The sequence below is a fragment of the Pongo pygmaeus genome, chromosome 21, assembly GCF_028885625.2.
Source record: "Pongo pygmaeus isolate AG05252 chromosome 21, NHGRI_mPonPyg2-v2.0_pri, whole genome shotgun sequence".
Lineage (NCBI taxonomy): Eukaryota > Metazoa > Chordata > Mammalia > Primates > Hominidae > Pongo > Pongo pygmaeus.
This window is the reverse complement of record NC_072394.2, coordinates 31,515,782-31,587,476: the sequence shown is the minus strand read 5'-3', so window position 1 is coordinate 31,587,476 and position 71,695 is coordinate 31,515,782. Positions and strand designations below refer to the sequence as shown.

The following is a 71,695-nucleotide window of genomic DNA, read 5'->3' as shown; positions in this document are numbered from 1 at the left end:
CAAGAGGATCACCTGAGCCCCGGGAGGTCAAGGTGGCAGTGAGCTGTGATCACGCCACCGCACCCCAGCCTAGGTGACAGACTGAGACCCTGTCTCAAAAAAAATAAAATAAAATAAAATAAAATGAAGTTAACATATAGTATCCACCTGGACATAACGCAAGGTGTTTTTTCCCCAAAAAAAATCTCTCAGAAGAGAGAGTTGCCTTATATTTAAGTTCTTACAAAAGCTCACAGAATCTTTCATATTCCCTAGACTCTCTCAATTACTTTCTTTCAAACAACAAAGTATTGTTGGAGGTAGGCCAATCTATAGAAGTCATCTGAAGCAAGAACAAAAAACCAAACACCGCATATTCTCACTCATAGGTGGGAATTGAACAATGAGAACACATGGACACAGGAAGGGGATCATCACACTCTGGGGACTGTTGTGGGGTGGGGGGAGGGGGGAGGGATGGCATTGGGAGATATACCTAATGCTAGATGACAAGTTAGTGGGTGCAGTGCACCAGCATGGCACATGTATACATATGTAACTAACCTGCACATTGCACACATGTACCCTAAAACCTAAAGTATAATAATAATAAATTTAAAAAAAAAAGCAAGCAATTTTTGACATGGATGTAAGTCATTACACTGGGGACTGACCTCACACACTTGATGTAAGCCTTAAGAAAGAGCACTTTTAAAAGCAATTCATAAAATGTTTGGATGTTGTGGATCACAAATATAAACCAATGGGAGAAATGGAAAAACAATCTGTCCTAAGATTTAGTGCACTGGGACTTCTAAGATAAAATATTTCAGAGAAAACGTCATATAAAGGCTCAAAAAGTACTGGATCACAATTTAGATAGGAGTGAAAATTATGTGACCTAGAAAGTGGGCTGAGTGACACAGAAATCATCCCCGGTGACTGAGATCAAAGGTGCTCAGAAAGAGATGAAAAGAATTGTTTTGTGAAATGGAAGAATAGGAGAAAACCCAATATTTCTAAATAATGTTGAAAGTGTGTATGCACCTAAAATAATAAATTAAATATTACATAGATATTTGATTATTTATACCACCTTAAGAATTTATATATTCAAGTTGAGCCCCCAAATACTTTCTCTTCTGCAATCTTCTTAGTGTGACAAATGAGAGGGACACCTTACATTTTGGGCCACCCAATGCTGAGACATGTCTAATAGGTGAAAGCACTTTAAATCCCATAAAGCTTTGTATGACTTGTGACAAGTACTGTTATGGTGGTTAATACTATTTTTATTATGACTTTTCCACCACAGGGCAGACTCTTTGGCTATGCTCTTCTAAGCACTTCTCCAGGTGGGACTCCCATGAACTATTTCCTACCTGTGTGATTTTTTTTTTTTTTTTTTTTTTTTTTGAGACGGAGTCTTGGTGGCCCAGCCTGGCTGGAGTGCAGTGGTACGATCTCAGCTCACTGCAACCTCCACCTCCCGGGTTTAAGCCATTCTCCTGCCTCAGCCTCCCAGGTAGCTGGGATTACAGGCATGCGCCACCACGGCTGCCTAATTTTTGTATTTTCAGTAGAGATGGGGTTTCACCATGTTGGCCAGGCTGGTCTCGAACTCCTGACCTCAGGTGATCCACCTGCCTCAGCCTCCCAAAGTGCTGGGATTACAGGCATGAGCCACCGCGCCCGGCTAATTTCCTAGCTGTGTGATCTTAAGCAAGCTGCATAACTTCTCTGTGTCTCCGTTTCCTCATCTGTCAAATAGAGATAATAACAGGATTGAGAATTCAAAAAATTATTATATTGAGAAGTGTTTATAACAGTGTCTGGTAAATGCTTCTTAAATGTGAGTTATTATTTTCAGCAAGGGAGAACTGTAACTGTTTGTAAACACATCAGTTTTCTTCACCATATGGTGAGATTTTACCACCAGGGACTGTCTTATTCATCCCAGGATCCCCAACTCAAACATGGGGGCTAACATATAGTAAATGTTTGTTGAACCAATAATAATTTCTATAGAGAAAGAAAGGTATATAAAGTTCAGGGCCCAACACAGACCCTGGTTCCCATTAGTTGAAAGAGGCACACCGTTGGTGTTGATAACTGGCTCAGCCTCATTTCGCACTGACCAACCAAACTCTAAAACAGCATCACAGTGCAATAGAGCTGGAAAAGACTCAAGACTGGATGTTTCTTCGTGTCTTCTCTAAACAATGAGTTCCTCTACAATAGGAACTGAGTTCCATTCATCTCAGTACCCAATCTGGCAAACAGTAGGGGCTTAATAAGTACTCATTGACCAAATGAGTGATGAAGTACATTCTACACTATTGTACATTACTTGTTTTTTAAACTGAATTTTACTTTTTTAAATACCTACAAAAAAGAACTCAAATTAATACCCAAATATACACATAAAAACTTCAAATCATACAAAATTATCCTGAAAGTGAAAGAATCACCTAGGGAGAATTCTTGGCATCTAGAGTATTATTTATACAAATGTTTCCATTATGTATACAAAAATTAACATGTACGTACAAACGCTGTATCATGTGCTAGTTCAAGATCAAGAGCTTTGAAATCAGATACACCAGGGATGGAATCCAAGCTCCATCGCTTTTTAGTGGTACGGCCTTGAAAAAGTAATAACCTCTTTGTGCCTCAGTTTCTATGGAAAATAGAGATAAAAATAAAACCTACCCTAAGGCTTATTGGATTAATTAATTAGTTATTACATATGAGCACTTAGAACCATCGGAATACACAGAAGTAACTCAATGAAGGTTAGCAATTATGCATACATGTTTAAACAAAATGAGGTCATATTATAGATGCTTGTTTGCATTTGCTTTTTTATGTAACAAAATAATTGTGTATATGTATTGTATGGTAGTACATACAGAGCTAATTCCTTCTTTCGATGGGCATATACTGTATTTAAATATATGACCCTGTGTAACCAAGCCTCTACTTTTGGTATTGTTTCTAATATTTTATTATTTTATATACATATATATATATCACCACAATAAAATCCTTGTTGCACATACATTTTTCCACACCGGGTGAGTACTTCTATAGGATAAATTCTTAGAAATGGAATTGCTGATCAAAGTTAATTATATTATATATCAAAGTTAATTATATTAATAAACAATAAGTTATCAATTTGCCTTTCTAAAAGGCTGTATCACTTTACATTTTGATTAATGAGTGTACTTTGTTGCCTTACGGTTGTGTACATTTTAACCAGACGCCCCAATAATTTATTTTGAATGTCCCAGTAGTTACAGAATTAAGGACTTTGCCCTGCTCATTTGGCATTATAGCCCTTTATCTTTCCAAAAATGATAAACAACTCCTAAGAACTTAGCAACCAATTTCCTGCAGCAAATATTCAGATACATAGCCTGACAAAAATTTGTATGCCATTCCCAAGTGGGAGAGGAAGAAATGTCAGACATTTCTTAGCCTTTTCAGTGGACAGTAGGAAGAACACTTGAAATTAGACCCATCTATTAAGTTTTGGAGACAGGGTGGCTGTTATCTGCACCCATCTTTGCTTTCTGTAACTGAGACCCTCATTTAATAGACAAGAAGCCTCTCTGTTGAGTCTTACTGGGTGCAGTGTCTCTAATCCAGTGTTCCCCAAGTGTGATAAGGGTACTATTGTTAGCCCTCCAGATATGTTTAGGTAATACAAGGAGGACAGGTGAACCCCTGGCCAGAAGCTGAACAGCGCCACCAAGCTGACAGGCTGCTTCAGTGGTGGCTAAAGCTCATGCCCACTTTTATTTTTAATTTCAATTTTAATCCAAATGATAAATAGACATAAAGTTTAAGAGTCAGATATCATTACAAGTTAAATACTACCACAAAGCTTATAACAGAAATCCTGTTTCACCTCTGATCCCATCCCAGAAACAATAACTTTAATTCTGTAGTTATTTTTCCACACTTGATTATGGGATCACTCCTTGAGTTAAAATTTTTTTTTTATTAACTCACAGCTATGGAAGATAAGGATTTAGTTATCTCTCCTTTTCTTCCCCCTCCACCATACACACAGACACACTTTCCCTCTCCAAGTCTCCCAATATAATTATATCATAATTTTTGGTTAAGTCAAAGTGCTGTTTTACATGACAATGACAATGTAATATTATTTCCAGCTGAGTGTTGTAGTTTATGATGATTACAATGTTTTTCTTATCAATTGTTTTTGTTTTCTTGGCTTTAATAATCACTTCATGCTTTATTTGCTTAGTTTCCTAGGTAATTCATTCAGCTCCTATTCATCCTCGAATTCTTACCGGAACTCAAATCCTCTCCAATTCCCTCTGCTTTGTGCTCAGTCTAGGAACATGACAGTGTGATGTAGTGGTTCTCAAAGCATGGTTCCGGGATAACAGCGTCAACATCAGCATCATCTGCGACTGTGTCAGAAATGCAAATTATCAAACTCTACCCGAGACTTACTGAATTAGTCGCACTGTGGGTGGCTCCAGCTATCTGGGTTTTAATCAGCTCTCCAGGTGATGCCAGTGGATTGGGCATTCAAGCTTGAGAGCCATAGGTCTAATGGTTGAAAACATGGATACCCAAACCTAAGGCTGCTGGGGTTCAAATACCAGGTATTCCAGTCACTGGTGATATAACAATTTCCAACCCTCAGTATTCCTATTTGTCTTTTTTTTTCTTTTGAGACAGGGTCTCACTCTGTCACCCAGGCTGGAGTGCAGGGCATGATCTTGGCTCACTGCAACATCTGCCTCCCAGGTTCCAGCAATTCTCCCACCTCAGCCTCCCAAGTAGCCGGGAGTACAGGCATGCGCCACCACGTCTGACTAATTTCTGTGTTTTTAGTAGAGACAGGGTCTCACCACGCTGGCCAGGCTGGTCTCAAACTCCTGGCCTCAGGTGATCCACCCACCTCTTCCTCCCAAAGTGCTAGAATTACAGGCATGAGCCACCACATGCGGCCAGTCTTCCCATCTGTAAAATGGGGATGAAGACAGCCTCTCCCACGTAGAGTTATTGCGAGTTGTGTGGTGTTAGGCATCATGACAAGCTCCAGCGTTTCCTGGAGACAGCCTTCCTGGGCCCTCTGAAATCCAGAGCCATTATGGGAGGGGAGCTCTCCAAGGCGGCTCCACACTCTCCTCCAGGCCTCCCTAGTACTCCCTGCTCAGGGGATCTCCTTCACTGAGGCAGCCACCTCAAGCTTCTGTCTTCAGCACCTCCTGCTCCTGAGATCCTCCTCCTATACCCCTGTGCCAGCCTCTCTGCCTTTAACCCTCTCCCACCCTCGGCTCCCCCTTCTACAACCACCACACCACCTGATTCCTAGCCCCTACCCCCATGCCACCTCTAGCCTTAATCCTCAGCCCCAATCCTTCCTCCTCACTCCACATAATCCCTCTTCCAGCCTCCTGGAGCAGTCTCAGTCCCCTGTCTCCTACCTTCCATTCCTCCACACTCCTTCACTTCATCCACCCTTCCCTCCCAGGACGAAGCTCCCTGCTTTCCCATGGCACCACCCCCAGAGCTGGCTGCCCCTCCGGTGTCCTCAGCCTCCTGAAGTACAGAGATGGATCACCAGCCTCAGCCTTACTGTTCTGCCTTCTCACTTGGGACAGTTCTTACCTGTCTGAGCTTCGGCACTCTCGCGTGAAAGGAGGACCAATGGTGTCCAGCCACATATATATGTGGCTATATGCCACATCTATGCTTGGCATATAGCAAGTGTTCAGTAAGTCCACCATTCTTTTCATGGCCCCCGAGTCCCTGCCTCATCATGGGGCCCCACACATCCCTCTTCCCATGTTTCCCACCACTCTTCCCACATTCACTCAGCTCAGGCCACACTGGCCGCCTTGCCTGCTCCCTCCCACCTAGGGCCTTTGCTCTTCCCTCTGATCTGAAATGCTCTTCCGGTAGAGATGCAATTGACCTATTCTTTAACTTAAATCAGGTCCCTGCTCAATGGTCACCTCCTTAGAAAGCCTTCCCCAAACCACCCATTCTAAATACCATCGACCCCATCCCTTGCTATCTTTTTTTTTTTTGAGACGGAGTTTCACTCTTGTTGCCCAGGCTGGAGTGCAATGGTGCAATCTCAGCTTACCGCCACCTCTGCCTTCTGGGTTCAAGTGATTCTCATGCCTCAGCCTCCTGAGTAGCTGGGATACAGGTGTGTGCCACCACGCCCAACTAATTTTGTATTTTTAGTAGAGACAGGATTTGTCCATGTTGGTCAGGCTGGTCTCGAACTCCTGACCTCAGGTGATCCGCCTGCCTCGGCCTCCCAAAGTGCTGGGATTACAGGTATGAGTCACCGTGCCCAGCCTCCATCCCTTGCTATCTTTTGTTTACTTTCTGGTCCCTCATGGGACTACTGTGATATGGGACTGCATAACTGCACTGTTGTATTGTCTATGTCAGCCCCTCAAAGGCAGACCATGAGTTTTCTCCTGCTCATCCCCATACATCAGCTCCCAGACTGCCTTGCACATAGAGGAGTAAGGGTTCAAAAAATGTTAAATGAATGACTTTTCTTACAGTAAAAGTGTAGCCGTTGCTTTATTCAGCCAGTGTCAGTGACTCCTTGAGTGTAGAGAGCACAACCAATGATGTGACATTCCATGCAGCTCTCTGGGCTCAGCAGAGGAAGGGCTTCCTTCCGCATCCCTGGCCTGCTGGAAGGGCTGAAAACCTCACTGCTTGGTGGGGCACGGTGGCTCACACCTGAAATCTCAGCACTTTGGGAGGTCAAGGTGGATGGATCACTTGAGGTCAGGAGTTCGAGGCCAGCCTGGCCAACATGATGAAACTCCATCTCTACTAAAAACACACACACACAAAATTAGCCAGGTGTGGTGGCAGGTGTCAGTAAATCTCAGCTACTCGGGAGGCTGAGGCAGGAGAATCATTTGAATCCAGGAGGTGGAGGTTGCAGTGAGCTGAGATCACACCACTGCACCCCAGCCTGGACAACAGAGTGAGACTCCATTTCAAAAACAAACAAAAAACCTCACTGCTGCTCTTCTCTTCTACATTTCTTCTATCACTAAATATTAAGCTCAGTCAGATGTCTGGCACTGTCTGAGGCTCCAGGGATACTGAGGCAGGCATGTTTGTCAACAAGAAAGATGTAGAAGAGGGCTCGCTGTAATGTTTACACTGCTTAGCTTGGGGAGGGGCTGAGTGCGATGAAGAGGTGTGGAGTGTCTGGGGCCTCAGTTTGAAACCCAGCTGTGCCAGCTTCACATTCAGTTTCTTCATCTGTAAAATGGGACTAATGAAAGTCACTGCCTCATGGAATTGTCATAATTCTTTGTTAATCCCTGTGCCTGGCAGATGGAAAACTTTAGTAAATGTTGGCTATTAGTCCTAACAGTAAAGTATAGGTTACTTCCATAAGTTAAGCAAGATAAAAACAAAAACTAAAAATTTGGTCAAGCCATCAATGATTTATCAAGTAGTCCAGCCCTCTTAACAGCATATAAAAGGATTCACACTCCTTGTGGTCCTCCCAGGACTTCATATTCAATCTCTCTCAAAATTCAGGTAGGGGATGCAGCTGGAGGCCATTATCCTAAGCAAATTAACTCAGGAACAGAAAACCAAAAACCAAATACTGCAAGTTCTCACTTATATGTGGGAGTAAACAATGGGTGCTCATGGACATAAAGACACGAATAGACACTGTGTATTACTAGGATGGGGAGAGAGGGGCAAGGGTGGAAAAGCTACCGGTTACTATGCTCATTACCTGGATGATGGGCTCAATTGTATCCCAAACCTCAGCATCACACAATATATGCATGTAACAAACCTGCACAGGTACCCCAAAATCTAAAAAAACAAGCTGGAATTATAAAAAGTAAATAGGCCGGGTGCAGTGGCTCATGCCTGTAATCTCGGCACTCCGGGAGGCCAAGGTGGGAGGATGGCTGAGCCAGGAGTTCGAGACCAGCCTGGGCAACATGGTAAAATCCTAGTGGCATGTGCCCACAGTCCCAGCTACTCAGGAGGCTGAGGTGGGAGGATCACTTGAGCCCAGGAGGTTGAGGCTGCAGTGTGCCATGATCATGCCACTGGCACTCCAGCTTGGGCAACAGAGCAAGACCCTGTCTCAAATAGATGGATGAATAGGTAAGATGCCTAAAAACAAAATAAAAACATGTATATGTGTATCAGAAAACAAAACAAAACAAAATCATAGGAAAACTAGCCAGGAGGAAAGACACTGCTGGCTGTGCTCAACCTACGAAGCCAGTGATACAGGAATGGGGCCAGGGCCACACAGTGCAGCCTTCTGTCCTTAGAAACTGCTAAGTAAAGACACAAGTGTTCACGGCTACAGGGTTTTGGGTTTTTTTTTTTTTCATGTTTTAATTCAACTTTGTTGTGGTACAATTTACACACAATAAAATTCCATCACCCAGAAAATTCTCCTGTGGCCCTCAGCAATCAATTCCCACCTGAAAAACAGCCACTGATATGATTTCTGCCACCCTAGACTATTGTTGCTTGACTTTATATTAATGGAATTATAGTATGTGTTCTTTTCCAATTTTTTTATAGCTTTATTGAGTTAAAGTTGTAAAACTGATTTACATAAATACACCTAATTTAAAGGGAACAATTTGAAGTGTTTTAATATATTCCTATCTTGAAACTATTACTACAGTCTAGATAACCCATCACCCCAAAAAGTTTTATGTCCTTTTGTTTTCTATCCACCCTTCCTACCCCAACTACTGATCTGCTTTCTGTCACTACAAATTAGTTTGCATTGTTAAGAATTGTATATAGAATCATCTAGCAGGTACTCTCTTGTGCCTGGCCTCTTTCACTCAGCGTAATTATTTTGATTCATACATGCTGTTGTATCAATACTTTATTCCTCCCCCCACCAACACACCCTCAGCAACATTTCATTGTATGGGAATACCACAATTTGTTTATCCATTCATTTATTGCTGAACATTGCAGCATTTTCCAGTTTGGAATTCTTATGGGAAAAGCCACTGTGAATTCCTATACAAGTCACTTTATTAACAGAAGTTTTCATTTACCTTAGACCCATGGAATTGCTGGGCCACAGGGTAGACATATATTTAACTTTATAAGAAACTGCCAAACTGGTTTTTTTTTTTTCCCCCAAAGTGGTTGTACCATTTTAAAATCTTACCACATGGCTGGTTTCACAAGCTTGTATCCGTCTCATGGCTTTTGTACTTGTTCTTCTTTCTTCCTGGAATGACTTCCCATTAGGTTTCAGAGCTGGGTTCTTGACATTCAGGTTTCAATTCAAATGCCAAATGCCAAAGAGGCTATTATGGACTGAATTGTGTCCCTCCTCACTCCAAATTCATGTTGAAGTTATGATTCCCAGTACCTTAGAATGTGCCTATATTTGAAGATAAGGTCTTTAAAGAGCTAATTAAGATAAAATAAGGCTGTCAGAATGAAGGACAAAAACCATACTATCATTTCAATTGATGCTGAAAAAGCATTTGATAAAATTCAACATGGTTTCATAATAAAAACCCTAAAAAAAAACTGGGAATAGAAGGAAAATACCCCAACATAATAAAAGCCATATATGACAAACCCACAGCTAGTACCATACTGAATGGGGAAAAACTGAAAGCTTTTCCTTTAAGATCTGGAATACAACAAGGATGCCCACTTTCACCACTGTGTTATTCAACACAGTACTAGAAGTACTAGCTAGAGCAATCAGGCAAGAGAAAGAAATAAAGGGCATCCAAACAGGAAAGGAAAAAGTCAAATTATCCTTGTTTGCATATTATATCTTATATTTGGAAAAACATAAAGACTCCACCAAAAAACTGTTAGAACTGATAAACAAATTCAGTACAGTTGCAGGATACAAAATCAACATACAAACATCAGTAGCATTTCTATATGTCAACAGTGAACAATCTGAAAAAGAAATTTAAAAAGTAATCCTATTTACAATAGCCATAAATAAAAATACCTAGGAATTAATTTAAAGAAATGAAAGATCTCTATAATGAAAACTATAAAACACTGATTAAAGAAATTGAAGAGGACACACAAAAAATGGAAAGATATTTCATGTTCATGGATAGAAAGAATCAACACTGGTTAAAATGTCCATACTACCCAAAGCAATCTAAAGATTCAATGCAATCCCTATCAAAATACCAATGACATTCTTCACAGAAGTAGAAAAAACTACCCTAAAATTTAAATGGAACCATCAAAGACCCAGAATAGCCAAAGCTACCCTAAGCAAAAAGAACAAAACTGGAGGAATCACATTATCTGACTTCAAATCTTCAAATTATACTACAGAACTACAGTAACCGAAACAGCATGGTACCAGAACAAAAGCAGACACATAAACCAATGAACAGAATAGAGAACCCAGAAACGAATCCACAAACCTACAGTGAACTCATTTTCAACAAAGGTACCAAGAACATACACTGAGGAAAAGACAATCTCTTCAATAAACGGTGCTGTGAAAACTGGATATCCATATGCAGAAGCCTGACACTGGAACCCTATCTCTTCCCATATACAAAAATCAGCTCAAAATGGATTAAAGAATTAAATCTAAGACCTCAAACTGTGAAACTACTATAAGAAAACATTGGGGAAACTCTCCAAGACGTCAGTCTGGGCAAAGAGTTCTTGAGTAATACTCTATAAGCACAGGCAACCAAAGCAAAAATGGACAGATGGGATCACATCAAGTTAAAAAAGCTTCTGCTCAGCAAAGAAAACCATCTACAGAGACAACCCACAGAATGGAAGAAAATATTAGCAAACTATCCATCTGACAAGGAATTAATAACCAGAATACATCAAAAGCTCAAACAACTCTGTAGGAAAAAAATCTAATAATCCAGTTAAAAATGGGTAAAAAATTTGAATTAGCATTTCTCAAAAGAAGACATATGAATGGCAAACAGAAATATGAAAAGGTGCTCAACATTGTTAATTATCAGAGAAATGCAAATCAAAACTACAATGAGATATCATCTCATCCCAGTTAAAATGGCTTATATCCAAAAGACAGGCAATAGCAAATGCTGGCAAGGATGTGGAGAACATATACTGTTGGTGGGAATGTAAATTAGTACAACCACTACGGAGAACAGTTTAGAGGTTCCTCAGAACACTAAAAATAGAGCTACCATATGATCCAGCCATCCCACTGCTGGGTATATACCCAAAAGAAAGGAAATTAGTATTTTGATTTTCCTGTGTTTGTTACAGCTCTGTTCACAATAGCCAAGATCTGGAAGCAACCTAAGCGTCCATCAACAGACGAATGGATAAAGAAAATGTGGTACTTACACACAATGGAGTACTATTCTGCCATTAAAAAGAATGAGATTCAGTCATCTGCAATAACATGGATGGAACTAGAGATCACTATGTTAAGTGAACCAAGCCAAGCACAGAAAGAAAAACACTGCATGTTCACTTATTTGTGGGATCTAAGAATCAGAACAATTAAACCCATGGAGATAGAGAGTAGAATGATGGTCACCGGAGACTGGGAAGGGAGGAGGGGGAATGAGGATGGTGGAGGGTGGGGATGGTTAATGGTCATGGTTGAAAAGACCTTCTGATGACCATTTTGCAACCGTAATAATTGTTTCAAGCAAGAATCACCATGAATTCTGAAACCAGTGGGTAAGAGTCTGAAGAACAGGATTTTAAATAGTCTCAAAATATCTTCCCACAGAATACTTAACAGTTACAGAAGGAAAAATCGTAACTTTATGGTGGAGTGTAACTACCCCTACACCACCTCAACCAAATGACGGAAGTTAACACCAGGAATACTAGGACAAACACAATGCCATGTGCCTCCTGATGAAAGGCCCCGAGGAGGCAACTTTTTTCAGTAGTAGTCCTGCCAAAAAATACATACCCTCTCAGAATAGCAAGGGATGGGTTGGTGCGGGGTGGGGGAGGAGAGAAAAATGGATACTCTGAAACTAATCATAAGAAAACATCAGAGGAATAAAAATTTAGGGACATTCTACAATATAACTCGCCAGTATTCTTCAAAAATGTCAAGGTCATGAAAGACAAAGAAAGGCTGGATAACTAACTGCCCTTCCAGATTAAAGGAAACTAAAGAGGCATGACAACTCAGTGCAACGTGTGATCCTGAATTGGATCCTGGGAAAGAGCTATAAAGGACATTATTGGGACAATTAGCAAAATTTAAATATGGATGGAGTGTATTAAATAAAACAATTATATCATTGTTAAAATTCCTGATTTTTGACCACTGTACTGAGATTATGCCAGATAATGTCTTTTTTTTAAGGAAACACACACAAATATTTAGGATAAAGGAGCTTGATGTCGGAAACTCTAAAATGATGTAGTAAAAAAGAATATATACATTATATATACGTATGTGTGTGAATATCTATATGCCGTATACTGATTTCCTTTCTTTTGGTGTATATACCATATAGATATCCACACACAATATGTATTTGTGTATATATATACACACATACACGAGAGGATATGGATATGCAGCAAAATATAACAATTTGTTATTCTAGTGGAAAAGTATATGATCTTTATGATTCTTGAAATTTATGTGTAAATTTGAAATTTAATCACAAAAAAGTTAGAGGTTTTCAGCGACCAAATACATTATCAGAAATGGCCTGTCCCCAGTGAGCACTCTTTAGCTCATTCTTTTTCTCCATCACACTTACCACTGGCAAAAATTATCCTGTGCATTTATTTAATAATACTTAACATTGTGTGCAAGGCTGTCCTAAGTGCTTTACCTGTATAACCTCTGTGAATCTTCTTACAGGTAAGGAACAAACACACAAGAAGGTTGATTAACTTGCCCAAGGCCACCCATGTGGTTTGTCTCCTGCAGTGGCACAGAACCCACCTCAACCAAGGCAGAAACTGCCTTGTCTATTGCTCTTTCCCCAGCGACTTGGAATGGTGCCTAGCACATTACGGGTGTTCAATAAACATCTGTAGATTCAGTTAACAAACACTGGACACCCACTAGGCCTACAATGGAATACAAAATACAGAACAAAATATTCAAAAATCTGTGCCTAAATGGGAGCTTTGAGTACTAACACTCAGCCCCACACCCAATTAGCCTCTATCTAGGTATTTCATTTGGGTCTATCATTCCTGAGAATTAAAGCCCATTCTATCCACTTTGCAGAGGATCATTAGAGAAACGGATGCTCAGGGTGGGTCAATGATTTATTTGCACAAGATCACTGGGCTGGTAGAAGGGAAGGTCGGGATTCCAACCCAGTCCCTGAGGTTCCCAGGCCCGAGCTATGAATCAAACGACCAAGACAATCACCCAATCAGTATTTATTAGGCGCCTACTGCGGATGGTTGGTCTTCACGCAGGTCAGGCGAGAAGGGATAGTGATGCGCGGGCCGCTGCGGAGACCCGGAGCCCGCCGCGGATCACGGGAATTTGGCGCCTATTTTTTGTTGGCTGGGTGTTCTCGCCAGTGATTGGATCCCGGCAAGGCGTGCCGGTGCGCTCGGCTGCGGCTGTTCCGTCGACCTTTGCAGGACCGGGCGGTGCAGGATTCACTCGGCTGGCCTCCCGGGGGATGGGCCACCAGGAGTCTCCGCTGGCCCGGGCGCCGGCGGGAGGTGCAGCTTATGTAAAGAGGTTATGTAAAGGGCTCAGCTGGCGCGAACACGTGGAAAGCCACGGGAGCCTAGGAGCCCAGGCCTCCCCAGCGAGCGCCGCGACAGCAGAAGGATCCGCTGCACGCCGGGCTCGGGCCACCACCTCCCGCGCTGCTAGGTCCCGGAGGCAGCCCGGGCCCGGAGCGGACCATCCCCAGGCAGGGGCTTCAGGGGGGAAACGGGCCGCCCGGAAGTGGAGGTGCGCGGGCCAGGTAAGGGCGCCTTTCGAGGACTGAAGGCCAGCGCCGAGGCTGGAGTTACTGCCACTGCCTCCGCGCTTGGGAAGGGAAATCGGGTTCTTGGCCGGTCGCGCTCCGAGAAGCCGAACTTTTCAGCCAATCCCTTCTACCCGTCGCCCTCGGGGACTTGGGTCGGTCCGCTGGGCTCCGCTAGGGCTTAATTCAATGGACTGTTTACACCCGGGCGAACACAAGGCGGGGCGCGGGGAGGAGCGTCACAGAGGGGGCCAAGCAAAGAAAAAGATTTCCGCCGGCCAAATTGCGTCTCTAAGCGGTTTTCAGAAGGCGTGAAGCTTGTTGGCTCTTCTTTTTCCTATCGCTACATGACAAGCTAATAGAGAGAGCGGAGAGTTTCTGCTTTTCTTTCCGGTTCCCCCTCTGAGCCGCTGCCCAGTGGTTCGGTCTTTCCCGCTTTCCCCTCCCCTCCCCCGTTCAATCAGCGGCGGTGGCTTCCGTCTTAAAGGGGCCGCGGCGGCCGGGGGAGGAGGAGGTGGGACGCCCCGCGGCCTACGCTCCCGGCCTCCCCGCCTCGGTCTGGCCGTTTAACCGATTCTTTCGCCCGCAGGTCACAATCCAAGGTCCGGCTCCTCCGCGTCCCAGGGCCGGACGGAGGGATGAGGCAGGGGGGGCCCGGGCAGCGCCGTTGCTGCTCCCCCCGCCGCCCGCAGCCATGGAAACGGGGAAGGACGGCGCCCGCAGAGGTACACAAAGCCCGGAGCGGAAAAGGCGAAGCCCAGTGCCGCGGGCGCCCAGCACGAAGCTGAGGCCGGCAGCGGCGGCCCAGGCCATGGATCCGGTGGCGGCCGAGGCCCCGGGCGAGGCCTTCCTGGCGCGGCGACGGCCTGAGGGTGGTGGCGGATCAGCGCGGCCGCGCTACAGCCTGTTGGCGGAGATCGGGCGCGGCAGCTACGGCGTGGTTTATGAGGCAGTGGCCGGGCGCAGCGGGGCCCGGGTGGCGGTCAAGAAGATCCGCTGCGACGCCCCCGAGAACGTGGAGCTGGCGCTGGCTGAATTCTGGGCCCTCACCAGCCTCAAGCGGCGCCACCAGAACGTCGTGCAGTTTGAGGAGTGCGTCCTGCAGCGCAACGGGCTAGCCCAGCGCATGAGTCACGGCAACAAGAGCTCGCAGCTTTACCTGCGCCTGGTGGAGACCTCACTCAAAGGTAGGAGTACTGCAGGCCTTTCCACCCACGCAGGGCTTGGACCCCCCTGCTCTCCGGACGGCTCGGCCCACACTGTTCCCGGCCTTCGTAGGCCTCAGACCTGGTTCCTGTCACCCTGTGCCCTGACACACCCTCTTTTCCTGAGCCCAGGCATTCGGCCCTCTCTTTTCAGGTCCCAAGATCAGTCCCTGGGCCTAAAGTTGGCTGGTATTTCCATAACAAGAGCTCGTTTAAGTGCTAACCATTAACTTAATAAGTGCTCAGTAATTGTGAGCTATGGTTATTAAACGTCTTCTATTTTTAAGGTCGGTCGGGGAGTGGAGGAGGGGTTGGGTTCAGTTAGTAGCAGAACTGCGGAGCCTCTTCACCCCCTAGGGCCTCTCTCTTTCCCTCCCAAAACAAACAAAAAGAAAAACTTTACTGGACCCACCCACACCCTCTCCCTGTCTGGTTCCAAGTTTCCTGACACCCTCCAGCTCCAACCCCCAAACTCTTGTGGCTTCCTCGTCTGCCTTTTCCTTTGAGGCCCCCAGCCCTTCATCCCAGGCAGCCAAGCAAACTGACGGTTTTCTGGCTTGGTCCTCTGAGGGATGCAGGCTGACAACCCTCACAGGTGGCCTGAGAGCTGTCACATAACAAAGCATCCAGCGTCTTTTCCCTCCGTTTTACATTCTTAATCTTTTTCTTAACCTCAGAGGCTGGCTGGGAAATGGTTTTACTTAAAAGGAAAATGGGATTCACTGAGGCAAGAGGTCTTGCAGTCCTGGAAGAACTAATTATCTTAGTTTCCGGGTTTTAACTGCAGTTAGGGAATGTGTTCATCCTAACTACTCAGTACCCACAAGCCTTTTTCATACTACCAGTAGCTAAGTGTCTGCTCGGAGAGGAGAGGGGCGGTAGAAAGTTTGAGGAGACTTTCTGAGGCAGGAGGATCCAGGGGAAGAAAGTTTACTAATCCGAGTCCCAGCTGTGGTCTCAGTGCTGAAGTAATTTTTCGGTAATAACTTCAAAAGTAAATTCTATCCTCTTTCTATAAATAAACTAAGGCTTAGAAGTGAACAAGTGAACAAACAAAGGCTTGATCAGGGTTAATCCGCTTGAAAGGGAAGTTAGACTGTACTCCTGGTTTCCTTACATTTCTCAGAGCTTAAGTGACGGGGAACCCAGATCTGTCTTGATTCAAGGTCTGGATCCTTTCAAAGGCGTAATGCTGTTCTCCGTACCCTGAGGATGAACTTTTAAGAGTGGGTAGGATTTGGGGTGAGTTTGGAGGGGGTGGTTTCCCAAAATCTTATTTGGAGCTTTTGCACAACTTAAAGATCCCCCAAGTCTTTCCCAAGAGAACGCTTTGTCCCATTGCAAGTCAGTCGTTTGACAGTGGAGTTGGAAACATGAATCAATATCATCTAGAGTCCTTTAAATAGATGTCTAACTTTATAAAGTCCATCCCTGCCCCATCCATTCTGAGAAGGCTACCCTTTCCCCAGGGTGAGTGTTTTTGTTTTGAAAAGACTTCCAACAGGGCACAATGGCTCACGACTGTAATCCCAGCACTTTGGGAGGCTGAGGCGGGAGGATGGCTTGAGCCCAGGAGTTTGGGAACAGCCTGGGCGACAAAGTGAGACCCTGGTCTCCACAAAAAATAGAAAAAAAAATAGCCGGACGTGATGGCACAGGCTTATAGTCCCAGCTACTTGAGAGGCAGAGGCGGGAGGATCAGTTGAGCCTGGGAGGTTGAGGCTACAGTGAGCCATTATGCAATGGCACTATAACCTGGGCGACAGAGCAAGACCCTGTCTCAAAAAAAAAAAAAAAAAGACTCCCTAGGGGATTCATTTATCTTACCTGTATTCTAGGAGCGCATCACTTATTTTGAAGTCCTTCTATTCTCAGACTTCTCTTAGTCTTCTCCTTTACTGCCAATGAATGGTCTGGACTTCCTACTACAAGATTGCCTTGGGATGTGGGAATTTGCCTTGCCAAATGTTTATTCTTTGTGTCCTCAGTTCATTGATGCCAGTCTCGAACCTTCAACCTCAGCTTGAAGCTCTTGCTTACTCTCTCAACATATAAATACTATTAGACTTTCCTCACCTGAAGAATTTGTCAAAATTCCAAAGTGACCCCATGGCAGCATAGCATAGTGGTTAGTACCATGGACTTTGGGGTTAGACCCTCTGGCTCATCCCAGGACTGACTGCACAAAACATGGAGCAAATTGTTTGAACCCTGTGAGGAGCATTCCTTTATTGTAAGATAGTGGGTATGTACCTATGACATTAGGTACACAGGGTCACTGTGCAAACTGTTAATGTCAGCAAGTGCTCCACATAGGGAGGAATTCAGTGCCTTATATAAGTTCACACCATGTTCTGTACTCTTCTACCCTTACCCCCTTCAAGATTCACATTGTTCTTGCTCAAGTTTCCCAAACTTGTTTCATCATAGAACACACCTTGTTTTCTGTGTTGTCAGGCACACCAAGTTGACAGAAGCACTGGTGTTTTCATCCTCCCTTCGCAAACTAAAACCAAGACCTAGAAAAATGAAATCTTTTGCTTTAGGCCGTACACTGGATTGGATTTGTCCCTTTCAGTTGTTGGGAGTCTTTAAAATATTTGAACCTCTACGGTGTTCAGGGCTCAGAGACAGAGCAGTGAAGAAAATGTGTGTTGTTTCTGCTTATGAAAATGACATTTAAGCTGACTTGCAATGTGTTGATTTTTCAAGTAGTAAATAGGTAATCATTTTTGCTTCTTAAAATAGAAAACAGACCAAAATTACTCCAAGTTAAACTTTCCTTATTCTGGATTCCAAAATTTAGGGATTTTGATCTGTCCTGGGGCTTTGGGTTTACAGCATGCAAATACTACCCAGTAATGTTAAAGCTGGAAGGAATCCTAGAGATAACCTGGTTCAGCTCTCTCATTAAATAGAAAAGTCCTTTTCAGTCACTCTTGGCCCTGCCTCCTAAAACTCAGAATGATTTTGAACAGGCCAAAAAGTGTGAATCTGCCTTGAAGTCTCAACTAAACCTAATGCTGAGTCCCTACTGTGGTATTTGAAGGGAAAGAAAAAAAGCAAAGCAAAACACACCGCCCCTTGCCCCAATGGAACTTATATTTGAAAAGTTTTGAGAACTGGAAGAAGACTTAAATGCTATTCGAGATCACTGGAGGAAATGACCAGTCAACTCATAAGCAAGGGCTTTGTACAAGAATTAAGAGGAAAGAGAATCAGGAGTTAGGGAGAAGGTGGGCTTGAAAGTAGGGTGCCTAGGACTGTGGATAGGCGAAGAGACAAAGGGAGTCCATTTCACTATTTGGCCAATAAAATAATCCAGTATCAAAAAGAGAAATGTCTTGAAATGCTGTTCTTGGTCTTACCCCATTTTTTTGATAGCCTTAAATGCATTGTCTCCTTCCATTCTGTGCACAGACCAAACACGTCCTTCCCAGAGCATTAAGACAGCAGAAGCTTTGGAGGAATAGAAAGAGGTCTTAGATGTGTGACCTGGCTGCCTGTTTCACAAGGAAGTAAACTGAAGCCCAGAAAAGGGACAAAACTTTTATCCGCAATGAGTTAGTGATAGCACTCAAACCAGCCTCCCAGGCTTTTTAAAACCACATTTACAATCCTGTAAATTATTTGGTTGAAGGGTTGGTGCCTATGTTTTTAACTTTGAAATACTTCTCACATAAAGAGAAGGGGGTGAAGCCATCAACAGTTTGCTTTTATCCCCTTGTTTTCCATTGCGAGAATGCCTATCCTGAATGTGCCTAAAACAAAGTTCAAGATTACTGCCACTTAGACAGCAGGCAAGTCTGAGTCATTGTCAGTCAGAAATTCTGTTGCTTTGTCTAAGGTACACAGTGATTCTTCTGACAAATAGCAAGTGAGGACACACTCACACACACTAATCCAGGACAAACTTTCAAGACTCATATAACAGAATAGTTAGAAGTTTGGAAGAGCTGGGAGTCTAGCTTACACTCAACTTGATAAGACACTAATTCTTCTTTACCAATTGTTTGATGTCGATGCCTTTAGGTGGCTGGGAACCGAGGCCCTGGAAAGTAATCTTGCCTGCACACCAAGTGGCTTTGAGCCAGGCTACTATAAGAGGCCATGCAGAGTTTTTTTCCACGAGGTGTGCAGAGGACTCATGCCCACATGAACATAATGCAGGGTCACAAGTGGTAGCATCTTAGAAAACAGTACAGTTCTCTGGGAGTTTAGTTAGGGGCATTGGGGAAGCAGGGGAAGGAAGAAGCTGAGGGAGGAACTATAATAGTATAGGATAGATCAGGGTCTTAGCAATAGATGGGTTGTCAGCCCACAAACTTCCCCAACTTGTCGAGTGCCTAGGGAACCTTCAGAGCAGAGCAAGGCCGTTCCCTCCCCGGCCCTTAGAAAGCAACTCTGAATCCTCTTCTATGGCTTGGGTCTCAGAGTGTAGAGAGCCGCCAGGTCTAGAGGCAGACAGCTGGCTGGCATTGGGGAAATACAAGTTAACACAATACAATAAAATGCTAGACTCAGAGTCAGAAGGTTTTAATCCCAATTTCACCCTGTATATAAGAGCTGAAACTTGTAGGTTGCTATGTATCAGGTGAAGTCAGTACCGTGATTATCTCCATTTTACAGGTGAGGCAACTGCGGTACCAAGGTTAGTGAAATTGCTCAATGTAAAACAGCTAAGCAAGTAACCAAGTCAGGATTCAAGGCCAGATATTCAAACTTGAGTATGCTTTCTTAACCGCTGTGGGGTACTGCTGGGACAGGTACCTTAAGTTCTAGGTTCTTCTGTTTTTCTTGATTGTAAAATGGGCATAATCATATTTTACTCAGAAACTAATGGCTCAGGCCGTGTGCGGTGGCTCACGCCTGTAATCCCAACACTTTGGGAGGCCGAGGTGGGCGGATCACCTCAGGTCAGGAGGTCGAGACCAGCCTGGCCAAGGTGGTAAAACCCTGTCTCTACTAAAAATACAAAAAATTAGCCGGGCGTGGTGGCGGATGCCTGTAGTCCCAGCTACTCGAGAGGCTGAAGCAGGAGAATCACTTGAACCCGGGAGGCAGAGGTTGCAGTGAGCTATCGCATCAATGCACTCCAGCCTGGGCAACAGAGCAAGACTGTCTCCAAAAAAAAAGAGAGAAACTAATGGCTCCTCTTTGTTTTTGGTTGTATATTGATCAGTGCTTGTGGCACTGCTGATTTCTGTTGGTTCCTTCTGTGTGTCTCAGCTGCCAGGTACACCACCTGCTCTCTGCTGTACTCTTGAATGACTTGGGGCAACCACCCAGACTTCTTGCTCCTGACCGACTGCTTTTTATGTGCATTGGGGATTTTAGGTACCAGCCCCAGGAGATAGAAGCAGCCCTTCCTTAATTGAGAGCTTTGGTTAATTGGGATTGCGTTGGGTAAGACTTTTTATAGTGTAAACTCTCGAGGAGTGCTTCCTAAGTAGAACTTGAAGTAGTCTGCTCATTTGCACCTCAAATGTGGCCTTTGCTGGTATCTGTAGGGCTAGGAACCCTCCTTAGTGACTTCTAAATTCTGGATCCTGACCTAGTTGTCTTTAACTTGCATATTCTGCATACCCTACTACTACTTTCTATGTTCTTTGTCTTTTTACACCTCTCCAGCTCATGACTTTTATCTTGATTTATTTCACCCTCTTATCGACCACCTAGGTGTGCATGTAGTATACCGTGGGGAACCCAGAGACTTGATTTCATTCCACCGTGAGTGCCCAGTCTAACGGAAGAGATGGTTACAGTACAATAGATGTTACTTCACTGCAGCCTGTAAGAGGTGCTCTGGGTGAATCAGCTGCCAGGAATGTGGACTAAATCTGGGGAAAGGAAGGATGAGTTGTAAAAGGGTAAATCAGAAACAACCCTGGCAAGAGCTGAGGCTTAGGTGTGTGGCAAGGCCCATGCATATGGAGAGAGATACTTGAGCACGGACTGCCATGGATTAGGGGTACCCCAACTCTCTGCCTGGCCGGTGGATTCTACATTTTAACAAACCCCTGTAATGTTCCAAGTAGTAATAGCTAGCGTTTCGTAGTATTTTCATATTCCTTTTCTCATTTAATCATCGCCACTGTAAAGTTGGTGTTTATATAACTTGTTCTTACAGACAAGAAAATCAATATCCATCAAGGTCAAGTTGCTTGTCCAGCACAACACTAGAGAAAGGTCAGGGCCTAGGTTTACATCCAGATGCTCTTTCCAGTGTCCATGTTCTTGACAGGCTGCCTTGTGACTGTATTGGACAGCTGCCAGTGGTGTCCAGAGACATTAGCATAATTCGCACCCAGTAGCATTCTGCTCTAGTGTCCAGGCACCATTCAAGGTGCTTTGTATGTCACAGTTAAGCCTTAGAGCAGTCCAGTGATGTAGGTATTTCTTCTCAATTTATAAAAAACTAAACAGATTCTTAGTGTCCTAAGAAATTTGCCCAGGATCATATAGCTATGTAATTGGGGGGTCGGGGGCAGGTAGTAGAGGGAATGTTGACCCCAGGCCTGGCTGGCTTTACAGCCCCTGTCCGGCCGGTGGGTTTACTCTTGTCCTCTTTTGGACACTGTGTTTTGCCCTGGCAGCCAGCAGAACATGTCTGTTAAACTTAGGAAGTACTTTGGACACACCCTGTGGTGTTGCTATGGTACCCAGCCTCTTTATAATGACGTAACAGCCCAAAATCATTGAGAATGGGACCAATTCTTGGTCCGCATGTTCGTATTTCTTTGGGAAGATGTGCCAGGATGGGTCCGTGTCTTTAGCTTCTCAGGACAGATCTTCGGCTGAGCCAGCTCTTTAACTAAAATATTTTAATGTACAACTCCTAATTAAACAGGGATGGCTATAGTCATAATTTATTCAAACTTCATTTTTCGGGGTTCCCTCATCCTTTTTCTTAAGACATAACTTTATAATTTTAATATTCCGCCTTTTTCCCCCCTTCACATTAAAACTTGCTTATTACATGCTAGGTGACTTTCTCTTTTGGCTTTTTAAGTAAACTTTTGTTGAAATATAATATGGTCCTTTAAAACTTTCAGTCAATTGGTATTACCATAGTTAACTGTTACTCATTCTCATTCTTGGACAGTTGTTTTCCAGTCCTCCACTTTGACTTACTCTATATGGAATACCAGTTCTGAGTGTTTCTGGTGTTTGGTGTGTGTATTTTTGTTGGGTGGGGAGGCTTGTTTGTTTTGTGTCTTTTTGACACTTTTGGAATGAATTCCTCAAGTGGGATTTTTCTTTCAAATGGATCGAGCATTTTTAAGACTTCTGTATGTATTGCTGAAGTGCACGTAAGTCAAAGTCCTAATTAGTCGAAAGACAGATCTGCATGTTGTGTGGTTGGACCATCACGAGGGACTGGATGAACATTAAACTCTTGGGGGCACGCATCAGAGTCCGCTGTGGGAACTAGCACATCCAGGTGTGCGATTTTGCTGCTGGCACTCAGGCAGTCACAATGCTTCCGCTGAGAATCTAGGCTATGGAAACTCAAGGTCCTGCCCTCAACTAGGCAAGTTACTTAATCTTTTGCTCCTGAGTCTCCTCACATGTGAGAGGAAATGTAATTATTATCTGAATAGATAGCAGTTTCGAGTAACCAGAGAGGAACGGCAGAGCACTCTCTGAATTCTTCCTTTCCATCTTATGTGACAAGTTATTAAATTTTATTTATCCTAAACTTCTAAGACCTTTCACATCCTCTTCTCACCTCCTCCCTTGCCAGCCCTCACTTCACCAGGTTTCAGAGCCTCTTGATAAGGCAGTCGGCCACTAGTCTGTCTCCCATTGCCAACCCCTCATGCCTCCATAAGGAACTTGTTTCATTGTCCGAGATATGCTCTTTCACACTTCAACGTCTCTGAAATCAGCGGTTGACTTAGTCAGTGGTGTGTCCGTAGCGTTGTCAGCAGCCTATATGGCTTACTTAAATGGTGTGTCTTAAAATTGGTGACTTGTAGATTCTGTAAGCAACTTATCTCTAAAATACGTCAATGGCCAGGCGTGGTGGCTCATGCCTGTAATTACCCAGTACTTAAGGAGGCTGAGGTGGAAGGATTGCCTGAGCCCAGAAGTTCAAGACCAGCCTGGGCAACATAAGGAGACCCTGTCTCTACAAAAAATAGAAAAAAATAGCCGGGCATGGTGGCCCATGCCTGTAGTCCCCACTACTCGAGAGGCTGAGGCGGGAGGCTCCCTTGAGCCCAGAAGGTAGAGGCAGCAGTGAGCTGTGATTGGCTGCACTCTGGCCTGGGCAACAGAGCTAGACCATTTCAAAATAAGTAAATAAATAAAATATATTAAGAACTTTCAGTCACTTCCCATTTCTTGGAGTCTAAATCCACCTTAGAAGACATCCAGCCTCATTCTGGCACATCTACAGAAACTCTTCTGTGATTACCCAGACTACTCGTGTCCCTGGCGCACACCCACGTGCTCCTGTTCCCACTCCCCTCATCCTGGGAGACGCAGCTGCAGGGCCTCTCGCAGTTATTCTCAGCCTGCCTTCCTCTTATCCCAGCTTCTCTCCCGACTCTTCTGGCAAATCCAGGCCCGCTTCCTGGTTCTCACAGCTGTAGTCATTCTGCTTCTAATGACCAGAAGCCTATGTAAGGGCAGGGATGCCCCTCATCTCACCGCACCTCTGTCTCAAGAGCAATGCGTGCTCAGAAATTGTTTAAGTGGCGTTGACTAAAACCTGGAAATCTAACTTCTGGAGAAGGCTTAAGGATAGGCTTGTAAAAATCTAGAGCATTTTGTATTTCTTTCCAGAAGTGCCTGTCTTTCCAAAGCTCCTACTGGCTTGTCCTTATGCTGAGCCTGCTGGCCTCACGTTTTTCAGCAAAGCAAGCCATGTTTTTATTGGGAACTTCAGCACTACTGATCAATTTCCATGACTAATGAGATGCAAGACACCTGCTTGGTTTTGTTCTTGGGTTTACTTTAAGCATCTTCTCTCCCTGTGAACTGTGGCATAGGATATCTTTTGAAATACATAATTTATATTATGGTCACCTGACTGTCAGACTTGAGGGAAAGGTAGTAAAACTGTCCCCAAAGGCAAGCCTGCCTCTCTTGAAGTACACTTTTCAGCCTTCTGTGAGCTGAGAGACAGCATGGTCTGGGGGGAGGACTTGCTGTGGGGGTTCTCTCCTATCCTCCCCAGTTACTCATGGTAGGGCCCTCGGGCAGACTCTAAAGGCTTTCTCAGTCTTAGTTGCCCCAGCTGTAAAACGGTGCCTGGTAAGATGAGACAGCTCACATAATAAACTTTTAAAATAGTACCTGCAACCCAGTAGGCTTTCACAGGCTAATTTACCTCAAATCCTTACTATCTCCAAATAACCTGCCTGTTTTCTCCCTCTCTGGGAAGGAAGCTAAATTTTTAACTTTTATTAACCTTATAAAACTGTCACATTATACCAGACAAGGGAATTATAAAACTTAAGTAAATTTTATTTGTTCCTCTCAGCTCAAAAAACTGAATTTCACATGGGGATTTTAGTGGTTGCTGCATATGTCTATTCCAATTATATATCCTGAAACTGGGGAAATACCTGCAGTTGTGGGTGGGTCGGGAGCCCAGTGTGAGATGGGCCTGAGCTGAAACTCCATGGATCACCTGCCCTCCATCAGTTCTGTTCTGACTGGTGGACCACAGTGAGACTTTGGTTCTTTGGGAATTAGTGTCTTTTTGGAACTTGTGTTCAGTAATCCCCTAAAGTTTGATTACTTTCCCTTACTAAATGCACAGGCACCTTGGAGATGACTGCAGGTCTCCCTGGGGAGGCCGGAAGACTGAGTAAGAAATCTAGTCCCCCGACCTCAAAACATCTGCAGAATGTGCCAGCATTTCTCAGGGTTAAGTAGAAGAGTTAAGCCATAGATTGCTAACCAGAATATCTGGTATAATTTAATAAAAACTAAAATAAAAATATGAAACTAGGGCCTTGGCTGGTCAGAAGAGGGAAGTTACTGGGAAATCAGATGAGTATAAGATAGATTGGCTTTGCAGCTAGCCTTAAGGTGCACATTTCAATTGTACCTGCAGAGATTGTGGGGGCAGCGGGCCTAGGGAGAGGGCTCACTTCAAATAGGAATAGCCTGGTCTGCCTAGAACATGGGTTTCAGCTGTTACAGCCTAAGAAGTGTGATGTCTTAGATGGAATAAAATACTTTCATTCTAAGATCTAAATTTCATCTTTTGCCTAACATGTAAAAACTTACTTGTGTGGCCTACAGCACTGGGATTATTGAAATCGGTGACTTCCAAGGATTTGGTTGGGGTTGAGTGGGAATGATGATGTTAGTGATGGTCAGTGGTTCATTTCCCCAAAAAGATCTTACATTCTGCCAAATATAGTTCATATCTGACTTAATTCACAGTACTCATGTGGTATAGTTTCATTCTCTCATTTGACAGATGCGAAGACTGAGGTACCAAAAAGACTGAGGCTCAGAGAGGTTCAGGGACTTGCCCAGGGTTCTAGCCATCTTTTCATCACACCTCAGTCTCCCTGTGTTTTCCTTGAAACAAAGAATCCACCCAGTGAGGCAGTGGTCAGAGTTGGGGTCTAAACCCAAACTCTTTGTTTCCTGGTCTGTGTTTTTCCTGTTACTTCACCAAATGCCTCCGAGTGCCTGGCATCATCCACGTCCCCTCCTTCCATCTGGTCATGAGGTAGCTGAGACCCTGTTAGACAGTCTACTTGGAGTAAAGGACTAGAAATCTGACATGTTTGTTTTCTCCCGGGCAGCTAGGAGTTCGTGTGTGAAAGCACACGCTGCAGCTTCTCATGAAATAAGTCCAGGGGCCTTTCTTGCGCAAAGAAGTACTTTTGAGGCCAGGTGCTATTGAGAAGCTGGGACTATTGAGGCCACTGCACCCAGCCTCAAAAGTACTTCTTTTGGAAGTACGTTGGGAAGCCAAGGCGGAAGGACCACTTGAGCACAGGAGTTGGAGGCTACTGTGAGCTATGGTCACACCTCTGCACTCCAGCCTGGGTGACAGAGTGAGACCTTGACTCGTAAAAATAATAACACTTTTGTATCTGGGACAAATAGCTGCACTCCCAGTTTTCCATTCTGTCATACCCACTATTGCTGGGTGTGATTCTGAGAATACTTCTTCCTGTCCAGAATTTTCGTCTCAACAAACAGCCCCTCCTGTAGCATCTCCTGAGTCTAGCTCCTTCCTCAGAGCAACTCTTCAGTCTGAAGGTCCAGTCTCCCCCAACCACTCACAAACTTTGGGTTCTTTTTTTTACCGTTTTTTCTTTCCCTGGATTCTCATAACCTGGACTTAGATTATAGTCTGTTTTGCAGACTTGTTTTCTTTTTCCTTAGGTTGCCATAGTTACTAACTTTGTATATAAAATAATCATCTTTCCTCTTCCTTTATTCCCCCACCAGAAGTTTCAGTGTTTTCTGATCTGGCCTTTGCAAAAGGAATTGGATGGCTTTTTAATCTTTTCCTTTCTGGTTCTACCTGTAGTACACATTTCTTGCTCTCCTTTTTGTGGGTCTTTAGCATCTGGATTGACTTGGGCTTCAGATTGATGCTTCATTGTGCAGTATTTTTACATAGATGGCCTCTGCCCATGACCTAGATAGAGGATTATGAGAGGGGAAATAACAGATTTGAAAAGAACAAAAAACATCTGCCCTAAACTGGTTCTACCTGTATTACTTTGATTGTGAGTAATATAAGCAAATAAATTATATAATTACAAGGGAAGTGAGGTCTATCCGATTGTGATCAAAAACCTAAAGCTTTTGTTTTGTACGTCACATCATCTTGGCTGAACCCAGAACTCTCAGACCATTGGCTTTAGTAGACTGTGTGCCTTGGTAATTTCAGGGCTGTTTGGGTTAGCAGAGTCTCACCCAGATCACTGGTTTTCTTTATAATAGAGTAAATGACTAGTAAAAGGAACCCTCTGCCAGAAGCTGTCTGAGGAAGTGCAGTCATTTTTGGTAGGATGCATATTCCATACTGGGGCCAGAGAGAGGACTTCTCTTCAGGTCCTGGCTCAGTTACAAATGACCTTGTGACCACCCAGAACAAGCTAGCACATTTGCAGGCCCAGCCTCTCCTCATCAGTGAGATAAAACATCTGCCTTCTTAGACTTAGCTTTGGGAGCAGTTGTAGTCATCAGATAACATCCACATAAAGATTCACTGGACAGTCAATTGCTTTATAAAGAACATTGAGATTTGCTTGGAGAGGTTGGTCACCAGCTTTCCTAGAGTTTCAAGCCCACACAATTTATATCTGTCTTGTACATCGACTTTAGACTCCACTGTTCCCACCAGACTTCCAATTTATACCTTTCTGGTCTTTTTGTCCCTGCGTTCCATCATCCATTCCATCTTTCAGCCTAGAATTACCTTCCTACTCCCCCACTGATCTACTGCCTGCCTTTTACAGGGTAAGTTCAGTCCTGCCCTCTCTGACACCTTCAGATCTGGCGGCTCCTGCCCCCCCCTTCACTGTTCATATGAGTTGACCCTGATGGAGGTGTACATTCAGATCTGGTGGCTCCTGCCCCCGCTTCACTGTTTGTAGGAGTTGACCCTGATGGAGATGTACAGCTTTTGATGGTTGCTGCTGTGGATACCTGTCATCTCCTTGAAACTAAGCCTCATAGAGATGGAGGCGTGTTACGTACCTAACTTGTGCTAGGCATATGGTGGGCTTGCAGAAAATATTGATGGATCGGAGTGTGCCTCTGAAATAAACCAAGGAAATTGTAGGAGTGTGCCTCTGAAATAAAGGAAATTGTAGTGCCATTGTAGGTATATTAACAAGAATCCTTCTACAAGTCAGGAAAAAAGAGAGGGAAGGTCATTTGCTCAGCATGGAGTAACGATATTAGAAGCAATAGACCCGTGACAGCCTTCTTGCATGCTTTCCCTTTTCCCATCTGCCCAGCAGCCTTGGGAGGTATGGGTGGTATGGCACTGCCTCTTTGGAGACAGTATAATGAAACAAAAAGGCTTTGCAGTCAACCAGACAGCAGTAAACCTGAATTTCCACCTGGGCCTCATTCCAAACCCAGGTGCTTGACACCAGTCCCTGGTGCCTGTGTCATACCTTAGAAAGGGACTCAGTGCCAGTTGTGCACTGGCACTGCTCCAACTGGAGCAGTTGTTTGTCACCAATGTCAGTCTTGAGTACACTGCATCCTTTAGTTCAAAAGAAGTGTGACTGTGTCCATCTCACTCAAGCTCCTTCCTGTCTTCTTTGATTTAGGAGAAAGGATCCTGGGTTATGCTGAGGAGCCCTGCTATCTCTGGTTTGTCATGGAGTTCTGTGAAGGTGGAGACCTGAATCAGTATGTCCTGTCCCGGAGGCCAGACCCAGCCACCAACAAAAGTTTCATGCTACAGCTCACGAGCGCCATTGCCTTCCTGCACAAAAACCATATTGTGCACAGGGACCTGAAGCCAGACAACATCCTCATCACAGAGCGGTCTGGCACCCCCATCCTCAAAGTGGCCGACTTTGGACTAAGCAAGGTCTGTGCTGGGCTGGCACCCCGAGGCAAAGAGGGCAATCAAGACAACAAAAATGTGAATGTGAATAAGTACTGGCTGTCCTCAGCCTGCGGCTCGGACTTCTACATGGCTCCTGAAGTCTGGGAGGGACACTACACAGCCAAGGCGGACATCTTTGCCCTGGGCATTATCATCTGGGCAATGATAGAAAGAATCACTTTTATTGACTCTGAGACCAAGAAGGAGCTCCTGGGGACCTACATTAAACAGGGGACTGAGATCGTCCCTGTTGGTGAGGCGCTGCTAGAAAACCCAAAGATGGAGTTGCACATCCCCCAAAAACGCAGGACTTCCATGTCTGAGGGGATCAAGCAGCTCTTGAAAGATATGTTAGCTGCTAACCCACAGGACCGGCCTGATGCCTTTGAACTTGAAACCAGAATGGACCAGGTCACATGTGCTGCTTAAAATTCAGGGCTAAGCATTTTGGGTGATTTTAAACTAGGTGAGTGCTCTCTGTTGTTGTTTGTTGTTTTTTGTTTTTTGTTTTGAGACAGGGTCTCACTCTGTTGGTCAGGCTGGAGTGCAGCGGGTGCAGTGGCAGGATCTCGGCTCACTGCAACCTCCGCCTCCTGAGTTCAAGCGATTCTCGTGCCTCAGCCACCTGGGTAGCTGGGATTACAGGCACCCACCATCATGCCCGGCTAATTTTTGTATTTTTAGTAGAGACAGAGTTTCACCATGTTGGCTAGGCTGGTCTCGAACTTCTGACCTCAAGCGATCTGCCGGTCTCAGCCTCCCAAAGTGCTGGGATTACAGGCGTGAGCCACCATGCCCAGCCTCCCTTTTTTTTCTGTATGCCCGCTTCTTGGACTGGGTTCTTCATTCTGGACCCTGGCATAGGCCCTGTGAACTTGGGGGGGGAATACAAAGTTGAAGAAAACGAAGTGCTTCTTTTCAAAGATCCCCCCCATATCTTGATGGGAGAAATGTGCAATTATCTGAGTACACGTTGGAAAGTCTAGAGAAGTCTTCTGAGAGGAGGTTGCGTTTAAGCTGAGTCTCCCTTTTTTTAGAAACGCTCTTTCTCATCATTATAAATGCTCACTGTAGAAAATGTGCATAAGAGGTAGACAGGTTTTCAGAGAATAAACACTGTCTCTAATTGTATCCCACCTACTCACACGTCCAGTTCCACATAGTTTAGATCTTGCCCTAGTTGGTCAAGGTCTTTTTCTTTTTACTCATTACTAATCTGAGCATTCCTCCATGTCATACTTTAGAAGTATGGCTTTTCAGGGACTATATGACATTCCCATTATATGTACCATAATTTAACCATTCTCCTACTTTAGAAAACAGATTTTTCCCATTTTAGATACTATAAAGAATGTATTAGTGAATATTTATGTAGAAGTCTTTGCTTATTTAAAAAATTTATTCCAAGGTGGTGGATCACGAGGTCAGGAGATCAAGACCATCCTGGCTAACACAGTGAAACCCCATCTCTACTAAAAATACAAAAAATTAGCCAGGCGTGCTGGTGGGCACCTGTAGTCCCAGCTACTCGGGAGGCTGAGGCAGGAGAATGGTGTGAACCCGGGAGGCGGAGCTTGCAGTGAGCCGAGATCATGCCACTGCACTCCAGCCTGGGTGACAGAGTGAGACTCCGTCTCAAAAAAAAAAAAAATTTATTGTGAGCTTTCCTTTGTCAAGTACAGTCATGCTCCGCATGAACAACGTTTTGGTCAAAAAGGAATGGCCTATATGACGGTGGTCCCATGAGATTATAATGAAACTGAAAAATTCCTATTACCTAGTGATGTAGCTGTTGTAATGTTATAGTGCATATTATGGTGCAGTGTGTTACCTTTTCTGTGTTTAGATACACAAAAATTTACTATTGTGTTACAACTGCCTATAGTATTCAGTACAGTAACATGCTGTACAGAATTGAAGTCCAGGAATGATAGGCCATACGTGTCATCTAGGTGTGTAGTAGGCTACACCGTCTAGGTTTGTGTAAGTACACTCTTGACATTACACAACAATTGCCTAAGGACTCATTTCTCAGAAATCGTTAAGCAGCCCATTGTTAAGTGACCCATGACTGTATGTGCTAGGCTCTGGGGTGACATGATAAGCCAAATCAGAGACTTTCCCCATCTTCATGAATTCTGCATCTTAATTAGGGAGAGAAACTCCAAGTTGAACTTGGTTTCATGTGTAGTTTCAGTGAAGGTATTTTTGTAATGAGTCACTAGGTCTAATTCTTCAAATCATAATTGTTTTATAGGTGTTTAAGGAGAAGAGGTATTCAGGGAAATTGACCTTTCGGGTGTTGATGCAGAGAGTCAAGAGGAGGGAATTGGGGGTGAGGGAGCATCCCAGATAGACAGACCAACCTCTGCGAAGGACCTGAAACCAGAGGGAGCCTGGCACGTTTGAGAGACTAGACCAATTTGGGTTAATGAGGAAGTAGACGTGGAAATTAGAGAGGACGGGAACAGTGTAGACAGAAATTGAACTGGAAAACCCAAAGGTATTTATAGGAACAGCAGAATAGTTTAGTTGGACTGAAGTTTGATGTGTGTGTGTAAGAGAAATAAGATGAAAAATTGACCAACATATATGCTAGGTAGTTTCACATGAACCATTTTGTTTCGCCTTTACAACCCTGCAAGGGATTAAGTAATTTACCCCAGATCCTACTAAGTTAAGGACGGTTATATCTTATTCAAGCATCCCCCACTCCCTTTTCCCTTAATATGGTGAGCTAGAAGTAAGCTGCTGTTACATTGTGCTGAAGTCTTGATGAGGTGATGGAGCTAGTGCTGATCCTCCTGGTGGTCACAAGGAGCCTCAGGAGCCATAAGGCATGGAGCTTTCCATCACTTGGGTGGGTTCCCTCCCTTTCCCTTCATTATCCTCTGGTTTCTAGGTGGGGTTGGCTCATACCAAGTTGAGCGTGGTTTCATGTGTAGTGTTCTCAGTGAATGTATTTCTGGAGTGAGTCACTTAGGTTTAATTCTTTCATTCCACAAACATGTATTCCAGGTGCTGGACCAATTGGTCCTACCACCCGTGGGTAGGAGAACAGCACTCCCCAAAGCTAGGTTTAGGGTAGTGCTATATTAGAAACCAAAAGGGTTGGCTAGACAGTGTTTTAAATGTATTTTGTGCTGTCACTTCCCATTTCCATCTCATGCTTTCTACTTTTGAAAGACCTCTTAAAATTCAGATTTGCTCTGGCATAGGAAGGTTGTCATTGGAAGAGGGACCTGAATTTAGGTTACGATTATGGGGTTGTCATAACTAATTGAGATCAGGGCTTCCATTTGGATATCCACACTTGAGATTTGTGCTGTTTTGCAGGGCAGTTTTGGCTAAATTGGAGTGATTCCTTCATGTAGGAGAAATAGGCGACCTTGAGAAGAGGGGAAAAGATTAGGAATATGGTTACTGGTGAGTGTCCCAGGCTGTTTTGTTAATTCATTTTGTGGCTTTTACAGCTAATCTTTACAGTACTGGTGGTGCCAATTTGACCATAGCCTATCCTCCTCTGTCTTAGGTGGGCACTTAGAATTGTGGGCCTGGGCCCAGGTCTGTGACCAGAGCCAAACCCTGTGTTGCCAGAAGCTTCAAATCAGCTTCTGTAGATGAGCCGTATCTGGCTGGTCAGAGAATCTGAGGCTTGAGTTGGGAAGAACATTGAGTCCGACCTCCCTTTCCCCTGCCAAGTTTTGTAGATGGACAAGCTAATTTCATTTATTCATTCAACATGTTCTTTGGAAACTCTTTCCAAGTACCATTTTAGACACAGATAATACATCAGTGAACAAAACAGACAAGTTTTTGCAGTGTAGAGCTTAACGTTCGTTCTGTTGGGAAGACAGTACCCATAGGTAATATACAAGAAAGTGCTCGGTGCTGGGTGCGGTGAGAGGGTAGGGTGGGAAGAGTAGAGCAGGGTAGGGGAGATCTGAAGCTTGGGCAGTGGGGAGGGGTGGGGTTGTACTTTTAAATGGAAGATATCAGAGTGGGTCTCCCAGAGATGGTGACCTTTGAGCGAATGTTAGAAGGAGTCGAGGGATTGAATCCCAAGGATTTCTGGGGAAAGAGCATCTCAGACAGAGGTAATGGCCACTGTGAAGGTCCTGAAAGTTGGCTAGAGTGAGCAAGGAGTGTATAGGAAGAGATAGATAACTAGGAGCCAAGTAGGCCTCGTAAGCCTCTGTAAAGATTTTGGCTTGTGTTTTTGGATGAGATGGAAAGCCATGGGGATGTTTTCAGCTGTGTGATATCTGCTCTTTTGAAAGGATGACTTTGCATCTTGAAATAACGGGATAAGATGGGAGGCTGTTGCAGTAATCCAGGTGAGAGATGATGATGGCTTGAAACAATGGAACAGAGAAGTGATTATTGGATTTTGGGTATTTTTTTGAAGTCAGAGCCAGCAGGATTTCTGGCTGGATCATATGTGAGGTGTGAGAGAAAGGAATTAATCATCACTTCAAGGTGTCAGCCTAAGTGATGGGAAGAATAGAGCTGCCATTAAATAAGATGGGGAAGACATTGGGGGAATAGGGTTGGCAGGAGAAAGTTAGGTTTTAGTTATCTGGAAGTTTGGCATGCCTATTTAGAATCCAACTACAGATGTAGAGTAGGCAGTTGGATGAGTCTGGAGTTCAAGGGAGGGGTCCAGCCTAGAGATACAAATTTAGAGATTTGCCACGGTACTGGAGTGGGTATAGACAAGAGGAGGTCAGAGGACTGAGCTCCAGGTGGTGCAACATTGAGGGTGGGAAGAAAGAAAGGAGCCAGAGAGAGGGGAAGAGACATCAAGAGGAGGAGGGAGCCAGCTGTGGCATCATCTGCTAGTTGATTGAGAGGAATTGGCCATTGGATTTAGTAAATGGGAAAGCATCAGTACTCATGAACAATTTTGGTGGAGTAATGGGGAAACCTGTAACTAGGGTGGTTTTGAGAGGGGAAGAGGAGAGGAATTGGAGACAGTGAAAGAATAGACCAGTAGTTCTCAAAGTATTTGGTCTGAAAGCCTCTTTACATTTTTGAATTTACGGACTCCAAAGAGCTTTTGTTTTGGGTTATATCTGTGGATGTTTGTACTATTAAAAATTAAAATAGGCTGGGCGTGGTAGCTCATGCCTTGTAATCCCAGCACTTTGGGAAGCTGAGTAGGGGCAGATCGTTTGAGCTCACGAGTTTGAGACCAGCCTGGGCAACACGGTGAAACCTGGTCTCTACTAAAAATACAAAAATTAGCCAGGTGTGGTGGCACATGCCATAGGCCCAGTACTTGGGAGACTGAGGCAGGAGAATTGCTTGAACCAGGGAGGCAGAGGTTGCAGTGAGCCAAGATCGTACCACTGCACTCCAGCCTGGGCGCCAGAGAGGGACCCTGTCTCAAAAAAAAACAACAAAAAAACTCTAGTTGCATAAGTAAACACACTTGACCCCTATACCACCAAGATGAAAAAACACCTCAGTGTTTTAGGATTGTAGATTTCAGAGTCGCATATAAGTCGGGACTAACTAGTTTTAGTTTTTTGCAAAAATAAAAGGAAATGCATTTTGGGTTGGAAACCTGGGATTCCCCTGAAAGAAGTGGTGTCTAGTAACAGTGCAGGGATGGAGTCTCATTTCTGCGTTTTCCTGACTGTGTGGCCTTAGGCAAATTATTCCACTTACCAGGGCCTCAGTTTTATTATCTATAAAATGGAGTTGATCCTATATATCTTATTGAGGTTGTTGGGGGAATCACAAGAGGTTGTGAAAGTGCCCTATGTAAACAGTCTAAATTAATTGTAATACAGTAGCATTGTTTAGATCCATACTTTGGCCTAGGTAGAAGTATTGGCTTCCATTTCCCTCTAAGACAGTGGTCTTTGGTAGCCTCACTTTTGTGGATTGCCAAATAGCTTTTCTTTTGAAACAAAGCTGTAGTCAAGGCTCACGCTGTCCAATCACTTGTTCCAGAAAAGTATATCTATTTTTAAAGACCATTCAATGATGGGTCTGATCTCTTTCTTATTTGTCACTTTTGAAAGATATTTAATAATTCCTAATGGTTCCTACCAGCTAGCCACAGCCTTTTATCCCAAGCAGGAAGCCAGCCAAACTGATGTTCCAGGTGCCTCCGCCCACGTGTTACCAGGGAGAGTGTTGTGGGATGAGGGAATCTGCATTCATGGCCAAGTCTGCTGTCTGATATACAAACCTCCGTTACTAGGGCCTTTTGAAGCCAAAGCCCTCGAATGACGTCTTTTTGGAGTGGGCAGCTAAGGCCTGCTGAAGGAAATCAGATGTTGGTGTGACCTGAGGGGTCACAGAAAGTATTTCTAGTTCCACATGAGATCTCGGTAGCTGCCTAACATCAGAGAAGGAAATCAGGCCTAATTTCTGTTGAAGTAATAGATGATACATTTATCCCTGGCCTGGGGTCCAAAGATGTGGCTCTCGGCTAACATACTGGGTGACCTGCATTGGCCCCTTGACCTGCGCTTCAGATTTTACTTCTATTTTACAAGATCTAACCCTAGTACAACCCTAATCAAAGACAGGAATTCACAAGCTCTTTCAGCTTATCTGACAGGCAAGAGTATATTTGCCTGTTGAAGCCATAAAAGCCCAATGACCAATTTTTTGCTTTGGGCTAGGATTACACGCAAACTGTGTTATTACACTATAGCTATGAAGTTAATCAGCAGTGATACTAAAAAATGGAAAAGAAATGCTTAATTAACATGGTTTGTTTTAAACAGCAAAGTATTCAAAACAGTCTCTAGGGTAAATTTTTAAATGGTTTTAGGTGAGAAGTTGGGACCCCCAGTACTAGATAGGTCCACTCTATGACTTCCTGGCCCACCTCTCAGGATGGCCAGGAACTAGCTCCTGCGTTACAGGACTGCCCTCCCTTGCCTGTACCTGGTGCCTGGCTGAGGAGTGTGGCAGCCTGAGGGGTTAGGCTGTGAAGAAGGGCAGCGGCACCAAAGATGACCAAAACGGCAATGATTCATGGTCGTCCCTGGGCTGAGTGCTTTATGACTAATAATTCATTTACTTATTTTCAAGTAAATTCCTGAAGGTCAGAGCTAAGAAGGGGTAAAGCCTAGCCTTGAACCCAGGACTCAGTCCATGGCTTTAACCAGTTTGGTGTATTGCCTCATTGAGTCATCTTTAAATTTAAAATGTTTTCCTAATTGAATTCAACAAATAACTGAGCATCAAAGTAGATAGAATTTCCTGCCCACCAAGCCCAGAGCATTATGAGATGCATGGTATGGAACACTTAGTAGGCTTCAAGAGGAGATGGTTCCTCTCCTACTCTGAAAAGGTCCAGAATATGGTGATAAGCAGCCAGGTAGCCCAAAGGAAAGTAGAAGCAAGGAAGGTTCTTCCTTCATGGGAAGGTGTAACTGCCAAGGGGTCGAAGTCAGTGGTTTGGTTTTGTACCCCAGAAGCTGATCCCTACTTAGTCTTTGGTGGAGCCTTGAATTTCCCAAAGGGAGGATGGGAAAAGGGAAACGCTAAGCTGTACCCTGAAGTGGGTAAGAATGGAGGTGTTATTAAGAGCAGAGAGATCATGGGGTCGAGGTGGTGTCTCTTGATGATGATCAATTCTTTAATCCAGGCAGATCCAGAACCCTTGAGGTTCTTGAGTCCCTGCCCATATAGTAGGGGTCACAGCTTTGCCACAACCCATCTCACTAGCACTAAACAGCTTCACAAGAGGTGGGGGTTATGAGTGAAGAGTCAGAGTGTTTGGTTCTCTTTTCTCTCAGGAAATTGAAGCTCAATCTTCAACTGTGAAGACCCTAGTGGCGCTAGATACCTGTATACAAAGAGACATGTCCCTTGGGGCCTCATCTCTCTGCTGGTGTTTTCTGAGGAGTTTTCCTCCCCAGGTGGGGAAGGCTGGTATTTTTTTTTTTTTTGTAAGTCCCCACAAGCTCCCCAGTGACCTGCTGTTGCCATCTCTTGATTGTTTCTGCCGCATCAACAGCAGGAAGCTGAGCTGTCAGTTATGTAATGGGGCTGATGGCCCCCCAGGGATAATCTGTCCCTTGCAGCTCTGCAGGACATGAAAGCATCCATGAGGGGACAGGCCTGGCCCGGGGCTGTTGACGTCAAGGCCCAGTTGCTGCTCACGTGTTCTTCCTCCGTGGCATCCTTGGCTCCACCTAACCTAGATAGCATCCCTTTGGGCAAATCAAAGTGGTTCTTGTAATCATCCAGCTGTGAGCAAAGCTGCCTGATGGTTCAGGGGTGCTTCCAACTCCCATTTCCTCTTACCCCAGGGACGCAAAGACACTCCCATCAACAGCTACTGGTTATCAAAACCTGCTTTGAGGGACCCGTTGACTTGTACAGGGCAGAGACCCTGCCTTTTTATTCCGAGCCCTGAATTAAGCACTTTACATGTATCATTATCATACATCATCTGCTTAGCTATTCTGTTATGTGCCCTCTTTTCTGCAGATAAGGAAGCAGAAAATCACTTTCCTAAGGTTTTGAGAGCCAGGATTTGAGGCAAGGTGTATCTGTCTGGAAATTCTACTGCTCCATTCTGCATTCTACAGCCTCTTAAAGCCACTTTTAATGAATTTCTATTCTGAGGCAGATGGTGGGTTCCCCTCCAATAGCACCATACAGTAAAGCACCCAGGGCTGCCGTGGGTGTCCTTCACAGTCTGACACTGGTTTCAGCACAGGCACACTGTGGCAGAGTCACCAGCCATCCCTTCAGGTGAGGTCAGCCTGCATGTGGATTCCTCCTGTGTTACAATGACTGCCCCAAACATTGGCAGAGGAGGCAAGGCTGGGATAGTGCCCATATAACCAAGGTCTGGCAGCAGAGAAGGCAGGAGCCACGTATGCAGCCGGGTCAAAATTGCCAAAAGGTTGGAAAGTAGGAGATCCAAAGCACACCTTCACCCACTGGCAGCTGGGAAAGCACCCGGCACTGAGGGAATGCTGTCATTAGGCCAGCATCTGGCACCAGCTACAAGGAAAGGGCTCCAATAAGAGCCAAAGGCATCGTACATGTCTGTGGTCCTGATGCCCTGGCAGAAGCCCGTTCTGAGTGAACCCAGGGATTTAAAGTTGATGAAGACCCAGCAGAATGGCAGCGGTTGCTCTGTGTCTTTCTGACAAATCTTCCAGCTCACTCATTGAATCCTGACTTAAGCAAGGGATTCCGTCGCTCATGCTTACTCCGATTGATGTGGCTGCCCATAGCCCTGTGTCGAAAGATTCTGGAGCCAAGTCAGATTTGGTGGGCAAGAGCACTTCTGGCATATGGTAGGCACTTGCCCAGTGGAGGCATTGATTGTTTAAACCCCAATATGGTCTCCTAGGAACTTAGTTTAATAATGCAGATGAGATATGGACACTTGGTTGTAATGGGTTATAGATGGCTCAGTGGAGATACAGGAAGACAGGAAAGAGTGGAGGAGGTGGTATTCCAGGCTGGTTCTTGAAGGTAGGTTTTAGGGGTACCTTGTAAGCCAAGTGAGATGCACAGGGGCCACATCTCAGGGTACATACTCAGATTTGGTTTGATGACAGTATTCTCAGCTACAGGAGGAAAGGGTACTCCTGTTCAGGTAGTGAAATTCCCAACTGGAGATACACTGTGGACCCAGGACCTAGGGAGAGTGCCCAAGGCTCTGTCTTGATTAGGGCAGCCGCATTCGTGCTCCCAGCCCCTTTTCTCATTTCCACTAGTGAGTCCGCTGTGATATTACAAAATCAGAGGAAATGGAGATCTCCTCCAGCGTTTCTAGGATTCAGAGGCATGGCAGGCCTTAAAACTGCCAACCAAGTTTAAAATAAATCAATACCATAAAACACTGCAATGAATTTCCCAACTTTAAAGAAATTTCACTTTCAGTTAGAGGTGCCAGGGGAAAGCTATAACTCAGCCTGCATCGTACACAGGTCAGAACTCTATATTTTGTTTCTTTATTAAAGAAAGTGATGTCTAGGGACATGGGAGGAATGGATTAGGGCCACCCAGGCACTCCATAGGCCATAGTGAGGAAGATGAAAATGCTTCCATTTTCCCAGGCTGCAAAAAGCATCTTGACATGGGGCTTGGGGAAGTCGCCTTATGGATGGTCACCTTTATTTTTTTTTCCCCTGAACTCAGAGGCATGGTAGTGTAGCTGTAATGGGAGGCAGGTTGGCTTTGTTATATCGTGTTGGGTTTTAGTATTGATTATCTATTTTAATGGGAAAATCACAAAGATGATGTGAACCAGTTGACTCATTCTGCGTTTACTTCCATCATTGTGGGGAAAGAAAGTCCTTCACCATGTACAGCACCCCTTTGTTTTTTCTTTTCTACTTTTTTTGGATGTGCTTAAGACATGCCCTCTCAGAAAGCTGGGCAAGCCTAGGGCAAATCTAAGGCATGGAGTTGGGAGTATAGTGTTGTCAGATCTTGGCAGGTTGTATGGGCATTACCAGCACAGCCCAGCCTTGTACCAGACATAAAGAGAACTGGAAGTCACAAGTAAAGACTGTTGTTAGTAACCAGATTGCATCTTGGATCTGATGATTTTTGGAAGAAACCCTTGGTTTGCATAGAACAGCAGAAATAAGTGATTATACCACACCCCAGACAAACAGGCTAACTTTAACTTTTAAAAATATTTTGGAGTTTAGGCCAAGTGCCTAAACTGAAATCCAGATGTCACCACTGACATGGTCCAGAGGTCCTCCTCCCTTTTCTGACCTGAGCATCTTAGGGCCAGGGTACCAACAGGTATAGCAGGAAAAGCCTTCAGAGAGCACATAGCTCCTTCCTGCTGCTCTGGAGTCCTGTAAGCAGGACAACAGCTGTCGTGATAATGCCAGACTTGCTTCTGCTCTTAGAACTGAGTTGGGATCATTGCCATAGAGAGACCCAGATGTGAGTCTTCAACCTAATTATATGAACCTGGGTGAAGTTTTAACCATGGTTAAAAGATTGCTTTTATTTTATCTGCAGCAGGAACAGAGGATGTCATGAGTAAGGAGTGTTGGTGAAGATACCTTCAACCCCTTGTCTCCTCTCTGCTCCTCCTCACTTGATCCCACCCCCCAACACACAGTGTCAGTGAGAAACCCTAGCACCAGTGGTTCTCAGGATGTGGTTTCCAGACCAGCAGCATCACCTGGGAACTTGTTAGAAACGCATATTTCTGGCTGCACCTCAAACCTACTGAGTTGGAAACTGGGGAGTGGTATTGTATCACCTCTCCAGGTGATGGCTGATGAACACAAAAGCTTCAGAACTGCTCTGGCAAAAGAGGGTAAATGTGCAATCAGCCACCCTGCCATCTTTTAAACGTGCAGACCATTGCCCTCACCTTTTACCCTTTTACCTTCAAAAAGCTTGGACCTAGGTGTGAGAATCGGGAGAGCCTGTAAGGTCCTGGCTTCTGTGATTCCATAAGTAATTGTATAATTACCTAGCACTGTGACTTGGACAAGTCACTCCTCCAGAGAACCAAGGTACCTGAAGGACCACTGTTTTCCCTTCCCCCCGTTCCTTCTGTCCTGGCGTGTTCCTAGTTCCGTGGTGGATGTGGTTCTGGGACCCTGGGACAACTGACTCCCGCTCAGGCTGTCTCTCAGTGCATTTGTCTTTAGGATGGGGTGAAGCCCTGTGGCCTCTTGCTCCTGGGAGTAGGAGGAAACAATTAAACTTCTCTGTGGGCTTCCCTGGGGAAGTGGACTTCTGAGCCATAATAATGATGAATGTCTCAAGGTGATCTCAGGGGAGTACTGTCAGGGCAACCACAGGATTCCTGTGAAGTCTGAATGGTAGGGAGATCATCCCTAGAGGAAGGAGAAATTGAGAAGCAACAGGGCATAGGAAACAGGGAAGCCCCCCCGAGGCACAGGTGGAACTTAGGTCTCTAAGTGGAATCTTTGTGGGTTTTTTTTTTTTTTTTTTTTTTTTTTTTGAGGTGGAGTCTAGCTCTGTTTCCAGGCTGGAGTGCAATGACACAATCTCGGCTCACTGGCTTCACGCGATTCTCCTGCCTCAGCCTCCAGAGTAGCTGGGATTGTAGGTGCATGCCACCACGCCCAGCTAATTTTCATATTTTTATTAGAGACGGTTTCACCATGTTGGCCAGGATGGTCTCAATCTCCTGACCTCATGATCCACCCGCCTTGGCCTCCCAAAGTGCTGGGATTACAGGCTTGAGCCACTGCACCAGGCCTCTAAGTGGAATCTTAAACATGACTTTGAATCGTGACTAGCAAACTTCGTTTTTCTGTTCCACAGACATGTATTGAGCACCCGCTGTGAGCCAGGTTTGGGCCGTGGAAATGAGGAGAATTCCCATCCTCAGTCCATGTAAACCCTGGGCATCTCTCTGAGCCTCCGAGTCCGCCTTCGTAAAGGGGCGTTGCTGACACCTGGAGGGATTGCCGTGGGGATTACAGAGAACGTAAATGAAAAGCTGGCATAGGCCTACCAGGCATGCAGCAGGTACCACACAGGCGTTGGGTCCTGCTGCCCTTTCATGCCAGTTCTCGGGCACGCTGGTGGCAGAGCAAGAATTAGCATCTCGGAATGTGTGCAGGCTCATGTGCTTCCCCCTCCCCCACCAATAAAAAGGAAAACCTGGGTGCCCGAGGGGGCCTGTTAATTTTTTGATCAACTGTGTGTTTGGCACTGTGGTGGGTGCCTCTATTAATAACACATGGGTGAAAAAAGCAGACATGGTCCTCACCCTTGAGGCACTGAGTTTGAGAGACATGTCATACGAGAATACCATAGGTACAGTTTCAGTTGTGTGTAAGTGAAGAAAATAGCAGAAAATGAGGACCTGCCCAAGGCGGTCAGAGAAAGGCTCTCTGAGGAGGTGGCATTGAAGCCGAGACCTGAAGGATGAGGCCTCTGCCAAGCAGAGGAGGAGGGAGCTGGCTGGAGTGCAGTGGTCAAGGCGTGGGAGGCCAGGAGGAGGTCACCGGCTGCTCTGTGGCCAGTAGAACTGGAGAGAGGCAGGTGTGGAAGCAGCGAGCCCAGGTAGGAGGCTGTAGCTGTCCAGGTTAGGGGAGATGGTGAAGTGGGAGTGAATTCAAGGTGCATTTTGGAGATTCAGAAAGGCTCTCAGATGGCCTGAATTCCGAAGGTAGGAAGGAGTGGCTCAGAGCTGACTCCATCAGCTGTGGCTTGAGTGACTGGGTGGTGGGAACAGAGCCATGTAGGAGTGAACGTTGCAGCAGGAGAGGGTTTAGGGGAGTAGGGAGATACATAAGTGTGTCTTGGACGTGCGGACATGAGACTGTACTCTCTCTCCTGCGTGGGTGTTTGTGGTAAGTGGCGCCCGTTTATCTGGGTCTTCTCAGAGGACTGTTGGATCTCAGTTTTGCTGCTGAACAAAGAGCACCTTCACAGGCACTGAATGGTCCCTTGGACTCGGGGCTGCGTTCATGGCTGAGTCTCGCTGTGTTTTGTTCTTCTCTTGGTAATCAGCTTCTCATTAGGTTATGATGTGTTGCTCTTCTGTCCTTATTTGCATCTGCACTCTGCTATAATTGTGTCTCAAGAACATGGCGTTTTGTTGTTTTTGTACTGTTTTGCTTTTTAGAGCTGAAAACCTGTGCGGGGTCTTGTCACATGGGCAGCCTGGTGATCCTGTCACGGGGCAGCTCTCCAGTGTGGGCATCTCGCTCTCTCTTTATTTATTTATTTTTACTAGTTATATAACATCAGAGTCATGATTGCTGGCTGTAAAATTGATTTTGAGAACTACTTTAATTTGTAAATTGGGAAATACTTTCTATTTTGGGTTAGGGAAAGGCATACAGGGGAGGGAGGTGGGGGAAGAAGGTCTGTAGTCCCTGGTTTCAGTAATCTTCAGGTTTCTAAGTGCAAGCACCAGGAGCTGAGGGGCGGCCCTCCAGCCTTATCTGGATGGTCAGCCAGTGGGGAAGGGGCTTCGGAGTCACTCCTTTGGCCATCCCGTCACACCGTGGTTTGAATGACAATATAGGGCGTGGGTAGAGGTTGCGTCATCTGCCTGCTCACCAGACCCCCTTCCCTGAAACCCCCTGGGGACCTAGGTCTTTATACAAATTCAGCAAATGGTTACTGAGAATTAGGAGCTTGCCGATCATCTTGCATTCACTATATACTCATGCGTCGCTTAATGATGGGGATATATTCTGAGAAATCCATTGTGAAGCAATTTTGTCTTTGTGCACACATCATGGAGTGTTCTTACACAGTCCTAGATGGTATAGCCTCCTACACACCTAGGCTATATGGTAGATAGAGCCTATTGCTCCTAGACTGCAAACCTGTACAGCATGTTGTGGTACTGAATACTACTATAGGCGGTTGTAACACAATGGTGTTTGTGTATCTAAACATGTAAACATAGAAAAGGTACAGTGAAAATATGGCATAAAAGGTAAATAATGGCTGGGCTTGCTGGCTTATGCCTATATTACCAACACTTTGGGAGGCCGAGACAGGAAGGTCACTTGAGCCCAGGAGTTTGAGACCAGCCTGGGCCACAGAGGGAGACCCCCATCTCTACAAAATTATATTAAAGTTTTGTGTTTTTTTTAAGATTAAAAATGGTATACCTGTATAGGGCACTTACTATGAATAGAGCTTGCAGGACTAGAAGTTGCTCTGGATGAGTCAGTGAGTGAGTAATGAGTCAGTGTGAAGGCCTAGGACATTACTGTACACTATTGTAGAATTTCTTTCTTTAAAAATAAATTAACCTTAGCTTACTGTAATTTTTTTGCTTTCTAAACTTAAAATTTTTTTAAAACTTCTTGATTCATTAACATTTAGCCTAAAACACAAGCATGAGACAGGGTCGCGCTCTGTCACCCAGGCTGGAGTGTAGTGGCACGATCTTGGCTTACTTGCAGCCTCGACCTTCTGGGCTCAGGCTGTCCTCCTGCCTCAGCCTCCCAAAGCGCTGGGCTTACAAGCCTGAGCCACCGTGCCTGGCCCTTCTTTCTTCATATCCTTATTCTGCACACTTTTTTCTATTTTAAAAAAGTATTTTTTTTTACTTTTTAAATTTTTTTGCTTAAAAACAAAAACCCACACATTAGCCTAGGCCTATGCAGGCTCAGTGTCAGTACTCCCCACTCTTTTTTAAATGTTGTGAAATCCTCACCTGCGTCCTGAGTATTGTTGTCCCCCCAACTCCCACTCCAGAGAAAGGAAGTGATTTACCACTGGCCATGTGGCTAGCTCATGCCAGCTCAAGGGCCAGAGCTCCAGTGCTCATGCTCTCCATTGAGCTACCAAAGAGAGGTCATCTGAGCAAGTCCATATGCACCGCACTGTCCCAGGGCCACCAGGAGCTCAGAGAAGGGAGCTGGCTTTTGCCAAAGAAGTAAGTGATGGCAAAGTAGAGGACACGTGACTTAAGATGGACCTTGAAGAAAGAAGAACAGATTAGCATATTTGAAGCAGGGGCCATAGCACGTCCAAAGACAGAACACTGGAATTTGTGGAGAGTGCCTGTCCCTGGGTGGGTTCACACAGAGGCTAGAGTAGAAAGGTAAATAGGGCTAAGTTGCCAAGAGCCTTGAATGCCAGCCTGAGGAGAATGAACTTCATCCTGCCAAAAAAGACAAGGGTGTGGGTGGTGGTGAGCAAGGCTATATTTTAGGCAGGTGAGTCAGTAACAATGAGGGGAGAACTGTCAGTCCCCCAGGAGGGGAAGATGAGTTGCCACACCGGCAGTACATGTCTCCAGAAAGTGTGAGACTGCACAGGCACCTTCCAGAGCATGGGAAGGCGGAAAGGGTAACATCTGAATAGGAAGATGAGAAACCTTTGCTTCTGTATTGGTGTCAAGACATCAAGAGACTTGCTGTTGAACCTGTTGGACTGGTCAATCTAGGTTTAAACGGCAGCTCTCCTACTTACTAGCTGGGCGGCTTTGGGCAAGTGATCTACCTTCTCTGGGCCCCCATTTCCTTGTCTGGTCGGTGTAGTAAGTGTTGCTCACTGTAGGCTGTGTCCGGCGCAGTTCCTAGCTCCTGATGACGATGGTAGCTCTGTGTATTGCCCCCATCCTGCTATTTTGTTTGTTTTTGCCAAAGCCTCATAGGCCAATCATACGTTTTCACTTTGCTTCTTACTAACAATTTGTAATAGCATTCTTTCCCCCAAAGAGATCTCCAAACCCCTTAGCAAGTGCCTCCAGTGAGTTCCCCTTGGCTTGGTAGGCTTTAACTGGTTGTTGTAACCAAAAGTCCATATGGACCTCTCTGTGGGCACGACCTTGTTGGCATCTTTCTTTTTATAACCACAAATTGTTCTGTCCCCATATGGAAGAGTGACCATTCCCCTTTAGCTAGTAATGGCACCTTAGCATCTTCCTCCTGGCAAGGGCCCCTGAGGACCTCAGCCTTTCCCTTGGGCTCTTTCTTTGCTAATCACAGCAGCCACAGCTGAACCTGTCTCTGGGGACCAATTGAGGCAGTTGGCAGCTTTTATTTTCGGTCCCACACTTAATAAGTTGAGGAGGGGAATTAGGGTATCCACACGGCTAACTGCCAATTACCTGGGCTGTTTCTAGAGACAAATAGTTCCCCTTAGTTGGTGTTGGGTTTCACCCAGTGTCTGTGTACTAATTAAAGTGCTTAGAGGAACTACCATCCCAGTGCCTATTGCCTCTTGACCTCCCAAGGCCAGAAAGACGAGGTTTAAGTGAGTCTGGGTTCTCAGATGCAGACAAGATGACTCAGTGTGGAGCCCTGCCTGCTGGTCACCACGGAGACCTCCAAATCTCAGAATCTGCAGTCTTGCCTACTGTTTCTCTGTGTGCATTTGGCAGACTTTTTAATACTAGCACTTTTGGCAGTATACTCCAAGGAATCAAATTGTTTAAAACAATATTAAGCAAGTCTTCATGTCTAGGAGCTTTCACAGTAACTGCTTGCTCCACTGCCCTGACTTTCTGGCACACTTGAGATACAACTGACATCTCTTTGCAGCAGCATGCTGTCTCGGCTTTAAGCTTTGCTCAGACCCTTTCCCTCAGTAAGTCATACCCTGCTGACTTACTGGGCCTTACATGGGCCTGCCACTTGTTGCTGCAAGAGTGTTTGTCTCTTCCTTGTATAAGTGGGGCGTGGATTGAGCTTCAGGGATGCAGCATAGAGCCTGTCTCCTCCTGTTAACATTCATCCGCTTTAAAGGGGAGTCTCAGGCTGGGCGTTTTGGTGCACGCCTGTAATCCTAGCTATTGGGGAGGCTGAAGCAGGAGAATCGCTTGAACTTGGGAGGCGGAGGTTGCAGTGAGCTGAGATGGTGCCACTGCACTCCAACCTGGGCAACAGAGCAAGACTCCGTCTCCAAAAAAAAAAAAAAAAATGGGCGGGTCTCAGGTTCTGCTAGAAACTTTCAAGGAGGAGGAAGACCTCACTGTTGCCCTGTTAGAAAGGGCTCTGGTGCTTTGAGCTGAAGTCTGCCTCCCTCCGAACACTCTTTGGCCTGATTTCCCTCAGCCCCAGCCACACAAGTTGTACGTCTCACCTGTGCTGGGGATGCCCTGTTTAGAGCACTCATGTGCCACTGTCCAGTTAGTTTTTGCCTTAATAAATAAGGGGCCTAGAAAGGGCCTCTTCTCAGTATTCTTTGTGCCATGTTCCTTTCTCAGAATCTGAATGGTGTGTTATTCTCCCATTAAAAAAATGCCTGGGGCCTGGCGCGGTGGCTCAGGCCTGTAATCCCAGCACTTTGGGAGGCCGAGGCTGGCAAATCACCTGAGGTAAGGAGTTCAAGACCAGCGTTGCCAACATGGTGAAACCCCATCTCTACTAAAAATACAAAAATTAGCCGGGCATCATGGCACACACCTGTAATCCCAGCTACTCAGGAGGCTGAGGCAGGAGAATCACTTGAAGCCGGGAGGTGGAGGTTGCAGTGAGCCGAGATTGTGTCATTGCACTCCAGCCTGGGCAACAGAGTGAGACTCTGTGTCAAAAAAAAAAAAGAAAAAAAAAATGCCTGGCATGTACATTAAACTTCCCAGCCCTCAGGGGCTTTGCAGAACCTGTGCATCCTTGGGGTTAGAAGGAGTCCAGGTTAAGAACCCCTGTGCTGGCCCCAAGTCCTTCATTTGGCAGATGAAGAAATGAAGTCTCCAGAGGGGGAGTAGGGAGAGAGCTAGAGGGGCCTGGAACCAGGTTTCCCACCTTTACTCTTAGCACCAGACAAGATCCTTCATCTTCCCGTGTTTCACTTCAGTGCCTCTTAGTAGGTTGCCTCCTGGGAGCACATTCCTATGATTGCATCTGTGCTGTTATAGCCTGGGCGACAGTCTGCCTTTCAGAGAATCCGTGGGACTGGCTTCCTCTGGATACACTTAAGTGGGTGAACAGAATGTGGAAGATGGTGGTAGGGGGTGGCTACGTAAAGGGTGAACCCCTGCTGAGCACAGGCTGGTGCTCAGTTCCTTGTAGGGCTGCCCCAGCCACCTCTTTCAACAATCCGTGTGTTTTGAATGTGGCATATGGGAGTCCTCCACCAGTCCCAACATATCTGGCAGCACTTCAGCCAGGATTCCACTTCCTGGACCACTTGTTAGCTAAAGAGACTTATAGGATATATTTGCCATTTTACAAATGGTTGGGTCTAGAAAGAGGCTTTGTGCATTTTAAGATCTTGGGCAGGGCGTTGTGGCTCACACCTGTAATCCCAGCACTTTGGGAGGCCAAGGCAGGAGGATCACTTGACCCCAGGAGTTCAAGACCAGCTTGGCCAACATGGCGAAACCCTGTCTCTACTAAAAATACAAAAATTAGCCAGGCATGGTGGTGTGCGCCTGTAGTCCCAGCTACTCAGGAGAATCACTCGAACCCAGGAGGTGGAGGTTGCAGTGAGCTGAGATTGCACCGCTGCACTCCAGCTTGGACGACAGCAAGACTAATAAGACTAATTAGCTGGGCACGGTGGCATGCACCTGTGGTCCCTACTCAGAAAACTGAGGTGGAAGGATCACTTAAGCTAGGGAAGCCAAGGCTGCAGTGAGCCAGGATCATGCCTTTGCACTCCAGCCTGACAGAGCAAGGCCCTATCTCAGAAAAAAAAAAAGACATCTTGGGAAGTCCATACTTTCAGACTAAACCGCAGTGTTCCAGTCATAAGTCTACTCTTCTCATTAACCTCTTACCATACCTAACTTAGACTCAGGGGACACATTCTGAGGCCGGGCCTGCTCCAAATAGCCACACTTGGATTTCAAGGAACCCCTCCACGTGAAACAGATGTATTTGCCAAAGTTGGCCATCTTCTTCCCCTTGAAAGAAAGCCTCCTGTTGAGAAGTCAGTAAGGGGAATAGTAGTGGAGAGAGCTGAAGTCGAGACAGGAGCCCCCTGGTTGTGTAACTGATAGACTATGTAATGTCAGGAAAATCTGTAATCCCTGCATGCCTCATTTCTGTCACCCAGCTCTGAAGGTGTGAGAGAGGGGAGCAGCACCCTGTAGCATGGTAGAAAAATAGCATGGGCTTCCGACTTGGACATGGTCCCAGCTCTGTCCCTTACCAGCTGCTGGAGTTTGGAGAAGTGGCCCAGCTCTCTGAGCATCACTGTCCACACCTGGCTTGCTGGGATTTTCAGTGGGAACGTGTGCAGAACACTTGGCAGTGACGCAGGAACTCAACCAAAGGCAGAGATTTTTTTTTATAATCATGTGTTTATGTTAAAACCCTATTATGTGGAATGAATGATTCTGTGAAGTTTTATTGCTATGTACTAATTCCCAGTTTCTAGCTATCACCTGGTATTTGAGCTCTTCCTAAAAACCCAACACTGCTGCTTGGTCACCTGAGAGGGTTAAGAGAAGCAGCAGACTCTCTCTGTCCTGCAGGAAGCTCAGGGTCTAAGATGGTAAGGTTGGAGCACACGACAAGGCTAGTGGGATCTGAGGTCATCCATGCCTTTTCACTGGGCAGGGGGACAGAAGAATTCCCATAGAGACTGGGCCCTCTGGGAGTGTTTCCTGGGGAAGGCGTGTGGATGGGAACCCAAAGGGTGAGTGCAATCTGAGTGACAGATGGGGGGTGGGAATTGGGGTAGCCAGACCATCAGGAGCTGAAGACCCAAAGCAGGAGGGAGGCTGTCACCTCAAGAGAAGACCAACTTGAGGCCAAGGCATCTTTTCTGGAATTTTTGCCCCGGCAGGTGACTGCAGTGAGGTTTTATGGGTTTGGTTTTGTGTTTTTTTTGGATGTGATTTGCAGCCGCTGTTGTAGCTTATTAAGGTACCTCCTGTGCACCTCACTCTGCCTGCTATGTATACTATCACTGGTCTTTGTACCCGGCAAAGTAGACATTTCCTCATTTTAGGCTGAGCAAACTGAGGCTCGGGGGACCCTGACTTGGTGAAGGTCAGCTGGGATGTAAATTTTGGATCTTCCTACTCCAAAGCCCATACCTTGAGAGAACACCACCTCCAAGCCACGCTCCTCTGCATTTGGGGCCTGCCCCTGGATATCTGCCTGTGGGTGAGCTGCCTTGGTTTGGTCTCCTGGTAAGGGCTCAGATGTCATAAGGCGTGGACCTGTGGTCTTCTGGGTTGTCATGGAGCACTGCGAAGCTCCTGTTGTATATGTTGTATAATGTCTGCCCTCTTGCTCCTCTTTTTCCTAACATCTTGCCCCTTCTGTATACCCGAAGACTGAAAACAGTGTTATCCCATTTGTCAGTACTCCCATTCCTTCGACCCTGACAACAGGCACGTTCACAGCACAGTCATCCCTGTTTTTGCCCTACTTTAAGCACCACAGTTGGGAGAGCAGCCTTAGAGGAATGATGCATCAGGAAGCGTGACTCCCTGGCCTTGGTGCCTCTGAGTGATTGGAGGAGACATTCGTGCTGGGGCCACCGAACCCCCAGGGCTGGCATGTTGATGTCTGAATGTGAAAAGCCAGATGCTTTGGTGTTTTAAACAAGTGAAGAATGACTAACCCCACTTAGAGGAAGGAGAGGACTGCTGTCTGTGACCCTGACAGATGACTTTCCCTCTGTGCGCTTGTGAGGCCTGCTTGCTCCACAGCACGATATGCTGAAAATTAATAACCTGAGCCTCAGTTTGCTCATCTGTAAAATGAGGATAATTCTTACATGGTCCTTTGGACAAATGAGGTATTGCATATTAAGTTTGCACGGCAGCTAGCATGTCATAGGTATCATTAGCTACGGTGATAATACCACTACACAGGACTGCGGGTGAATTTAGGTAGGAGTGAATTCTTGGCTAGCCACCCAATAATACCCCACTTTGAGTTTATACTGTGCCTTAGTCTATGAGTATGCCAATGGGATGACTTTCTTTTCTATTAACTAGATCTGAGAGGCAGGATAGTAAGAGAAAACCGGGCTTTGGGTTTGAAGTCCCAGTCTGTGATACCCTAAGAACCAAAATGACCATTAACATGAATGACAGCAAGATCGATCTTACTGAATGCCCCACCCTGTGTGAGGTGCCATGACAGGCAATTTACTTGAAGAATTCTTCACTCTTCACAGCAGGCCCCTGGAAGAGGAAAGAGTTCCATGCCCATTTTCTAGTTTAGGAGAAGGAGACTCAGATCATGGAAATAGCTAGTAAATGGCAGAGCTTGTATTTGAACCAGGACTGTCTGCCATAGAGCCTGTGCTCTTCCCTGAGAGAGCACTGGAGTGATGATAAACCTCGTGATTACCAGACTTCCACATTTCCTAAGACAGTACAATTTTAAAAACTGGGGAGGCAGGTCCAGGAGGGAAGCAATTTTTAAAACCATTCCTACTTACTTTCATCATCATTTCATCAAAGAAATGACGTTTTAGGCCAGGCATGGTAGCTCATGCCTATAATAATCCCAGCACTTTGGGAGACCAAGGCAGGAGGATTGCATGAACGAAGCCAGGAGTTTGAGACCAACCTGGGCCACATAATGAGACCCCGTCTCTACAAAAATAAAAATTAAATCTAGCCAGGTGTAGTGGCATGTGCCTATAATCCCAGCTGCTCAGGAGGCTGAGGCAGGAGGGTTGCTTGAGCCCAGGAATTTAATGCTGCAGTGAGCTATGGTTGTGCCACTGTACTTCAGCTTGGGTGACAGAGTGAGACCCTGTGTCTTAGAAAAGAAAGCAAAAGGTAATGACATTTTGACACTAATAAAGTAGGAAGGCCATCCTTTTAGAGTAAGGGCTAATCACCAAGGTATTCTGTGCCTGCAGGCTGAGGAGTAGGGGAAGGAGGTGAACACGTGCCATCCTTGTCTCCAGCCCCATCCTCCTGTGCATGTTCCCCTCAGATCTTCCAGGCTTCTGTTCTCCAAGCTGCTAATGGCCTCCATGAAAGTAGTTCAGTTTCTCAGTCTCCTTAAACAGACCAGACACCTGCCTGACTGGCAGAGGAGCTTGCTGGAAGACCATTCACTGCCTGGTTGGCACCATGTCCCCCTTTGTCCCCCGAGCACTAGACCTGTGCACAGGCACGTAAGCCTTCCATGAGCCTTTTTTCTGAGTGAGTCTATTTATAAATGAAGGGATTAGATGGGTTTTAAACTCCACTTAAGACTCTTCTTGTCTTCTCTAGGAAGGGATTTTGCACCGTTACATGTCAAAAGCAGGGGATTTGGAGTGAGACTGCCCTGAGTTAAACCCTTTTCTCTACCACTTACTGGCTATGAGGCTGTTCTCTCTGAGCTTCAGTTTTCTCATCTCTAAGAGTAGGAGGACAATAACCCCTACCTCTTAGGGTTGCTGGGGTGAAATGAGGCAATGGATGTAAAACACTCAATCCTTTAACAGTGATTGGAAAGCAGTGTTGCTTTACAAGGTTGTTCCCTATGTCACAGTTAGAACTTGCACATACAGACTGCTCAGTAAGTGATTGCTGTTATGCCAGTTACAGAGAAATAAGAAGGTGGGATGCACTGAGAGAACATGGTCCAAGAGCTGAAATGAGAAAGGTAAGGATTCATAGCACATTTTCCCAGATCACTGACACCTTCCACCCCCAAGATCATCTCAGGTGCAAGCTACTGGAACCATTGCTGAGCCGGCTTTGGAAGCACTGATTGAAGACTGTCATAGTGCAGAGACTTTGGGTAGTGAAGCTGGAAACTTTGGATTAAGTGCTGGTTCTACTGCTCAGCAACTCTGGCATGGGGCACGTTGCTCCATTTCTCTGGGCCTGTTTTCTTGTGAAAACTGGCCAAATCCCTCCTCACAGTAATCATGGAAGAGCACTACAGATGTCAGTTGCAGGTGTGTCACATCACCACTTTTCATTATGCTTAGCAGGTGTGATTTTTGCCCTCAAGGAGCAGGCTCCGGTCAGAGGTAGGGGTTCCACAGAGAGGGATGAGAAGAGCCCCGGTAGAAGCTGGGTAGCCAGGCAGTCAGGCACAGCCTGAGTGGTCAGGGAGCTGAGATGTGGCATCTGCTAGGATGAAGCATCACAAGCCTAAGGCCTCCCCAAGGGCCCACTGGGGCTGAGACCTACACCCTTTATTGTGCCCACAAGTACCTAGGAGGGTCTGCTGCTTAAACTCAGAACCATGTGGTCTGAGCCATTCCTGTTCATAGCTACAGAAAGCACCTCCACTACCTTCGGCGAGCTTACTGTGCTGTTAGCTCCCTAGGAAAAGTGCTCTTTCTGTGATGGCAGACGGGAAAAGAACCCCAAGCAAAGATCCTCTTGCCAATAGAGAGCCCTCTTATTTTCCTTCTTTGTGCCCACAAGAGAGAACCAGACTGAGACCTGTAGGCTGTTCTGAGGCTTCCAACAGGAGGGCCAGAGCCAGTGCCAGAGCTAGAGGGAGCAGGGAGGAGCCTTTGGGAAATGTCAGCTTCACTTCCTGGCATGGGACCCAGTGATTATAGTGGTCATTACAAGCTGGTATCTCAGGAGTTCTTGCAGAGTGCTGTGCTGTTGGTCTGACCTTCTGCAGTCACACTGTGTTCTGCTAGTTTGTTATGTAAAAAGGAACCTCTGGTTTCTGAACCTGCCTCCTTGCCAACACTGCTTTTCAGCTGCCACGTGCTACCTTCCTGCTGATGGGCATCCTTTTCAGGAGATTGTCCACAGGGAGGGAGGAAAGGAATGCTGGAAAGTCATAACTGGTCCCAAAGATTATTTTAGCACATCACGTGTGGCTGTGTAATTTCTTGTCGTATTTCACAAGGTCTTAATGTCTCATATGGTGAGGGCCTACCCTAAATACCCTCTTCCCCCATCTTCAGGTTGATCTGCTGTGTCTACAGAAAGCATGGGGAGAAAGCAATAGGCATGCTAAATAGAGCTAGAATTTGAGATGGCTGCTGAATCATCAGGGAGTATGTTTATGATGATTTTCTTTTTCCAAGTCAAAAACTGGGATACAAGACCCACAAGTGGATTTTTTTTGAGGGGAATTAACAGACCGAGAAACAGAAGCAGCAGAGTGAAAGACTGGGCCCAAGAAATCCTGTATTTTCTTTCCAGATCAGCCACACCCACTTTCTTGGTCACCCACTTTCTTGGTCACCCACTCCCTGGGCAGTAGAGCAGGGAGTCACGTAGTCTAACCTCCCGTTTGGCAGTGTGGAAGCTCTCCTTTGTCCACTGGGCATGGAAGAGTCCAGACAAGACCCCACATCTGGACCTTTCTATTGGAGCTGCCAGCTTTTCTTGTTCATTAAAGTACCCTATTTTTCCTATTAAAAAGTAAAATGTGACATTGGTGTGTGTTCAGTATTAAAAATCAGAAGTGAGGGAAGAGGAAAATCCAGTCACAACAAGCACAACATGTTGGTGTATTTCTTGTCAGATTTGCTACACTGAGGGGTTTGTGTTTTTACATAGTTATGGTCATGCTGTGCGCTACACAACTTTGTAACCTACTCTCTTCCACCTACCCCACCCAGGGAAGTGCTTTTGTCATAATCTTCAAAATGTCATGCAATGATCTCCTTTCCTCTGTAGTATATCAATGCGTTGAAGGATCATTTGCTTACTTAATCCTTATTTTTGGACTTGTGAGTTATTGTCTTGTAATTTAAATATTTCAATGAACTTCTTTATCCATAAAGTTATTTTCATATTTAGGTTTATCTGTTAAGCTTGGCTTTCAGGAGTGGAATTTCAGGGAGCCACCAATCTAAACACCTTTGAAGCCCTAAAAACAGTGCCAGACTACCTTCCAGAAGCTTTATCCCCTCCTCCAGCAGTGTGCGGGGCACCCTCACCAGCCAGAAACACTTTTAATGGTTGTGTGGCTGAGAACCATGGCCTGTTCAGATTTAACACGTTTATAGTCTCTGGTTGGGGACAGTTGGCTAGGAAGGGGTGGACTCATTGAGTATGTTCGTCCCTGCTGTGGGCCAGGAACCTGAGTCGTTCCACTCAGACCTCAACCAAGAGTCCCCAGTGTTCAGAGGGAGAAACTGAGGCCAACAGGCAGTAAAGTATCCAATATTTTCCTATCCTGCTGCCTCTTGGGAGGACTAGCCAGGTCCCTTCCCAAGAGCTGAGGACAACGAGCTGGTGTTGTCAGCCTGCACAGGTGGCAAGTCATGACAGCACGGTGCTGGCTCTGCCTGACAAAGAAAGGAAGCCACTGGGGGATTGCGCGCACAGTGAAAGACTTGTCTGCTTTGGTCATTCAGGCACTTTAAAAACTCCTAGATGGGCCAAGGTAGGTGGATCACTTGAGCCCAGGAGTTCAAGACCAGCCTGGACAACATGACAAAACCTTGTCTCTACTAAAAATACAAAAATTAGCCTGGCATAGTGGCATGTGCCCTGTAGTCACAGCTACTCGGGAGGCTGAGGTGGGAGGATCACTTGAGCACAGGAGTTCAAGGCTGCAGTGAGCTGTGATCAAGGCACTGTACTCCAGCCTGGGTGACAGAGCAAGACCCTGTCTCAAAAAACCTCCTAGATGATTCCATGTGCAACGAGACTGGAGCATTGTTGCCCTAGATGGCCCGCCCTGCCCAGGACAGCGCTATACTTAGCACTGATCCGATAGCTCAGAGCGGGGGGCTGTCCAAGGCTAATCTCTGTGGGCCCTTGTATTATAGGCCTCCAGTAGAATAAGCCACTGAAGGGCAGGCTTCTTGTCTTATTCCTGAGGCCTGGCTCTAAGGCAGTTTCCAAATAATAGCCAATACTAATAGGATCAGGCCCTCTTCTTGGTTTTACGTTCATTTAATCTTCATAATAGCCTGTGACGCAGGTACAGGTGATGAGACCAGGGAACAGAGGACTTAAATTCCCCCACAGTCGAGTGGCAGCTCCTGTTTACTCAGTCACCCATTCTGGCTCCAGAGCCCTAGTTCTTAACCCCCACAGTGCACTGCAGCTGGCAGTGCAGGCCCAGTCCAGCCCTGCCCCTGGGTGTGGGATTCTGGCCCTTGTTAAGACCTTAGCGGGTAGCCTGGTTTGGATTCTCAGAGGCCTGAGCTTCACTCTTCTCTTCTGTAAAACAGGATTACTGAACCTAGAGAGGGTTGCTGTGGCGTTTATAACAAACAGCACAATTAGTCACAGAGAGTGGGGAAGAAAGCATGGGTGGAAGCAATGCTGGCAAGGTCTATGGGGACAGACTATCCAGGGTGGGCCCTGCGGCGTCTTGCTCCTAATAGTACGGGGAAGCCAGGATTCACGATTGGTTTGACAGCTAGAGCCAGCAAGCTTGGGTTCCCAGCAAGTGTCTGCCCCTTAGTCAGTGTGACCTTGGGTAAGTTACTTAACCTGAGCCTCAGTTTGTCTTATCTGAAAAACAAGCACGTGTGTCTAGACCAGGGAGGTTGTGAAGCTAGATTTACCCCATCTATTTAGAGCTCTGCCCCACAGCCCCTAGCACACATAGCTTCAGTGTTCCTCTGGGTTGAGGGCTGGTGCCCAGGCCTGCTGACCAATGTCCCCTCCTTACTCACCTTCTGTCTTCCAGGTCGATTCCTCGGGACCCACAGTCTCACCACGTCTCCTCCAGAGGACGGCAGAGGGTACAGGTGGTGGCCTGGCCGGTTGGCGATCTCCCGACAGCTGGATCCGGCAATGTGAAGCTTTTGTTTGGGTTTCCCCGCTTCTTTTTAGTTTTGCTTTATTTTTTTCCTTTTCTTTTTTTTTTTTTTTTTTTTTTTCCTCTTTCCTTTTTTTTAATTTAAACCATTGAGACTTCAGAAGAGCAGGACGCAATGCTGTGGACAAGCACCAATTTCTTTAAAGAAATTCATTGTGGACAAGGCATATGTATAAATTTCACTTAATTTTTATAAGGGGTTAGGGAGCTATTTTTGGTTTTGTCCTTCACTTTCCCTCTGTCTTACTTCTTTATACTTCTCTCAGTTCTACTTATGACACCTCACTTCCCTAGAGAAGGCCTGCCTCCCCATAGGGAATCTGGGGGTTTCTTCTGGAACGGGGCATGAGGACACAAGGAGGCCTCTGGGCCACGCCTCCCTACCAGATGCAGGAACTCCCGGACTCCTTGGTGGGCTGGCCCTGGCTAGCCCTTGGGCCTCGGAGATGATCAGAGGCGAAGAACCGCCTGGAAGAGGAAGGCCAGGGTTTGGCCAGGAGAACTAAGAAGGTCTCAACTCCAGGCTTTGTTCTGTTTAAGCTATTGGGAGCCCCAGGCCACACCAGGACTTACAGTGGTGGGAATCCATTCCTCTTCCACCCTGTGTTGCAGGGAACTAGGAGGTAAGGGTGGAGGGCGACCATCTCGCACTTGCTGGCGGTGGAGCAGCCATCCCTGCCTTTCTGTTGGGAAAAACTGTTGTGCCAAACTCTTGTGTGGAACACAGCTGGGTCTTCAGCAGGCGTCTGTCACTGCTGTGAGGTCAGCACTTCTCACCTAACTGCCTCCTGGATTGTCATCTTCCCAGATGTGTCCCATAGTGTCCAGGTGTCACAGAGACGGCCTGAGGCCCTAAGATCTGGTTGTGACTTTGCCATGATAACAGGCTGTCCTGAACTGGCTGCCGTTGTCGTGTTCTCACAGTGAAGGGCATGCCCTGTGTGCCGGGGTCCATGGTGTCATATGCAGTGACACACACTGTCAAGCGCCATTTCCCTCACCCCTGGAGACTTACTGTTAGGTGCCTGCCCTCAGTATAGACGTATCCAATGGGAAAACAGCGGACCTGCCCAGAGCAGGGATGTGTCGTGGAACTGGGTAGACCCCCTGCAGCGTTAGGGGCCCATTTGTGGGCTCACCACCTTCAGGCTTCCCCAGCCATGACATGTCAGCCCCGCCACCCATGCCTGTCTGCTGCAGCCATCCTTGCACTCTCACACTTCCCTAGGGGAAGCTGTCCTCCCCCTGGGCTGCTGCTCTGAGCCCATCTGTCCTCCCCCTGCAAGAAGGGGCAATGCTCTTGTGTTGTCCTTCTGTCTGGACGCGCCTGGCCACTCTAAAGGCTTTTCACCCCATTATGGCCAAATACTATAGGGCCACTGGGGAGGGGGAAGGGAATCCTTTTGTGTTCATTTTTGTTTGTTTCACCTAAACCAGCATAGGATTGATAGGGGAGACGGTTGGAGGGCATTTCCGTTTCTATGTGACCAAGGCAGGGGCTTTTACCCGCTAAGCAGCAATCCTTTGGCCCTGAGAATTTGGGGGAGAACAGTGCATCAGGCCAGGCTCAGCAATATGTTTGCTCACATTCTTTCAGCCTACTCTCACCCCCCTCAACACCAAACTTTCTTCCTTGTGAGCGGAAGCTTGGCTGCTGTTAGCAGGATCCCACAGGTGATAACCGGGCCCTTCCCTTCCTAGGCCAAAACCCGTTGTGACTGCCTGTCTCTCCTGTCTCTGACTTCTCAGGCAGCCTCCTGAGTGCACTGAGTTGTATCCAAGAGGGTGGGAACAGCAGCATCCCCTAATTGCAGTACACGGTTCCTTTTCCGCCCGCCACCCTGCCTTCTCTTGGGGACAGCTGTCTCTCTCTGTACATGAGCAAATGGGAAAAAACAGTCCCCAAACCCAGCACACCCCGCCCCCCCCCCGCCCCGGCTGCAGCCCACACTGTAACATCCCTAGTGAGGCTCCAGCCTAATGAGCCTCTTACTTTTTCTTCCCTCCCCAGGTCCCGTAGCTCTAACTAAAAAGTTCTTGGAGCCATCGTGCTCCCTCTTTGTTGTTTTTCTTGCTGTCAGAGTAGCAAGAAACAGCACCCCTGTAGGTGACAGGTGGGCAGCCTGGTAGGGGTCGCCAGCCTCCATGCCCCTTCATCTTCCAGTTCTTGCTTAGTGGCACGACCTCTTTCCGTAGCATAAATGCAGGCCAGCGTTTTAGCCCCAAGTGCCTGCCCCTGCTTCTTATCCCTCCCCTGCTTTCTCAAATACTTGCCCACCTCAGGCACTCAGCGGGCTCCGCCATGGTGAGAGAACTGGCTGTGGCTCAGCCCTGGGTAGCACCTGTAGTCTCAGTGCCACTCTCCACTGTCCCCTTGTGGATCGGCTTCCACTCACTGTCGCGTCCTCACTCCTGCGTCTTCACTGGGTCTCAGGCTGCCAGCAGCTCTCTGGTGCATCATCTCAACACCACCAAGTTTGTAGGACCTGCCCAAGTTCTAGTAGTATTCAAACCTTAAAATGGCAGTAATTCGTTCTCCTCGGCTCTGTGGCAAGGATAGCCCTTTGGAGGGGGACTCTTGACCTTGGCTGTTAGGGATCTGAACTTGGTTTTCCCATCAGAAGAATCAGCAGGACAGATCGTAGTGCCTTATTCCATTGTCCTCCCCTGGCCAGGCCTCCTGGCTTAGCTGGAAGTGCATGGCTTCTTTCTCCCTATCTGTGTCCTCTGTCACTTGCTCTTTCACTGTCTCTCTCATTCCCAGAGAGCCACGGGGGAGGGATCACCCTCTCACCCCCCACACCCTCTTCCTGAGGGCTGTAGCCAGGTCCGCATCTCCCCACCACCACCACGGCACTCACTCGCAGCTATAGCCCAGGACAGAAAAACTGTGCTTTGGACAGGTGCACACTCTCTGCCTCTTACCTCTAGCCAGGAGGATGCCTCAGTCTGTTCATTCGAGACTGGCCCCGTCTGAACCCTCTCTGGGCACTGGGGACTAAGGTTGCAGGCCTTAGCCTCGTCTCATCCCAGAGGCATTGGGTCAGGAGAATGGGAATTTTTTTCCTCCCACCTGGACATAGTTTGCCCCTGTGGCTGCCTTTCTGAGGGAGTATATTAAATGTTTACTTAAGAAACACCCTGTTTACAGCCAGAGGAGAAACACCCAACACTGGGTGGAGATTTGACTCTGGACAGGGCCTGGCCTCCTTAGTGGCACTGCCAGGGGGGCCCCAGAGCGAATGAGGGCAGAGATGCCCGGGGCAGGGGCAAACGCCCTCCGCTCCCTCTGCTCCCGACCCTGTGGTGCTAGGACCACTCCCCGCCTTCCCTACGGCTCCCTCGCCCTGCACATTTCCCCACCTCCACATTCCCTTCCTCCAGGATCTCAGCTCCTTAACATATCAGTTGTCTCCTAGCCTAGAAAACCAGTGTTTGGAGCAATAAGATGATTATTTTTGCTTGAATCTTTTTCTAAGAGAAGGAAAAGAGCTGGCATTGTGGGAATTTTCTTTTTATTCTGTTAGCTGTTTACCTTCTTAGAAGACATCTTATTAGGATGGATGTCTGGGTTTTAGCCTTGGGGTATCTTTTGGAAACTTAGAAAAGCAGGAGTCAGGCTGCCACCCCCTAAGGAGGGACCTTAACGTTCTGCCCTTGCCTGGTTCCATATGGCTCCTTCCAGCTCTGCCCACCAAGTGCAGCTCCCACTCTCCATCCTGCCCATACGCCCCTCTTCCCCCCCACATCTGGGGGCGCTGGTGGCACTTACTCTAGGTGGGTCTCAGACTATCCCTCCCCTTGGCTGGTTTTCCCTCGTAGGCCTGTCTGGCAGCCCCCAGACAGACGTAGCTCCTGGGAGTCTTGGCCCTGGCAACCTTGGAAAAGCCAAACTGACATTTTTTAGCTCTTCAGGCCACTGGGTTTTGGAGGCAGAAGTCCAGAGATACTGGCTCTGCCAAGCTGTCATACTGGGCTGTGGCACAGCCTTCGAGACAACACAGATGTATCTCTGGTCCTGCCCTACCTAGGCTTCGAGGGGCTTCTGTCTGGAGAAATGCCCTCAAAGGGTAACCAGTAGGTGTGGCATTGGATTGGCCAGTGTTAGCATCTACAGCCATCACCAAGAGATGAGGCCGCTGCCGTTGCCTGCCCGAGGACCCCTAAGGTTATAGACGGTATCAGCAGGAAGGCTGTCCCGGTGGTTTTCTAGGAGAGCCCACAGGAGGAAGGGAGCCTCTTCAGGGGCACTGGAATCTTTTGTGCCAGGGGCTTCTTTTCGTCAGAGCCGGGGAGTACATTTCAGTGACTTCTTAAACATTTGTGTGGGACAGATGAGCGTGAGGGAGGTTTTAAGCCAGGCACAAAGTTAGTTTCCAATACTAGTTAATAAATCTATTTTTCTTCATTTCCTTTTTTTGCACAGAAGCTGGTAATCTAGGACCTACGTGTGAACAACTTTATATGAATATTTTTTGTACTTGGTTTACTTGGGTTGGTATGATACATTATATTTAAGTTCCTTGAACACTGTGGATCCCCTAATGTGTATGAATGACTGAGGCTTTGTAAATTAAGGGACGTTTGTGTGAATAAAGTTATTTGATGGGGTCAAAGAAGCCATATGTGATTTGAAAAAGAGTGTTTTGTGGTTTGTTGCCCCTGTTTGGGAGGGTGGCAAGGCCAGCCCATGCTGCAGCCCCCCATCCCAGCTGGTGGGTGGTGGGAGAGAAGGATCCTTGGCCGTTTCCATGTCCCCGTGCTTGAAGAAGCTGCCTGATGGCCTTTGACTGGCCTTCCCATTCTACATCTGAGAAACCAGCACTTGGAAGTGCAGGAAGCTATCTGAAATCGTGCAGCTGCCACTGGGGGATCCTGGATCCAAACTAAGCCTAGTCTGCCCTTCCAGGGGGTCCGGGGCCTAAGCAAACATTGTGGGCCTCTCCTCCAGACATCTCAGAAGCCCCCTCAACCCCCAACCCTGTGGTTCTGCAAGTTCTACCTTTGAGAGAGTTTTAACAAAGAGCTAAAAGAGCAGGGGTCTCCATACCACAGCGCAAGGGTGTAAGGATCAAGTTTTGGAAAAGCTCAGCAGAGAGGTCGGTTCCATCAGAGGTCAGAGGTCAGCTCAGTGGCCTGAGGTTGGTAGCATCCATGTCCAAAAAGCAAAGGGGTCCAGTCAAGCCAGGCCATCCTGGTTGGTTGGGGAATGGGAAAAAGAGCACATAGTCCATCTCCCTTTCTGCCTGGGCCAACAAAAGCCACATTCCATGAGGACCAGGGACTGGAATTTATGAAAAGCCAGATGTTTCTGTGACCATCATACTGCATAGTAGGTGTGATGTGTGCTCCTCTACGCATAAGAGAACTAAAACCCAGAGAAATCAAGACTGCTGGGTGAGTGCCAGGCGGGCTGGGGAAAGAGCTCCCGCCACTTGCCAGCCGGGACAGGTAACTGAGCCTTGCTGAACATCTACTTCCTCAACGAAAGCGGGGGTGATGACAGCTACCTTCAGACAAGTTGCAGGCTAAATAAGAACCTAATATTGGGCCCAGCACGTAGTAGGCACTCAAATGAATTTTCGATTTTCCCAAAGAGGTTTGGGATTCTCCCGGAGTCTGCTGAGCACTAAGCCCCGACTCCTGGCATCGTGCAGCCTTGGTGAGGCTGCCCAGGCAGGTGAGGGTTGATGTTTACTGTGGAGCCCATCATTCAGGGGCTCTCCCAGGGAGACCCGGGGAACCCAGGAAAAATAAAACTGCAGGAGGATGGAGTCAGGACTTAGGAATGTGTGAGTTAGAGGAAGATAAAAGACTGGCTTGCCTAATCTGCGAGTGAATAAGCTACATTCTGGGCCCAAGAGTTGGTGTCCAGTGGCTGCTGGGGATGGGGCTTCTAGAAAAGGATACTTCTGTCCTTAGCCTGGGCGATAACCTGGAGCTTGAAGGACAGCCCACAGACTTGTTTTGTTATTAACAGATTTTTTGAGAGAGTACATCCTTCTGAAGAGTACAATTCAGTGGTTTTTAGTACATGTACAGAGTTGGGCAGCCATTACACTAGCTAATACCAGAACATCTCAAAAAAAAAAACCCATGCCCGCTGGCAGTCACTTCCTAGTCCCTCCGTGTTTTTAATTTCCTTGGGTATATACCAAGCAGTGGAATTGCTGGGTCATATAGTCACTGTTTAGTTTTTTGGGACCTGCCAGGCTTTTCCGGAGTGGCTGCACCGTTGTCCATTCCCACCGGCAATGCACTAGGGTTCCTGTTGCCCCACATTTTTGCTATATTGTCTTTTATTGTAGTCAATTGAGTGGGTGTAAAGTGGTCACAAGTTGTTATAGGCTAGGTCTACACCATTGTGCTACGGGTTAATAGCGGATAGGGGGAGAATAGACAGTAGATGCTTTAGAGTCTTGACCCAGACACTGATGGATCCAGCAACTGTTGGGGGCATAGCCTATGCCTAGGAGGGTTAAAAGAACACAAACTGGCTCTGCTCTTTACTGGCTCTTTGAGGCAGATCACCTTTCTGACTTTATTTTCTCATTTACAAAGTATAAATACCCACTTCGCAGGACTAAAGATTTTTCCTGCAAAATGCTTGGCGGGCACCCCTTCAGTGAGTATCTCCTTTCCCTGTGTCCTACAGAGTTAGGGCAGGGTTCAAAGACGAATGGTGAAGAATGTGGGATGTATCACTGTAATACAAGGTCTGAGGTGTGTCACCCAGACCCTGGAGGGAAGGATCTGGAATACAGAACCAGGCCAGTGTTCGTGCCAGTGGAAGAGGCTAGACATCCAGGCCCTCACTGATCTTCCTCTCCTAAGCCGCTGCTGGCTGTCCAACTCCAGCCTCTGCCTTAATCGTTGGATTAATACCCACTCCCAGCCACCTACTCAGTGCTTCTGAGTCAGACAGGCCTTGCCAGCAAAGAGCTCCTGGCCCACGGAAGGGGAGTCAGAAGACGGGTACATCCTCATAGCATGCCAGGTATAACAGAGAGGGAAGCTCCAGGGGCTGTAGAGCGTGGAGAAGGGCCCATTGCAACCCAAGGGCCCTTGGGGAGACTTTTGGAAGAGGCGAGGTCTAAAGGGCCACACTCAGTCCACCCTGTTGCCTGACCTGAGCCTGCCCTTCTCCAGGCCGTGCCACAGCCCCTCAGCCTGCAGTGCCCCCTGACAGACTGCTCACCACCCATTGTTCTGAGGCGTGGTGGGCCTGGCACCCTCACCCTGTTTGAGCCTTTCAACTTGGAGAGCTGCAGGGTCTGCTGGCCTCCCAAGGGGTCTTTACCTCGTGATATCTCACCCTGAGAATCCAAAAGAGATCCTGAGGCATTGAGCTCCACTCCTCAATCCAGTCTCCAACTAACAGATTTCATTTTAAATCATCAGAACAGATCATGCTGTGGCACAGGACACTGTAGGCTCCTATTACGCCTAAGATATTCTCCAGACCCCCTGTCTCCGTGGCCTCCCAGGTCCATTTCCTACCCAGTACCCCCTCAGGCTCTGCCTCCAAGCCATCTTGACCTTATCGCTTAAGCACACAGGACAATTCTGTCTCAGGGCCTTCACACTGGCTGTTTCTGCTACCTGGAATGCATTCGTTCTTCACTGCCTGATAGACGTCTCTGCTCATTTCACCTGAGAGAGCCTTCCTGGCACTCTTATTTAAAGAAACACCTCACCATCACCACCTCTTTAGCATGCTTTATTTTTATTTATAGTACTTATCACTAGCAGAAAGTTTTATATATTGTATATATACACGTGTGTATATAAATCTGTGTGTATGTATGTGAGATAGGTAGATAGATAGATAGATAGATAGATAGATAGATAGATAGATAGATAGAGATATGCTTAAGCAGTGCCTGAGAAGGCACATAGTAAATGTGTAATATGTATTTATTGATTGCATATCATATCAGAGCATGCTAGTTCACAGCCCCAGTAGAAGAAACTTCCTCGGGTGCCTACAGGGTAGAGGGCGGTGCCAGGACAGGAATCCAGGCCTCCTGAGCCCTGGCCCACACCCTGTGCCTGGCCTGCAAATTCTCTTCTTTCCTGAGGCTTAGTCACAGTCCACTTCATTCCCGCCAACCCCTGATAAGTAGGAATGGAACCAGCTACTTGAGAAGGAAATGACCAGATGTGAATGATTATATTATTGGGCTTTGATTTTTTTCATCTGGAAACGGGTCAGCAAACATTTTCTGTGAAGGGTCAAAAAGCAAATATTTTAGGCTTTACATGCCATAGGGCCTCTGCTGCAGCTCCTCAGCTTTGCTGTCCTAACACACAGCAGCCATAGACACCAAGTAAACAAATGAGCAGGGCTGCGTGCCAGTAGAGCTTTATTTATGGGCACTGACATTTGGATTTCACATAGTTTTCACCAAATTGTCGCAAAATATTGTTCTGTTTGTCTTCAACCATTTAAAAATGTAAAAACCACACACCTAGAATGGTCCAGGGCTTGCTTTTGAGTGCTGGCTTCTGGACAGCATGGCCCATGACAGACGGGTTCAGCTCAGGGACTAGTCCACGTGTCAGGTCCATAGGGGGAAGGACAGGCCATGTGCATGTTGGTGATGGGCAGGCCCAGAGGTTCTGCTTCATCCCCAGCTGGTCCCTTGGTCACAGCTCTGGGTGTGTGGGAGGGAAGTACAGTGTAGGGAGATGGGCATCACCCACCATCTGGCACATCCGTGACCTAGAAGCAGCAAAGTACAAAATGGTAATTGGAAAAGGAGTCAAAATAGCTGAATCTAGATCCATCATGGCCTCCTGCCAACAGTGTCGGATGTGGCAAGTTACCTCCTGAGTCTAACAGTGTGGCGGATTCTGTAATCAGACAGAGGGGTTTGACCTCTGCGTTACTACTTAGTCTTGTGACCTTGGCCATGTTACTCTCTGAGCCTGTTTTCTCATTTATAAAATGGCAATACAAGTAGCCACTTCATAAATTTTTCTGAGAATTAATGAGATAGTGCATATATACTACATAACACAATACTTGGCATGCAGTAAATTATTCATAAATATTATCTATTGATGGTATTTTTTAAAAACCAGAAAGACATCCTGTGAAGTGCTTCTCAAATAAAAGGGCTCCAACTTCAAGTGATGTTAAGGAATACTGTGTATTTCCTTCCCTTCCTAGAAGGTGCCAGTGCATGCTGACGGCTCTGAGAAGTCCTGCAATAATCCGGTTTCTCAAGCTTCTTGGATCCTTGATGCTTCTACATTGAACACCTATTAACATCTTCTAATTCTAGTGTTTTGGGGGAAATGCTGCAGAGCCCACTTTGGGAGATGCTAACTAAGATCACCTTTGCAGCTCGAAAATCCTAATTCCCTTTCAGAGGACTTTAGCTGCCCCACCCTGTTTCACATGGGGCTAGGATCACTTTCCTCTTGTAGAAGCCTCCAAAAATTGCCTTTGTTTGGTCTACTGTTCCTTAAGGACAGACCAGAATATGAAGAATTTAATAACCGCAGTGAGTGCCCTGCCAAAATGCTGTAGGGCCCAGGCCTCAACCACTTGAATGTGGTAAGAACACAGAGTGCAGTTCCCCCAGCCAGCAGACCACAGACACTGCCAAAACCCCTGCATTCCTAGTTCCCACACTGGCAGACCCCAGCCACCCTCCAACTAGTGTTTACCCAGTGCCTAATATGTGCAATTAGCATTCTTCTGGGGGGCACCTATAGTTTAGTGGTTCCGTACACGGGCTCTGCCATGAGACTGCCCGGCTTCAAATCAAGTTACTTCCTTAGGATTCAGTTTCCTCATATGCAAAATGAGGATAATGACTGTACCTGGGCCAGGCTTGGTGGCTCACGCTTGTAATCCCAACACTTTGGGAGGCCGAGGCAGGAATAGCATTGAGCCTAAGAGTTCAAGACCAGCCTGGGCAACATAGGGTGAACTCGTCTCTACAAAAAATAAAAAAATTAGCCAGGCATGGTGGCATGAGCCTGTCATCCTAGCTACTTGGGAGCCTGAGGTAAGAGGATCCCTTGAGCCTGGGAGATTGAGGCTGTGGTGAGCCATGTTCACACCGCTGCACTCCAGCCTGGGTGCCAGAGCAAGATATTTTATTTGTGTCTCTAAAATAAAGTAAAATAGTAAAATAAAACAACAGGAAACTGCACCTGTGTCTGTGAGCATTAGGTACCGCTGGACAAACAGGAGACCCCAAACAACAGCCGCATAAAAAGCTAGAGCTTAGTTTCTCTCTCACGTGAAACGGTGGCAATCCAGGACTTTCATGCTGGTTACCCAGATTCTTCAGGGATCCCATCTCCTGGACTTCAACAAGTGGCTTCTATCTTCAAGGTCACCTCCTGGGCCAGGATGGCTGCTGGATCTTCAGGCATTTCATCCTCATCCCAAATTGCAGCAGAAAGGGAGAGAGGAAGAGAACTTGCCCCTCTTTTTAAGTAACTTTCCTGAAGACACAACCAAACTTCCACTTATATCTCGTTGGCTAGAACTTGCTCACATGGCCACATCTGAGGCCAAGGAGGCCAGGAAACAGGGGCAACGGTCCTGTTACAAAGGCCGAGGGGAGACTGGACGTTGGGGTAGGCAACTAGCTGCTCTGCCATACGGAGTGTGCCCCTGGCTCATTCCAATAATGGCTAGGTATTATCATTATTAATATTAGCTCTGCAGACCTAGGCAGAGACAAGAAAACTGCCTAGGCCTTGTCTGTTGGTGTACCATTTATTCAGTAAACATGCATGGCATCTATGTGTCAGCTCTCTTCTAGGGCTGGGAATATAGAAGAGATGTGGGAAGAGGCAATATCTTGTGATGAAGAGAGTGGGGTCTGAAATACAGAGCCTGGGTTAGAGCCCCATGTTGGCCACTTTCTGTGTGATCCTGAGAAATGGATGTAACTTCTGTGGGCTTTGTTGTCTTTGTCTCTAAGATGAGGAAGATGATAAGAATGCCATCACAGGATTATTCTCAGGGTGAAATGCATTAGTACAAATAAAGGGCTTTGAATACTGGGAGGGAGAAGGCTCTGATTCTTTCAATGGACCCACGCAGCTGCTCCATGGGTCCATGGAGCAGCTTGCTTTGCTTTTACAAAGCTTTACTTTGCTTTCACCCTGCCTGCCTTAAGTATTCACTGAGCACGTACTTTGCTAGGTACTGGGGATTCACAGATGAAATACATGTAGATCTGTATCCCCTAATCACACAAATGTTTCCTGAGCCTCTGCTATGTGCGAAACTCCATGCACCAGATGACAATACTGAAAGAGGCTTGGCAGAGCTGTGTAGGCAGGTGTGGGATATATTAAGGACATACCTTGAGAACTTTTGTTCCAGGCAAGAGGGATCTAAGGGGCTAAGAGAAGTGGGTCTGGTCCCAGCTCTGTTGGTGAGAGGTAGCGGGTGGACATCTGTGTTGCGTAATTCTGGACAGGCAGCAAAGCCTGACCTGTGGATGGGGCCTGGGAGAGGAGGACACCCAATTCCAGCACAGAAAAGTAGTACTGTATTTTCCTGTGTCATCAAATGAGCAGTAATCTGGGAACAAAAGATGATTAGCCATGGATGCCTGCCGAGCTGAGCCAGTTGCCTGCACCCCGGAACCCAGCCTGTGCTCTGCTCTCAGGGCCCCAAACTCGCTTCCCTGGACTGTCCTTTGAGACTCTCACACCCACTCTCCAGCCAGCTTTGGAGAACAGTTAAAATAGCAAGTTCTGCCCATCTGTGTCAGTTCCAAGCACTCCTTCAATATATGTTCTCTGGTAAGCAACAGAATTCCACTATGCATGGTTTACAGCCCTCACTAGGAGGACACTGAAAGGACACTGCAGGAGGAAAAGGCTCCCTACAATATCCTGCATGGGGGAGGGAGGAGGGATCTGCAGTGGATTCCTACCCTAGCCATAGGCCCAGAACACAATTTCTCTGCGACCCTGCAGCCTTAGTTTAGTGGTAACCTTTCTACAGCCTCGTAAAACCAAAGCCCTCGTGTGGCCTGCACACAGTTGACTGTGGCTGAGGTCTCACATCCCCAGCAGCAGAACAAGTTCATGTTCAGCCCTGATTGTCTAAAGACTTCTTGCTCCCACTGGTGCCTGGACTCCCACTGCGTGTCCATGATGCTGCGTGCCCATGACAGTGGTTGCTGAAGGCCTTGTCTCCTTGACCACACTCTGGAGGGCCTACTGCTTGCCCAGCAGCTCCAGGCCAGCTCCAGCCTGGCTACACCATCAAACTTCTCTGCTATCCAGTGGCTGAACTACAGCTTTTCCAACAAAGTCCAAACTCCTTCCAAGTTTGTCCTTCCTTGGGGATTTATGAAAATACTACAGCTAACATCATACTAATGGTAGAAGACTGAATACCTTCCCCCTAACATCAGGAATAAGGATGTCTACCCTTATCATTCAATTGTATTAGCATTTCTAGCCAGTGCCATCAGTCAAGAAATAAAAAAATAAAAGGCATGAGATTAAGAGAAGTAAAACTGTTTTTATTTGCAGATGACATCATCATCTATGTAGAAAATCTAATGAAATCTATTAAAAAGCTATTAGAACTAAGTGAATTTAGCAAGGTTGCCAGATTCACGATCAATATACAACAATCAATTGTATTTCCATATGCTAGCAATAAATAATCAGGAATTGAAATGGAAAAAATAATACCCATTTAAAATATCATCAAAAAGTATGAACTACATATGGATAAATCTCACAAAAGAAATCAAAGATTTGCACAGTTTACAAAATATTGCTGGGAAAAATTAAAGAAATTTAAATAAATGAGGAGATATAAGTCGATCTTCACTATTTTGTATTTACAAATTCACCTACTCACTAAAATTTATTTGTAACCCCAAAATCAGTAACCACAGTGCTGTGGCAGTCACTCAGAGACATGTACAGGCAGCAAAAATGTGAGTAGCCAGATGCTCACATTCCCAGCTGAAGTCATACAAGGCAACTCTCTGCCTTCTTGATTCAGGTCTTATAACTGTTGACAAGGATCCTTTCCACAGTCTATTTAGTGCCATGTTTTTCACATGTATGCTTTTTGGTGGTGACTTTAAACTGTCCCTATGCATAGTGCCCAAGTGCTGCCTCATGTTCCCACGTACAAGGAGGCTGCAGTGTGCCTCATGGAGAAGACACACGTGTTAGGAAAGCGCTGTTCAGGGGGGAATTATGGTGCTCTTGGATGTGAGCTGAATGTGGATGAATCAACAGTAGCTATTATAGGCCAGGCACGGTGACTCACGCCTGTAATCCCAGCACTTTGGGAGGCCAAGGAGGGTGGATCACCTGAGGTCAGGAGTTTGAGACCAGCCTGATCAACATGGTGAAACCCCATCTCTACTAATAATAGAAAACTTAGCTGGGCATGGTGGTGCATGCCTGTAATCCCAGCTACTCAGGAGGCTGAGGTAGGAGAATCGCTTGAACCTGGGAGGTGGAGGCTGCAGCGAGCTAAGATCATGCCATCGCACTCCAGCCTGGGCAACAAGAGCGAAACTCCATCTCAAAAAAAAAAAAGAAAAGAAAAGAAAAGAAAATAGCTATTACATAAGGTGCCTTTAAAGAGAAACGCACACAAAGCAAGGTAATGTATTATCAGTGGACGAGAATGTTGGAACTAGAGGCTCATAGGAACTGCACTCTGTACTTCCCCTGGGATCAATGGTTCAGTATTTGCTAATTCAGTGTTCGCGGACACTTTACAAAACATAACTACCATGAATAACAAGAATTAATCATATTTTGTTCATGGGCCAGAAAACTCAAAGTTATTAAGAGAGCGATTCTCTCTGAACTCACCTATAGATTCATTGGAATCCCCATCAAAATCTCAGCAGGTTTTTTTTTGTAGGAATCGACAAGCTGATTTTAAAACTCATAAAAAAATAAAAGGGCCTAAAGTGATCAAAACAACTCTGAAAAAGAACAGTTAGAGGGCTAACACTATCTGATTTGAAGAAGTATTATGAAGCTACATTAATCAGAACAGCATGGTATTGGCATAAATATAAGCATATAGATCAATAGACGAGAATAGTGAGTCCAAAATTAGATCCACATATATTTAGACAACTGAGTTTTGACAAAGTTACAAAGGCAATGCTGTAGAAAAAGGCTAGCGTTTTTAACAAATGGTGCTAGAATAACCAGATTAACTGTATTTTTAAAAATAAACTCAATCTGTGCCTCACACTGTATACAAAAGTTAAACCGAAGTGGATCAAATATTTAAATATAAAATGACAAAACTTCTAGGAGAAAACATAGAAGAAAATCCTGATGGCACTGGCAGGTATCTCTTAGATGACAGCAAAAGCACAATTTATGAAAGAACAAATGGATAAATTGAACCACATCAAAATTTAAAACTTCTGTATTTCGGCCGGGCGCAGTGGCTCACACCTGTAATCCCAGCACTTTGAGAGGCTGAGGCAGGCAGATCACGAGGTCAAGAGATCAAGACCATCCTGGACAACACGGTGAAACTCCATCTCTACTAAAAATACAAAAATTAGCTGGGTGTGGTGGCACGCGCCTGTACTCCCAGCTACTCAGGAGGCTGAGGCAGGAGAGTTGCTTGAACCTGGGAGGCGGAGGTTGCAGTGAGCTGAGATAGTGCCACTGCATTCCAGCCTGAAGACAGAGCAAGACTCCATCTCAAAAAAAAAAAAAAAAAAAACCTAAAAATTTCTGCATTTCAAGGGATACTGTTAAAATAATAAACAGACAAAACAGACTGGGAGAAAATCTTTACAAAGCATATATTTAATAAAGAATTTGTATCAAGAATATAAAGAACTGTCAAAATTGAATAATAATAAAACACCCCCCGCAAGCCGGCAAAAGATTTGAATAGACGTGTCACCAGAGACCATAAGCATGGCAAATCGCACATAAAAAGATGCTCAACATCATTTGCCATCAAGGAAAATTAAATTTAAGAGTCTTAAATTTAAATTTAATTGTTTTATACTTAAGTTGTAAACATTTTAAATTTAAATTTAAAGATCAAATTAGGCCGGGCACGGTGCCTCATGCCTGTAATGCCAGCAGTTTGGGAGTTGGAGACAAGCCTGGCCAACATGGTAAAACCCCACCTCTACTAAAAATACAAAAATTAGCTGGGCGTGGTGGCATGCACCTGTAATCCCAGCTACCCAGGAGGCTGAGGCAGGAGAATTTCTGGAACCTGGGAGGCAGAGATTGCAGCGAGCCGAGATCGTGCAGCCTGGGCGACAGAGCAAGACTATGTCTCAAAAAAAAAAAAAAAAAAAATCAAATTAAATCTCCAATAAGGTGCTACTTGCTACACACCTATGTTGGTAAGTAGGAGGAAGAACTGGAACTCTTATGCCCTGTTGGTAGGATGGAAAATGGTATTACCACTTTTGAAACACTTCAGCAATTTCTTAAAAATTAACCATAAACTCTAGCCATTTCACTTCCAGGTACTTACTCAAAAGAAAAGGAAATCCATGTTCATGCAAAGACTTAGATAAGTACATCTTTGTTTATAATAGCCCCAAACTAGAAACAACCCATCTGTCCATCTGCATATCAATGTGTGGATAAAAGAATTGTGGTATATCCACACAGCCGAATGCTACTCAAGAACACAAAGGAAAACTAGGCATACATGCAGTAACATGGGTGAGTCTCAAAGTAACAATGCTGAGGGAGAGGAACTAGACACAAAGAGTATGATTTTATTTACATAAAACGCTAAAAATGCAAACCAATCTATAGTAACTGAAAGCAAGTCAGTGGTTCCTTCAAGATGGTGAAGGGCTGCAGGGGACTATTACAAAGATACCTGAGAAGGGCCGGGGGCGGTGGCTCACGCCTGTAATCCCAGCACTTGGAGAGGCCGAGGCGTGTGGATCCCTTGAGGCCAGGAGTTTGAGACCAGCATGACCA

General features: G+C 46.1%; 1 protein-coding gene across 1 annotated transcript; it reads left to right on the top strand.

The window, feature by feature from the left end:
- The first annotated feature begins 13,258 nt into the window (after nt 1-13,258).
- On the top strand, nt 13,259-60,377 carry STK35 (serine/threonine kinase 35). The gene is made up of 4 exons (XM_054467507.2): nt 13,259-13,931; nt 14,524-15,121; nt 28,417-29,166; nt 55,607-60,377. Exons 1-3 carry the CDS (start codon nt 13,350-13,352, stop codon nt 29,127-29,129), a joined length of 1,893 nt encoding a protein of 630 aa, XP_054323482.1. The 5' UTR covers nt 13,259-13,349; the 3' UTR covers nt 29,130-29,166; nt 55,607-60,377.
- Nucleotides 60,378-71,695: the final 11,318 nt, after the last annotated feature.

What these genes read in the sequence shown, in the direction of transcription:
- STK35 (XM_054467507.2), top strand. Translation starts at nt 13,350, where the DNA reads ATGAATCAAACGACCAAGACAATCACCCAATCAGTATTTATTAGGCGC. An exon ending in AGTGGAGGTGCGCGGGCCAG is followed by an intron (nt 13,932 to 14,523) that starts GTAAGGGCGCCT and finishes TTTCGCCCGCAG; the next exon opens with GTCACAATCCAAGGTCCGGC. An exon ending in GGTGGAGACCTCACTCAAAG is followed by an intron (nt 15,122 to 28,416) that starts GTAGGAGTACTG and finishes TCTTTGATTTAG; the next exon opens with GAGAAAGGATCCTGGGTTAT.